This window comes from Cheilinus undulatus, linkage group 9 (genome assembly GCF_018320785.1).
Source record: "Cheilinus undulatus linkage group 9, ASM1832078v1, whole genome shotgun sequence".
Classification (NCBI taxonomy): Eukaryota; Metazoa; Chordata; class Actinopteri; order Labriformes; family Labridae; genus Cheilinus; species Cheilinus undulatus.
The window spans coordinates 28,800,517-28,872,605 of record NC_054873.1 but is presented as its reverse complement, the minus strand read 5'-3'; the positions used below and the strand labels follow the sequence as shown (position 1 = coordinate 28,872,605).

General features: G+C 38.1%; 3 protein-coding genes across 4 annotated transcripts; 1 reads left to right on the top strand and 2 right to left on the bottom strand.

The window, feature by feature from the left end:
• Positions 1–39,330: 39,330 nt before the first annotated feature.
• On the top strand, positions 39,331–52,716 carry bnip2 (BCL2 interacting protein 2). 2 transcript variants are annotated; one of them, XM_041795566.1, is made up of 11 exons: positions 39,331–40,391; positions 45,774–45,869; positions 46,051–46,118; positions 46,820–46,996; positions 48,568–48,750; positions 48,871–48,973; positions 49,052–49,183; positions 49,273–49,359; positions 49,441–49,539; positions 50,862–50,897; positions 52,114–52,716. In XM_041795566.1, exons 1-11 carry the CDS (start codon positions 40,024–40,026, stop codon positions 52,169–52,171), a joined length of 1,407 nt encoding a protein of 468 aa, XP_041651500.1. In that variant the 5' UTR covers positions 39,331–40,023; the 3' UTR covers positions 52,172–52,716. The 2 variants fall into 2 exon arrangements, with proteins under 2 accessions (XP_041651500.1, XP_041651501.1); XM_041795567.1 differs by lacking the exon at positions 50,862–50,897.
• A 348-nt stretch (positions 52,717–53,064) lies between these two features.
• Positions 53,065–54,709, bottom strand: gcnt3 (glucosaminyl (N-acetyl) transferase 3, mucin type). Its single transcript, XM_041795568.1, has one exon. It carries the CDS (start codon positions 54,636–54,638, stop codon positions 53,340–53,342), a length of 1,299 nt encoding a protein of 432 aa, XP_041651502.1. The 5' UTR covers positions 54,639–54,709; the 3' UTR covers positions 53,065–53,339.
• Positions 54,710–55,203: 494 nt separating this feature from the next.
• LOC121514717 (proprotein convertase subtilisin/kexin type 5) lies at positions 55,204–71,844 on the bottom strand. Its single transcript, XM_041794961.1, has 16 exons — positions 71,501–71,844; positions 69,617–69,820; positions 69,459–69,527; positions 69,239–69,281; positions 65,113–65,258; positions 62,405–62,599; positions 61,369–61,455; positions 61,079–61,277; positions 60,747–60,970; positions 60,402–60,644; positions 59,682–59,927; positions 58,324–58,519; positions 57,652–57,857; positions 57,372–57,472; positions 55,920–56,091; positions 55,204–55,839 (listed from the first exon to the last, which is right to left on the bottom strand). The coding sequence occupies exons 1-16, from the start codon at positions 71,667–71,669 to the stop codon at positions 55,493–55,495; spliced, it is 2,847 nt and encodes a 948-aa protein (XP_041650895.1). The 5' UTR covers positions 71,670–71,844; the 3' UTR covers positions 55,204–55,492.
• Positions 71,845–72,089: the final 245 nt, after the last annotated feature.

The following is a 72,089-nucleotide window of genomic DNA, read 5'->3' as shown; positions in this document are numbered from 1 at the left end:
GATCTGCCATAATTAGTTTTGATTAATGTGGTTTTTATTTTCTTTCCTTGGAAAATTGTTATTGACATCAAAAGATGACTTTTTACCTTGTCTTTAATAAATGTATTTTCATTTAAAAAACACCTGTCTTTAAATGTTTAATGAAACAAATCCTCAATAGGGAGATTTATGAAGTTAAAACTTATGAGTAAAGGCAGGGCTGTGAGCAGAGAGACGAACACACAGTACACACAAACATGCCAGGTACGGAAGACGTGAAGCAGCTGTCACACGGTAAACACACACCTGGTCTGAAACGGCCATAATAGAGAATTGAATCCATCAAAACTGCAGCAAACTGGGCACAAGTCTAGCTCAGCTGCTATAGCAGGAGCCCATACAGAAGCTGTAGTCCTTGATGCAGTGTTTGCAGGATTGAGTCCCCATTCCGGAGATGTTAGGTCTATGTCCTCCCCCACTCAGTTCCCATATTTCCCTTCTCATTTCAGCTTTTCTATCAAAATAAAGGCAAAAAGGACCAGAAATTATCTAAAAAAAAGTTGCAACAAACTGTTGCACTTCTTTGCTCAAGCCACACACCACTGGCAACATTTCTGTACCCAAATGTTTGCATTTCAGACAGTGTGCAGGAATGACTATTCTATTTATAACAAAGTAACCAATGTTGGCTGCAGGATTTCTATTTTTTTTAAGTGGGATTGACTTTAAGCTAAATACTCACAGTCTATTACAGCAGGAAAATAAAAAAAAATTGTATGCATTGCTGCTTCTGTAAAACTATTTCAAATTTCAAACTGCCTCTCCTCAAAATGGTCTGACTGTTTGACTAACTTGGGCTGTGTATGGCCATGCCATGATCTTCAAAAAAAAAGTCAGGATGCCAAAACAAGAAAAGGAGGGCACTGGCTCACTCATTAGACCTCAACAATAGCTCAGGAACTTTTATTTTCAGTCAGCTCCAAATTCAAATTCAGGCCAAATAGAGCAGGTTAGTCAATATTGCTGATCAGGCATTAGTCATTCATATCTCCCTGAGGAACCATGCACTGGAATTTTCAGGGGCCCTGGAGTTCTGATCTTTTATATGTCCTTTACATATAGCAGAAATGAAAAGTGATTAAAACTGTCTCACCATTATGCACCTCAATACTATGATACACTGAAAAAAGTACAACAATGCTGTTGTTGGATTGATGTAATTTTTTGTTTTATAACAGCCTAAAATTATTGATTTGTTCATTAAATCTTAATCTTCTAAACTATCTTAATGGTTGAACTTATGTTTTTTGATTTAAACTGGCAGCTGGACACCAAATTTAATTCTGTCATTGTATTTTTATTGCATTAAGCCTGCTGTGCGCATTCGTAACAACATCCCATAGGTCCCGAGTGGATTCAAAAAACACTTGATGCAACAGCAGCTGTCACTTTCTGAGTGGCTCTCCCTCTACACCCCAGCACAGGCATCCAGCGAACTGACTTCAACTGAGAAGAAAGTGCCAAGTTGGTAACGGAAAGGAAAAACATAAGCTTTGCATGCAGTTGAATTAATCCAAATATAATTTATCCTTAGCCTTCATGGCTCCCTCTAAGAGACTGCGCTTATTGCTGAGGTTTATCTCCAGAGGTTACAAATATGACAGCCCAAGTTCAGAGACTGTCAGCTTCTCGTTTTCTGAGATGTTCTTGTTCTTACATGGTTGCAGTTTCACAGCAGTATTTTAAAGGGGACTTATGCAAAAATCACTTTTTCATGTTTTTCTAACAAAAATATGTCAAGTCTGTTGATCCTCCTCTCAGCTACTAGCAGAGATGCTGGATAGCTCAATGGGTTACCCTGCTGATGTCTGACTGGGAGATTGATGTTTCAATCCCAGTCAGGTCCTAAACTTTGGATAGAAGTGCCTGAAACATCAGGAGAGCAATATCCATTTCCTGCGAGAATCCTATACTACTGTTTTTTCAGCAATAAACTTCACAGGCATGTTTTGGGGACCTCTGAGACCAATATAAACTTGTCTTAAAGGGCAAAATATGTCCCCTTTAATACATTTCTGCTCTCCCATCGGGCCAAAGTAGCAGGAGTTTTCAGGAAAAATGTGTTGAGTTGACTTTCAAGACTTGTGGGAGGCACGGCGGCCCAGGGTTAGCGTTGTTGCCTCACAGCAAAAAGGTCGCTGGTCCGCTTCCCAGTCAGGGCCCTTCTGTGCAGAGTTTGCATGTTCCCCCAGCGCACGCGTGGGTTCTCTCCTGGTGCTCCAGCCTCCTCCAACCTTTGAAAAAATGCTCATTAGGTTAACTGGTGACTCTAAACTGGCTGGGATAGGCTAAAGCCCACCACCACCTACAACCCCCAAAAGAACTATTATTTCTTAATTGAAACAACCTATAAAAAAAATGACATTTCTACAACCTTTATAAAATGGTTGTATGAATTTAAACATTTTAAGTTCAAATGAGTGGAATATTTATATCGGTTGATTAAGGGAAATTTTTAGTTTTAGTTTAGGACAATCTAAAATAACTAGGGTTGCTAAACCTTTAAACATAGTTTCTATGAACTTAAAAAAATTCACATTTACCTAATTTAAAAAAAATGTAATTGATTCAATTCAAAATGTTTTGTGTGATTGATTACTTCCTTTTTTTTAAAGTTCAACCAATGTTTTACTTTTTTCAGTGTATAATGCTTTTCAAATGTGCACAGATAAACACTTTACCTCTTAAAATAATGTAATTATGGTGATAAAGTGCACTACCTGAGAATGGCCTGTTAGCCCCAAGTTGATCTTTTTTCTCATGTTGTCTTGTCATTTGTTTTGCCTGTTTTTTATATTTTTACAATTTCATGTTCTATGTACTACTTCCATCTTACCCTGTAATTATGCTGCTGAATAAAGATTAACTTATAAAGGATAAAAAACAGTCACGTTATTGACCGTTACATATTCACAAGAATGCTGATGGTCATTTCCAAAGCTGTGATTGGCTGATACTGACTAAATGCAAAAACTTTTCTCAACCCTTGATTTGCGTTTGACAAGACAGGGCTGCAGCAAAGCAAGGCAGGGTTCAGTTCTTTGTTCATGGGTGACTAACACAATGACCAATCACCAAGTGCCAGCTCTATTGATGTATATTAATTGGTGTGTGATATATGCTGCTGTAAGAAGAAGCATTTGCATTGCTAAGCATAAACAGGCCTCCCACTAAATCACAGAGAGCTTTAAAGAGAAAACGCAAACAAGCACTGTGGCACTGCTCCTTTATGGTTGACCAGCTCGCCGTGACTCCAGCTGAAAGGTAATATGCATGACACATTTCCAGGCACTGATTCATTTGTTTAGTAATAGGGGAGCTAACCTGTGCTGAAAAGCATGAGTGCAGTGAAGAAAACATAAAGGTCCTGTTAATCCACAGCTAATCAAAAGGGCACGGGAAACAACCCAGCAGAAGGATATTTTCATATTAATTAGGACGAGGCTTGAATGTTTGTGCGTCTGTAAAAGCGTGCTCATGAGGCAGGGCACACGCAGCGACGGCTGGGCATCATTATTCCACCGGACTGCTTTGACTCTGTCTGGATGCAACCTGGAGCTGTGGCCAAGGACCCTGGAAAGCATAGCTAATATCTGGAGAAAAATATGTATTTATGTGTCTGACTCCCTGTTGATTAAGGGTTCTTGAAGCAGCATTGTAGCTGATATATGTGAAGATTTATTTTGAAGGATAGTAGTTAAAGCACTGATGAACTGAGATGTTGATTACTTCATCCTCAAGAGTCCACACTTGAAAATAATGTTGTTGACTCTGATGTGTTCAGGTGCAAGTACTCCACCTGTGACAGAGCATTTGAATTAAAGGTGGGAAATACATACAGGCTGCACGCACACAGAACAATGCAATTACATTTCTATCAAACAAATTTAATCTAGAGTTGAGGTTTATGCTATTACAATTCACTGATGGAAAAAGCACTGGAAGAATCCGATGAAATGTCAAGTACTGCTGCATGCGAGGGAGAATCTTTATCAGTCACAGCTACTGTGGGCACAGACTGAGTATTATCAGATTTATCAGCTGGGGAGATGCTCAGCTCCCCTGTCTAAACCAAAGCTATTACAATCCCAAATAATTAACTTTCAGCACAACAGCCAGCTGTCATGACTACTCACAGGAAAAGATATGCATGGAGAGCAATTCTGATCAAAATGAAGACTTTTGTCTGATGCAGATATCTGATGACTAATCTCCAAGTCTGTTCATATTCTCTACAGATATCAGATGATAATGATCTTGTTTAAATGCAAAAAGTCCCCAACAATAAATTCAGAGCTTTGGGGTAAACATGTTCACTTTATCTGTGAAAAGTTTTTTTTTACTCTGTAGCTATCTAGTGTGTAGCTCCATCATGTCTTTATCCCTGATGTCTGCATAACATTCGATTATTGGTGTGGTTATTTATCAAACGAGAATTCATATCTTTACACCCACACTTTTAAACAAAAACAAATATATATTAAATAAATTACATCACAATTTTGGGTGAAAGAGAACTAATTTGAGTTGTCATGATTTTTACCTTCAATATTAATCTGGTAAAAATCAAACACTATTAAAACCTGTTGAATACTACAACAAAAATTTGAGTTCTTGACAACGAATATTGTCTAATTTCTTTTTTTTTTATTTTAAAAATATAGGAGGCTATTACTGCACATTAACATGTATTGGTGCAATTTAAACAACGTGTAGGTATTTTCCAGCAATTTCTTGATTTAGTCTTCTCTTACACACCTGTGATATGAAAAACAAATCAAACAAAAAAAAAGTCTCTAATTTCTTGGTACTTTTGCCACAACTGATCATAACTGAAGTTGTAATTTTTAAAGAAAGTGGTAAGGAAAAGAATTCAAGCATCAAAAACTTGACAACCTTACAAGTACGGTGTCGGTTTATAAGCTGGACTCAGAATCTGTGGATTTGATTTATTGCCACATTAAGTGTGGTAATATGTTAAATGTGGACACAATAGAGGTGTAAAGGTTCATATATTTGTTCTGAATGGTTTCAGTACAGGACTTTTTGATACCAATCCAAATATGTGTGGAGAAAAAAAAAATCAAGTCTGAGTTCCCATTGGAAGGCAGAAGCACAACACTCAAATCACTGGTGCACAAACACAGATCACTTCTTACAAAGAGAAATAGGATCGTAAGCTCAGAGTACATCAGCATTGTTTATCAGATTACATATAGAAATTAAAATGCAACTTCAACAGTCGTCATGGTTGAGAAAATAAAACAAATAAGAAAAAACATCTCTGTGTCTGCAGCTGCAAGTACTATAAGAAGACACAACATCGATTTAAGCTGTGCAGGACAACTTTTCTCCTCATCCGCTTATATCAGCTGTGAAACGCACCCCTTAACTTTGTTGTAATTAATCAGATCAAATTGCAACATGTGGTGCATAATTTCATTAGCCAAAACAAGTTTTTAAAATTTTGAGTTTTAATTTTTTTCGCAGCAGAAATGTTATTCTCAATTGAATCTAGCTCTTTTGCTCCCATCTCACTTTCTGCTCTTTTGTGTTTGTCAGTCCAATTGCACCCGCCTCAGACCTGCCAGAACCCTGTGGTCTTACTAATTTAGAAAGCATTATGGACTAGTTTCCTTGTCTGCTTATGCCCTAGTAGCAGCCTATCACCTTCCCTCATAGACAGTGGATTTGATCAGTGATTTAGGAAGGGGATCCTGAACCTTAAGGCATCGTATAAAGATGACATCCTTATGTCTTTTGATCAAATTAAAAATAGATTTGGGCTTCCAAACCATCACTTCTTCCATTACCTTCAAATAAGGAACTTTATACCATGTCAGTTTTCTCATTTTCCCTCCCTGCCACCTAAAACGTCGCTTGATGTAATCTTAGAGCTTAAGCCAGAGGCTAAAGGAACAGTGTCCAGGCTCTACAATGCCACGTTTGACTTGGAGGATTCATCCCCTTCAGTTATCAAGGAAAACTGGGAGAAGGACTTGGAAGCGAACATATCTGAAGAGCAGTGGTCTAAAATACTTTAAAAAATTCACTCATCATCTACTTGTGCGAGGCACGCTCTTGTTCAATTTGAGATTGTACACAGACTTCCTATGTCAAAAGTTAAGCTCTCAAAAATTTTTCCCGGAGCTAGCCCTACCTGCGATAGATGCAAGCAAGCTCCTGCTAGCTTCTACCACACATTTTGGTCTTGTCCAAAACTCTCAACATTCTGGTCTTCAGTTTTTTTCTGCATATTCAGAGATCACTGGTCAAAATACTGAACCATGCCCTTTTATTGGTCTTTTTGGTCTATTATCAAAAGATCTGGCTCTGACAAAAGCACATTTTGGCAGTATGGCTTACTCATCCCTTCTGGCAGGACATGTCATCCTTTTAAACTGGAAGACCGACTGTCCTCCCTCTTTTAGCGGTGGATTTGTGAGGTCATGTTTTTTTTCTCAAAATAGAAAAGATACGATTTACACTACTGGGGACCACTGGAAAGTTTGGTGCTGTTTGGCAGCTTTTTATTTTCTATGTGGAGAATCTTTCTAAATCTCTTGATACTTGAAAATTGTATTGCTGTGTGCTCATATTAGTCTGTGAACAGGTATTTTAAGTTATTTTTGGTTTTTTAAAAATTTGTTTGTTTTAATTTTCCCTTTTTGTTACTGTGTTTTTTTATTTTGTGTTGTTTACTTCAGACTTTTTTTTAGTTATTATGTCTGCACTTTTCATGTTCTCTTTGTACCTTGTTTATAAAAGAAAAAGTCAATAAAAATACATTGCAAAAAAAAAAGAAGAAATGTCATTCTCTATACATTCTGCAATTATTCAACATTCATCTTTTTTGAATGGTTTACGATTTCTGTATTTTTTTCTGAATAAAAATGAGAATGACTTAAAAATGATTCCCTTAAATATAAGAGTTTATATATTTGCAATATGAGTAAAAATATTCACAATTAGATCTTTTTCAAAATTGTTTAGCCCTGTTTTAATCTAGCTTTATCCATAGCGTTAATTATGATATAAAATGCTTTATTGCTTCTGTTTCTTCAAAAATACATCAGATGAAGAATTTAAAACTGATCCTTTATCAAACAGCAATTGCAAAAAAATGCTATTTGATTGTTTTCCAAAATCGCTCAACCTTAGTTACAACATGGAATGATTTATTGCTTCTGTTTGTCAAAAATACATCTGATGAAGAACTTGAAAAATAATCAAATATTAAATCGCAATCACAATGTTGGGGAAAAAAAATGCAATTTGTTTATTACCCCAAATCATTCAGTCCTAGTCTAACTGGTTAAAAATATCAATCCATTGTTAAAATCCACGTTGATATGGAAGGATTGACCTTAATCAACTGCCTCAACAGCTCAGTAAGGGTTAGGGTTAGGGTTAGGGTCATACGCCCAGCCCTGATCAGCCAGCTGGTCCTAATTATTGCCTCCCAGCTCCCACAGCTCTTTCTCCCAAAACAGCGGTGTACGACGTATTTTCTCACTAGTCCCTGCTTGCATTAATCCTTATACACCACACTGCTGCTGCTGGCAAAGCTTAACCTCCTCCACCCCAGCCTCATCATTCATAGCATGAAGCTTGCTATACCCTCACATTCAGATTCCTGCTACTATGGATGAATTGCTTTTGAACTAATTTATTGTGTTTCAGCATACATTATCATTAATGCATCTTTTGAGCAGAACTGTATATCCACTTTGCAAGAAAATGGTCAGATGTATGATGATGGTGTTCCTGACTGAACTTAAACTAATCATATGATGTGTTCATGGTCAGCTCAATAAAATAACTGTTAGGTGAACGTTAATAAAATGTCGTCATGGGTTCAAATGTTATATCACGAAAAGGAAAACTCAATTTTTGTCGACAAACTTGAATAATACAGTTGCCCAGAGGTGATTTTTTTTTTTTTTTTTTTTTTTTTTTAACACAAGTTGTTACAGTTAAATATGCTCATATATATGTTTTAGGGCAGTGGTTCCCAACCTTTTTTTTCCACTGAGCCCTCCCTCAGAAGAGCTGAGACCCCAGGAACCATGCAAAGAAAGTGATTTACTGCTGTCAAAAATGCATTTCAGTTTGAATTGTTTTTTATCCTGAAAAGCAGAACAATTTAACCCAAAACATGCAAATTCTTAACAAAATAGCTCTGTATTAACTATTCATAAGTGTTTTGTCATGATTTTAACAGCCCCAGAGCAGACAGACTCTCATGCCCCCCCTGAAATCTCAGGCATCCCCCCAGGTTTTCCCTGATGCCAGGTTGGGGTCCAGTGTTCTAGAGCAACGGATCTGTCTTACCTTTTCATACATATTTGCCTGTAAAATGCATGTTGTGCACTCCTACAGTTTTGGAGTATTTGATCCAACTTCTGAATGCTGAAAGCAAACAGCCGTTACTGGAAAAACAAACCAGCCATTTTTAGTTAGTATTTCTTTGGCTGAATCAAAGTGCTGAAAGTCATCAGCAGTTCTGAACTGCCCTCAAATCATCTCCGTTATTCAATCATTACTCTGTTTATGTCCTCATCTAACTGACAGACTTCAACAGGCGTTAAACCAACTCAGGTAATATGGCCTCATAAATCTGGGCCAATAAAAGCATTTAATCGTGAGTGTCAACATGATTAATTGTGCACTAAAATCCATGTGAGACCTCCCAGTCACGGGGGCAGTGAAAAGGCATTTTGCATTTCAGCATATCTGGCACCAGGACAGGCAGTTATGTGAGTCTGCTCATGGAATGGTATGAATATCAAATTAATAATTAGTCATGTAATTTCTCCTCAGGAATTACTACGCCTCAAACTGGTTGGTGAATTTAATTATTAGCAGCCTTTTTGTTTCCATGTCCCTCTCATTACTGTCAGGATTGATGTAACATAAACTTCATTAAAAATTAAAGCTAGAGTCTTAATTATGAGGCTTCACTGACTGAAGTTAGAATTAGCCAACTCAGTGATGTGCAAATGAGAGCATTATTTAAGAAACATGCTGGAAGTAGTTATGCTAATTTCAAGAGTTCACAGTAGCAGACCTTTTCACTTGCAGTTGCATATTCATTAAACACACTATGCAAATTTAATGTAGCAGTCTTAGTAATGCCTTGTTAATTTATTCAGATTTATTGAGTACGACTTGTAAAAAGTACCAATTTAATTACCCCATCTCCTTGGAAGGTAAGGGATGTGGCCAAGGTTTTAAACTGTGTAAATCAGGATTAGTGTGGATTGATGGAGAAAAGGGGAATGAAAGGACGCTGCTGTTAATGGCTTGACAGACATACTGATTTACTTAGGACATGAACTGAGTAAAAAATACCTAACACACACTTAAACAGTCAAAAAAGCAAAGATGAGAAGCAGATTTTCATGTCAGAGTGGAAAGCTGCCTGTTTACTGACTCACTTTGAGTTTGTAAGAATATTTATTCAGTTACATGACAATCCTCATGACACAGGCCTGTGAGGGTTTTGTATTCATTTCTGTGGTGATGTATAGCATCACAGCTTTGCATGAGTGTGAGTACATGAAATGGCATTAGTGTGATTCAAAACTTGAAGGCACTGAGCCAATAAGGTAGTACCCATTGCTGAAGTGAATATTTTCAGTAGTTTTAAAAGCCAGATAAATTGTCATAGTTGTAACTGGATGTGTTTTTCATAGTGGCTGCTATGACAGAGCCATGCCACAGACATGACTTGCTTAGTGTTGCCCATGTACCTCACATAACAAACGCTCTATCCCCCATCCCTGTTTGCATTTTATAGAATCCTCCAAATAAAACAACTCACATTTAAAAAGTTTCATCAGCAATTCTGGTGATCCATGTGATATCAAACATTTCTCTTTTTCAGTTCTTCTGCTACAGTTTAATTAATCTGCAGTGCCAAAAACAGCACACAGTCATACTATTCAGTTTGATGCCAGATTTAGTTTAGAGCACATCCCAAATTCATAGTGTGCAATTTTATGTGAGCTAGAAGTCCACAGATGTATACTAGACTGGCAAAAATGTTATGGTATGAGAGCTCAGTTGTCATGCTAGGCCCCTCAAAAAACAATTTGGTACCCTCAGTATAACCAAAGCAGGAGCTGGTCAGCCAACAAGCAGCATTAGATAAAAATAATAGTTCTGCAAAGAGTTTTGTAAGTGGTCAAAAATGTTCTTAAAGTTAAAATCTATAAACAGCCTGATGGTGGAGCTAGCTTGATGCTAGCTTATTTTAATGTTCAAGGTACCAGGAATTCCACAGAGGACGACCGCTAGTACAATGAAAATAGCATACCAAACATCAGGTTAGCATTATACTGACAGTATGTTTTAGTATGTGGATTCAGCACAACCTGTGTTCAACTTTTCATGAAGTGGAAGTTTGTTTTTCCCCCTTTCAAAATTAAAGTGATTGAAAAAATAGAAATAAAGTGTCCTTAGTGCAAACCAAAAAACACCAAATAAAATAACCATCTGATGAGAACAGTGTCTTTGCAGAATTGTTAATATTAATTGGGTTTCCTACAAAAGCTGTCATTTGAATCTAAAATACCAAAAACTATTAAATGAAATACATTCTTAGATGAGTATGAGCACTGAACACTGATATTATGTTGCAGAGGATCAGTGGGTGTGTACAGGGGGCCACTACTGTTTCATTTTGGCCAATTGTTGGGGAGAGTGAGGGCCAACAATTACAGGTAAGATTTGTTTTGCTCTAGTCCTAGAAGAGAAGCAGGATATGTATTTTAAAATAACTATAAAAAAGTGTGCCTACAATCTATAAAAACTTTTGATTAATAATCATGACCTCAACAGTTGAACTATAAAAATATAGTCCATTAAATGGTGGTGAACTGTTGGTGAATTGCAGACAACAAAATAATTATAATGCATCCAATAGGTGCTTTTAATTAATTTTTATTTTTTAATGTAATCAACATTTCTGTACTGAGACGTAGCCAGGGATTTTAGGCCCCAGCAAGATTATTATACAGAGCCCCCCCTTGACCTGCTAGCCAAGCAACAAATGTGTAAGTTTTACAAATATCTACGCATTTTAATATACTTTTGAACCATAATTTCCCCATGTATGAGCAATGTTTTATTATGGATAAACTGAATTTACCTCCATTATTTCACAGTGCTGGACTGCACCATTTGGACATCATTAAGGGAGGAGCAGAGCCCCCCCAGTATTTTATTTTGTTCTGTTTAATACAAATTTCAGTCTGTGGACCGATTCATTCAGTCACTTATGATTCAATATTGATATTAGTTACTAGAAAAAAATAAATAAAGACATTCTTCATTGCAGCCCCCCCCCCCCCGTGCTACGCCCATGTTTCTGTATGTTTACTGTTTGCTTTCAGAGGATGCCAGACAAAATCAAGGGATTCTAAAAAGTGTCCTGATCAAAGAAACTCAAAACTTTAAATTAAATTAAATTAAATATCCTTTAAAAAAGAAAGAAAAAAAGCCCTGCTGTGTTACAGCAAATAAAATGGTGGTTCAATGAAAGGTGACTATTAAAAACAACATGGTAATAAACATTTGCATCTGAGAGTGTGTTTACTGGGTTGGACCAAATCCAATTATGAGGAATTACAACACAAAGAGAGTGGTGTTAATTAACATGCACTTTTAATTCAATATAAAAACCCCTGAAGAAGAAAATAACCATGTCTGCCACCGACATCTGGTCTCAACCCGGTTTACTACAATAACCTTTATTTTACAATGTCAGCTTTTGCAGTGTAATCTAACCTCAGAGTGACATCTTCTCAGGTAATACAGACTTTAAAACAAGGCAGACAGAAAATGAAAGCTAAAACACCACATCCAAATAATCATGTTAGTTTCAAGTGATTCGGTCAGTTGCTGGTGACTTGATGTCAGTCCTCGGGGACAGAGTTGAAAGGCTGAACTGGAGAAAAACATCCTTGGGGCTTAGAGAGGAAGAAGCCCAATCATCATGGTGGGTAAAAAACAACCTGCAGACGAGCACTGAGGGCCATACAGCCCTGACCGTGGCGGAGCAGAGCTCACTGACTGCATACAGCACTCCAGGAGATAATTACACAGGCTGGGTGTCTACGGCTCATGTCTGTTCACCGCTCCCTGTTGTCCCCCAGTATTCCCCAGGGCTGTGTGTGCAGGACTGTGTGTGCGTTTTGTGTGTATAAGTGTGTGTCTTGGAGGGGACCTACTAACCGACAGTGAAATCACCTCTCACTGTTCTGCTAAAATTAATAGCTTGTATGTTTGACGCAGTCATCCAAACAGAAAATAAAATAAAGACACAAACCCTGTCAAAACACTCTCCATGCAATTAAGCAGCTTGGGGTTATATTTATTTTGAAAATAAAGGAAAAGGCCTGACTTTTTTGGGGGGGACATTTACCATTTATCACTGACAAAAAGTCAGTCAGAGGAAGCACCTGAAAAAACAGCACCTTAATCACAGATTGTGTGTTTAATATATTGACAGTCTTTATCAGCATAATACTAGCCATTATCAATAGTGCTGTCTTCAGTGATGCATCAGTTTCATAAATAATTGTTATTTCAGGGCCAAAAAAATTATTCATGAGACTGAAAACTGATATTTGGAACCAGTATGCCTTAAATATAACATACATAATCTACTTTATTTGCCAAAAGTCACATGCATTATCAAATAAATGAGGGAAAATAAACAATTTATCCCTAGCTCTATCAGCATGAAAAATAGAGCAACATGGGAAAAAAGAAGTGATATCATACATCACTGTTTCAGTGGTACCCAGGCTGTAGTTGACAGGCTAGTACTCATGGGACATCTAGCCAATCAGATTATGTAGTACACAGGACATTTAGTGAGACTGTGGAGAGTAAAACTAAAGCCAGAGGGAAATACACACTTTGCAGTGGAACTAAAGAAGTGCCCTTTACATTAATTAATTTGATCTATTATTTGTAAAATAAAATCCCGATAAATGCCAAATATTGGCCACAATACTCGACCGGGCTGATGACAGGTTGACCCCTAACCAGGATGCACTAGGGCCTATTAATAAGTGCAAACATTTTTGTAATTGCATTAGTTGCATGCTTTATTGTCCATTTCAACATACTTTAGTTCAGCTGCTGCAGCATCTCCCTAAAGTCACACTGGCATGAGATAAGTGCACCACTGCTTGGTTTTTAATGTTAGATGCCCTTGCACCATGAGTGAAGTTATCCACTGTCATCTACTCCCCACCTGTTAACACCACCAGAGAACTCACAAACTCTGATAACTTTATGATCTCTGGGAAAGTGTTAAATTCATGACATATAGTTGTTGAATTAATACTGACAACTTTGCTGTGTAGAGGTGAAACACTTTAAGAGAAGGGTAAATTATAAACCAACTGAGTCATTTTACCCTTCCTCAGAGTTAATTGACCTGTAGAGATAAGTTTAGATAATACTATAAAGTTTAAGCATTTTTTACTTTATTTAAAGTTAATTTAAAATGTAATTTTAACACTAGAAAAAGAGTTAATTTAACACAAAAAAACTCAGATACAGTGTTAAATTGGACTCTTTAAGTGTTACTTTGTGCTGCAAAATATGCTGAAACATACACACCTTTTTTTGATCATTACAATTCAAACAGGGCTGAGTCAAGCAGGGCTGAAAAAAGAACATGGAGGTGGACAACCTGGCCTAGTTCTATGCCTTCATTTATAGAGGAGGATGGTGGACAGAGTTGAAAACAGGGATGAGAGAGTGAGGGACAGGCATGCAGGAAAGGAGCCACAGGCCAGACTTGAACATGGGCCGCTGGCACACACAGGGCACACCTTTACCTCTAGGCTATCTGCACCCCTCTCCTTGTGTCAGTTAAAAGCTCACAGACAAATCAGCAGACAGGTCAAAAGTCATCTGCATCTTATGTCATCAAACACCTACCTTTTTACTGTTCCCTTATTTCCTTTTCAGTCCATTACAAGTTCCTTTTTCGTGGGTATGTTCATGCCATATTTACTGGAAGTTGCTTATCCTCTTTCAAAATAAAAGCAGGTCTGCTTTCAAGCAAGAAGTTGTTTTCCCTTAGTTTAAGATGGAACAAAAATACAATATGAAACAAAAAATGAAAGAAGTGTTATTTAAAAATGTGGCGAAAAACGGGAGATTAATCGGGATTAGCTTTAGAAATTCAAAGACTAATCACAAATGGAAATTTTAATTGTCTGACAGCCCTAATGAGAATTTTTAGACCCTCAAAGACAACATTAAGCCAGAAATCCTCTAAAACTGGATCATAAATGTTGTCATAAATGTTTAAATTTAAAAGCAAAACTTGAAGCTTTTCAAACAGTATACATAAGCAGCAGCAGGTTTTTAGATGTTAATGATTTGATATGTGTAATACTAAAAATAGCACACAAAACCACGGATCTCTATGCATTTTGCCAAATACACAGTATATAAACTAATTAGGAATTGAGATTTCTTGACCTCTAAGCTCATAGCAATTTAAAGTATGTTCAGGTATATTGAGTATAATTTTTCATTATGTCTGTATACGTTTGCTCTAAGACACAGTATGGTACACATTTATCTTGGCAAGTCTACAGCTGTTATCTTGACTCTGACAGTGTTGATATCAAAATTACGATGCTGATCGTATTCATCTCCATTGAACCTCCAACTAGCAGATGACTTAATATACATCCTCCATCATCTTGAGGGCAATCATTTCCATTTTTCTCACTTAGAGTGACAGATGTGAACCATCCCATTGACCATAATTAATCTGTGTTTAAAGCGAACAGGCCACATACTCGTGGAGGCATCGCCCAGGGTCTGAGGGCCTGTGTCACTGTGCTGTCTGACTGGCCCTGCGCATCTCAGTGTAATTATCCCATTGCCATGAATAATGGCACAAGGGGGATCCCAGTGATGCTTTGATAGAGATGAGATTAGTTTAATCAAGTTCATTGCTTGGGCTGGGCCACCGAATCTCATCATCCTCCCTCTCAAATCACCAGACCCTCACCCCATCCGCCAGAGCACCCCTCTACACCTGCCACATTAGCCCGAAAAATTTATGACATCGTTAGCTTTAAGTGCTACCCCTGTTAGGACAATGCATACTTATGGCAGAGCCCTGAGTGACAAAAGGATTCATACTAAACGGGTAAAAGAAAGAGTCCTGGATGAATCTGTGGGCAGACTGATATCATATGTGTAAGCACTTTTCATAATAATTATGTTATATTACAGTTGTGCTGGAAGTGTGCCTATAACAATAAACTTGTCCAATAAAACCATATTTACTTTAAAATCAGACATATGGCTCATAGCAGGTACCTCATACCATCAAATATAGATGATTTAGTGCCAAATTTAGAAACATAACAAGGAAAAAGTGTTGGTTTTCAATAGTTTAGACACCACTCATTAGAAAATCAAACACAGGATTTATCATTGTAATGTGTCGCCCCCTGAGGCAGAAACTCATGGAAAACAGGAAGAACGTTGTAGGGCATTCTGGGTATTTACAGACAACAAATCATGTTTGTCAAAACTGACAAACTCAGCGTGAGACAAAGGCTGTGGACTCCTATAGTGATATTAAACACATGTTCCCTGCAGCGCACCATCACTCTCTGCAGCCGGCCTGGCCTGACGTCAGAGGACAGGCTTTAAAACGTCCACAGAGGACAACAACTTTGCAAACAAAGCCCCTAGTCCAGTCGATTGGAAGTCTCGACTTTGACTTTCCCCTAGCTCCGTGTCAACACACCACTCCTGCAGCCCCCTCCACGAAAAAAAAAAATAACACTATTACAGCACAATTTGGGAGTCATTCATCAAATAAGACATAGGATTAATTAAGCCTGAGGACTGAATTAGCCTCCCTATTCACTCATCAAGGTGTACCCTTGGCCCGGGGTTGGAAATGGGGGGTGGTGAGGGGGTGTGGGGGCAGGGATTTTTGTATCACCAGCATGTGTTTAGTACAATGAAAATTCATGCTGGGGCAGAAAAAAAGAAAATCCCTTTATCCCCAATTTACATATGATGTATGACAATAAAAAGCTCCAGAGGGGAATGCGACCACAGCGCTGTTCATCACATATTAGCTTTATGGCAATATATTTACAAGGCTGAAGGCTTTGTAGGGAAAAAGTTTCAACAACAAAACTTCTGTAGCTTTAGAGGTAAAAATAACTCTCCATCTGTTTCACATGTTTATTGGCTGTTTAACCCAAAGCATCATACTCGAATACTTTCATAAATACAAGGCTGGCGTTGCTGTAATGGTGCATGTGTTCTGTTCTGGCCTTAAACAAGTAAAGATTCTCTGCCTAATGTACAGAGATATGACACTCATGTTCCTGCAATGCGCTCAGTTCATTAGTCCATAGCATCCTGTCCCTCACCGAGGAGGGTCACACTTTTGATGAATGGACTGTGTAGTTTGTAGCTTCAGGCTAGGATTCAGCACCTCAAGAGAAAGAGAGAGGACCCTACTCTGGTTAGAGCGAAGGAAGAGAAGAAAGAAAGGAGGAAACGAGGGAGAGAGACACAGAGAAGTAAGAGAGATGAATTTGGATTACCCAGGAGTTCTGTCTCCCCTGAGTCCTGCATCCGAGAGACATTAGGAATCTAATGTGCTATTATTCTCCATCAACCCCCTAAGCCTAAAACATCTGTCCTTGGGGTGTCTCCAGTAATAGACAAGGGCTTTCGGACCCTTCGCTAAGACAAGATAGCAGCTCCTACAAGGGCCCTTGACGTCCTGCCGACTTAATCTGCAAGTACTTCCACAAAATTGACATTGCCTAGAGAGCAAAGCAATCAGCAGACAAGGTGTTGAGAGCATTTATATTTCAGCCGTGTTTCCAGAGACAGTGAAACCTGACCTTTAGGAGGCCTGCCAAAGAATTCCTTCTATTAACTTTACTTTATAACTTAAAAGACTGTTTTTGTCATTGAGTTTTTCAAGGTTAGCAGATGGGTGAATCTTGTCAGAATGAGTTTGGACTGCATCTTTTTAGCATTTACAGAATACATTTAAACAATATCCCTCTATGTTTCTCTTCATTTGTAAGTGCTAGACAACAATCGGATGGCTTAATTGTTTTATAAAAGACTTATTTATCCTCTTAGGAGGATCTTATTTGGATAAACCTCAGTGATACTGCTCTACATTTTTGTCCTTACAGTCTATTTCAAAAAAGACAGAACCTTTATCATTGATGGTCACTTGCTCGTCTGCCACATTCATGATAAGTAATTACTGTGATCAAATAAGAGAAGCTCCAAGAACTGGCTTTTTCTACCTACCAGTATTGTGTGCTTCCTGTATAAGGCTTGTGTTATATTTTATATCAACAAATCTTGCAAAAGGAGTAGGGCAACAATAAAGTAATCCCTGAAACTAAAATGGGTGATATGGACCAAATTTTATTATTTTTAGCTGAATGGGGATACAAAAAGTACATCCCATTTTTTCTGCAAAGAAATAAAAAATGGTTGTCATGACATCAGATCTATAAAATTTGATATAATTCAATAAAATCAAACATTATTGAGACTTATTTGATACAATGGCAATAAAAACAGAAGTCCTGGACATCCAATACTATGCAAGTTTCCATTTATAATCATCAAAGTTTGCAAAGGAACTCCTTAACACTATTTAAATAAAAAAAACAATGGCAACATCTTTGTATATTACATTGTCAAAATGCTCAAAATATAAATATGATGTTTGAAAATGATAAGATCTCCTTTTGATCAAGTGTATAAAAGAAGGAATAAAATGAAACAGAATATTGAGCTCCAGGAGGATTTGTTACCAACAAGAAAGAGAACATTTTCTAAATTTCAATATTACATTGGCAACATTTGGAAAAGTTGGTGGAACTGGTAATGAGTGAGCATTTGCAGGAGTCTGCCTGAATTTTTAAAAATATTAACATTACCCTAAATTATGTGTCTAGGCTGTAATTTTTGTTTCAAATCAGCATCAACATAAACTATATCAATATAAATGCTAGATCAGTATATGTCAAAACTCAGTATAATTCCCTGACCTATTTGTAAATTTGTTGTTGTAAAAGCACAGTACATTAATAGTCAAATTAATATTCAGGTACCACACCTGTGAAACCCATGGTCACAATGGAAAGATGCCCTGTATACTGTAAGCATGTGGACTAGTTTATTAGTTTTATTAGTTTAGTCAGGTAAATCCCATAAACCAGTGGTTCTCAACTGGTCAGACATCAGGACCCATCAATACCTCCTGAAGGGGAACATGATCTAAATTTTCAACAATCTCCAACCACTCAAATTCATTTCATGAAAATTGTTGCAGTTTGGACCCAATATGGAACACAACATAACTGAACAAAGAGCCAAACATGTTTTAAAAGCACATCAATACAGAAGAACTTGCAAACCTACATAAATCTTATTTTACTACTTTTTCTCAAGACAGCAGGGAAATTTGGTCATTTCATGAAATATTGTTGTTCTCTTGGGGAAAACTGCCCTCTCTGAAATTTGAAACAAATATGCTCAAATCTTGAGACAAATTTTGAACGTTATTCATCATTATAAGACGAACAAAAATGTTCAATTAGGGATGGACTTTTTGCCACATTTTTATTTTTTCCTGGCACAATCCGCGACCCACTTAAAAGAGCTTCATGACCAACTTTTGGGTCCCTACCCACCAGTTGAGAACCCCGTAAATTAGTCATTGCACAACAAAACTGCATCTAAAATTAGTACCTGAAAAAAATAACATCTCCTTCAGTCTGAGTAATGTTTGGTTAAAACTGGTTAAAGCGCCTAGCAGTTTTATGATTTTTATTTATTTTATTTTAGTCTTTCTTTAACAAAAGCATATTGTTGGTGAACTTTTTAAAAAATCAACCCATGCAAAGCAAAAACATGAGACAACATACAAATAAAGAAGATACTGAAAGATGAGAAAACACATTGGTAACTATGTCTATTCATATATGACACAATCCCTATAATTAGACTAGTCCCACCCATTTCTTAAACCACAAAACTACAAAATTCTGAGGCCATGCTGATGCAGAATATGATCTAGAAAAACATTTTCCACATAAACTTAACTGAAAAATATAGATTTTCCCATGCAAACTCTCCTAGGGATGTTATCTCAAATTTTGCAGTACTTTGAATGAGTTGTACATTTTCAGGTCTGTGATTGAATGAACGTTTGAACTTATTTCTGCCAAATCTTCACCATCAGTATTCAACACAATATCAGGCAATTACTAATATTACTTATACAGTTTTTTTGTATCTTTGCTGCATAGGAGAATAATTGTTTTCATAGAACTACAAATACAATATTCATGATACTCATTTTTAACATGAAAGATCTGTTAATGGAGGCATAGTATTTGATGTTGTATTTCTACTAATTGAATTAAATCTAGTCAAAGACCAGAAATATTTGTCTTTAAGGCTTTTAGACCCCTAAGCTGTGATTACAAATGCATCCCATTAAATGAAAAGAATAGATCTTGAATCATAAATAATTGATGAGGGGGAGAAGAGGAGCTGAAATACTATGGGTACTCATTAATTTAAGAGAAATAATGTCTCATAGTTACGTAGGATGGCATAGCAACAACTCTGCTAGAGCAACACCGAAGTCCCAGTAGATCCATAACAGGACAGAGGAACGCACGCAACCTGTTTAAAAAGAAGTTTCTTTTGCTAAAGAGATGGTGTGGGCTGAACAGATGGCCAAACCTCTGCTTTTCACTCCTGTTTCTGTTGAGCAATTAAAAGTTTCTGGCTGTTTTTCCTCCCTTCCCTCCCCCAAAGTACAGATTGCAAACATGACAAGAGGTCAAATATCTGCGAGGGAAAAAGGAGTGGAACAACTGTTCCACGGAGCTGCTCTGGCCTCAGCTGGTGTGCAAGCAGACGATATTCACCTGAACGAGGACTGGTAATCACCCCACACCAAAGTGAATAATTAGTGTAATAATTACCAGGCTTAAAATGAATCTATGAGCTGCCCTCTCGCACACTGCCATCAAGAATAACAGGTGTTGAAAGTGCCTGGAAGGGACAGAGATTAAAGATTATTTCGTTATCCTGGGTCTCCTTCAGGCACAACTGTCTTGTGTTTTATCCTGTCATCCACAGCGAGGGTCGTGTGGGGGCTCATTTTCCTCTGGCTTGGCAGTTTTGGGAGCTGTGCTTTTGACAGAGAGTGAATGTTGTTTAATCTGGGAGTGTGCGACGTCCTTGAGCTTCCTGGACACTCCATGTCCACATAACCTCCAGCTAAATGGAGTTCTGTGGTACTAATGGTTATTATTAGCAACCACACTGGCTTATCAAAGCGCTTTGAATAATCCTACAAACACTTAAATGGCATTTTCAGTGCGTATGCTCATAGAAAGAGTTGCGTAGAAAATAGGAAGATCAGAAACTGAGGGGAAAAATAGTTTAATTATGATGCTTTTATATTGAGATGTAAATGATTTCTAATAACCGTCTCATTTTCAACAAATCATGCATGGAAATTTCCCTGAGTGATTTTTCTGAGTAAGTAAAATAGTGATCACTTCTTATCTAATTTCTGCCTAGCTGCTGAACGTGCTCTCTGTTTAGATTTAAGCAATGAAGCAAGTGAGCCTTGGGGTGTTTGTTCTTGTAAGAATTACTTAAAGACTTGTCAAGATGCCACAACTCGTGCTTCGGTTCCCAGGCTCTTTCTGTGTTTGTTATTCACACTTCCTGTGTGTTTTTAAAATTGCTACAGCAGGTGCAACAGATCTTGGACATAACGAATTAAATATTTGTTTCCAATGCTTAACAAAGTGTGTTTTGTCTTTTAATTATGGTGGAACCGGAATAGTCCCTGAAGTATTCGAGGGAGAGGGCTATAAATGGCTAATATATTCTCATCACCACCATAATAATGTATCCAGGAACCAGAAGGTGATGATACTTCTGTGCTACAGAGAAGGCTCCATACATTTGTATGGAATATATGAATGTCTGTGCAAAATCAAGATGAATGTGCAGTTGAAAAGATATCAGATGAGACTAGCATAGGCATGACATCCTGTGCTTTATCTTTTACTCTGCCCTGTTTTCTTATAATGTTGAATCATTAGTTTCCCTGACAATGATTTAGCATTCACCCATCTACCCCATTGACCTGTGCTGTGTTTAAAGGCAACCTTCTCTTAGCCCTCGCCATCATTTGTCTCCTCTGAGCTGTCAAATGCACACAAATTGGACACAACCTGCCGCGGCCACTGACAGGGAGACACAGAGGGGCTGGCGAACAGAAGCAGGGCAATCAGCTGCATCTATTACATTTACATGGTCTGGGAAGGTTAGCAAGTTGTTCCTGAAACATTACCACCTCTAATTTCTTTGGGGAGGATGGGACCTTGGTTCTGCTGCCAAGCCTGCTTTTCAGGTCAGGGCCCCCTGAATGTTAACTAAGACCCAGGAGCAGGTCAGCAGGCTGGCCAAGGGACCAGAGGAGAGTCCTGCTTGTACACAGGCAGGCCAGCAAGTCGTGCAGAAAGTTGCCATCCATCTTTGGCACAATGCTAATGATCCATTCTGGGAGCGGCCCTGTGGTTAGGGTGGTTTAGGAATGATTTTCAGGTGGTGCTTCCTTGCTGCTAAGTGCAACATCGACTCCAAAATCTCTGCCAGTAAAAAGCCAGGTTCAGCTACCAAAAAGTCTCCAACACTTCATCCACTGGACAAAGAACTGTTAGATGAACTTTACAAGCTATCAGTCCCCTGGTTTTGTTTACATTACAAAATTAGTCTTATAATAATTGCACACATTCATACATGCAACTAAAAGAGTAGCTTACACCACAAAATCAGTCTTAAATGAACAACACAATAAGAGCTGTCACTGTTTTGTGACATTAAGGTAGTACAGGATGAACAGTGTTGCCCTAGGTGAGATTGTGATCCCCCCCCCCCACACACACACATCTCATCATCACCTCAGAGCAAAATTATAAAATTATACTCACTAATGTTAGGATGGGCTTTTATCTAAACAAAATATAAATTTACTGAACAAATTAATTCAGTTGGGTGCTGACCATATGGTTTATTAGTTTCCTGAAGAGTAAAGGTAAGATGCATCATTGGGCCTATCAGGGTTTAGCACTGACCTCATAGAGGGTCTAAGGATTTCTCCCCTGGGGTTGTTTTCTGGAGCTCTATGTTGATACTAAAAAGATGAGAGGGCATCACTGGGCCTATTAGGGATCAGCATAGACCTTAAAGGGGGATCTAAGGATTTCTCTCCTGGGTGTTTTTCTGTAGCGCTATGTTGATGCTAGTTTTTGAACCATCGGTTCTAAATTTGAAATAAAAACTAAAACGTTAACCTTAAAGGGGACATATCATGCGAAAATCACTTTTTCAGGCTTTTCTAACACAAATTTGTGCCCCTGGCCTGTCCACAATCCCCTCAAGTACCAGAAAAATCCATCCCCTCTCCCCTTATCTTTCTCCACCTTTCAGAAAATGTGTGCTAAAACAAGCTGTTCTCAGATTTTACACCTAGTGACCTCACCAGGGGCCTAAGCACCCGCCCCCAGGTTTGGTTGGCCCTCCCCCACTTGGTGGAACATTCCGCCCTCCTCTACTGATCCTCTTAGCTACCATCTGAAATGCTGGATTGCTCATTTGGTTACCCTGCTGACTACAGTCTGGGAGATTGATGGTTCAAACCCCAGTCTTAACTTTGGGGGAAAAAGTGTCTGTAATATTACAAGTGCTGCATCCATTTCCCGAGAGGGGTGTGGTCAGGAGCTAAGTCAGACAGCTAATTACCATTTAAAGCCATAGACAACGAAATGGCTTGTTCTAAAAACAGCTGAAACAGAGGTGTTTTTAGACATGCAAAAATCCAATACTGGAGCACTTTTTAAGCAATAAACTTCACAGGCATGTTTTGGGGACCTCTGAGAACAATATGAACTTGTCTTAAAAGGGTAAAATATGTCACCTTTAAATTCAGTTTACATCTCCTATCACCATCATTTGTGTAAATCTGCAATATCTATGCATTTCTGTTACCAAAACTTTATTGTAATGATTTTGTGTTATAATTACAATTGTCAGAATAAGTCAATCCAAATATAGCCCTTAGAAATGGCCAAAAACAACCAATTTTTTGCTAATTTGCACCTGCATCCTGAGATGGAAAAGAAAACATGGGGCACTTACAGGATGTTTCCTGCCAAATTAATGGCAAGTTTGGAGAACTTTGAAAAAAAAAAAAAACTCGTTTCCGTGACATTTTGACATATCAAAGTTTGATGAGTTGCCATGGCCACACCTTTTGAGTTTTGTGCAAGAGCTGAGCAACTTTTTTTTCACTAAGGTTTCTTTTAGCACAGAATCTTCACATCTTTAGTCATTTTTTTTTTTTTGTCTCTCAAAAATACATGATAAGACTTTAAGATATGGCTGTGCATCATTTATTCTATTTTTACTTACCTAATTTCATTTTATTTTGTTAGAATTTTTTTTTTATTTTATCTTTTTAATTTATTCATAGAATGTAACCTAAATTACATGTCACCTCATATTCAAACTGTTTAAACACTCCTGTACAGTAGGTGGTGGTATGCATCTTAACATGTTGGCAGACCCCAAACAAGCTTGCTTGGGGCCCTAAGCAAAGCTTGTTTGGGGGCCTGTAACTGCCAATCACTGTTACTGATGCAATCAATGTTAGAATATCTGAACACATTCAACTAATCCAATCTAAACCTCAGCTGGGAAAAAATGAGGTAACAGAATATGAGTTTTTTTCATTTCATTTTATTTCAACCAGCTATATAAAACATGATACTGAGAGAAATTCAACATATACAGTCTAGTAAAAGTCATGTATATTATTTTAGTTGAGCCTGAAGTGGTTTGTCTCAGGTGGTTCTTTAAATGAGACTTGAGGACAGTGGAACAAAGAAACTTTGGATCTGAGTGATTTGTGGGTTTGGGTAATTGAATAAGACACATTCTGATTTTGGGTCATTTATTGTAAAAACGTTGGGCCATCCAACATTTAATATCTTTGAGACAGTTAAAAACAGCATGTAGTCTAGCAAAATCACCAGGTCTCAGTAGGAGGTATAGCTGTGTGTCATCGTCATAGACATGGAAAGACAGATAATGACTCTGAATGATTAAACCTTAAGGAAGCATATAACTAGAAAATTAAAAAGGACCTAAAATAGAGCCTTGCGGTACACCACAGGTAAAAGAAGAAGTGGAAAATGTGTGGTTACCTATGTCAACACTTGTAGTTTAGAGAACAGCTTTATTTTAGGTTCTTCTGAGCACTTTTGCTGGTAAGAAATAGCTGGCCTTATAATCCTGCATAAGTAGTGATGGTACACAGTAAAAATTGAAGAGTTGAAAATTCAGAGTTAAACCACACGGGAGTTGATTTTAATTCCCAAAGTGTCATTTTAACTCATTCTGATTTAAAAGACATCCAGAGTTGGATTTATTTCATCGAGTTCATCCATGAGTGCTATTTTAACTCAGCTCAGAATTAATTACTGATGGTGAAATGAGGTTGACAGTTTATGTTTAAATGTTGACCTTGTCAGGCTCTTAGGTAAGACCTAAATTCAGAATCTGTAATTGACTTTTACACTCCTGGCCTAAATAGTCTGGCCCTCAGGACTTCTCATTAGAGCAAATCTGGCCCCGGACTCAATATGAATTTGACACCCCTGGTGTAGAGAATCAATTGATCCAAGCTCTGACCATTGCCATTTCAAATCTGGGGGCAGAATTTTCCCAGCATGCCTTTGTGCACAGTGTTTAGATGGTTTTTATTTTAAAGATCTTTCAGATGTATTTAGATGTTTAGCTGCTTTAAGATGCTCCCTGTTGTAAAGCTTTACTCAGGTTTTGGGTTGATTATTGTTTTTGATGTTAAACATTTCTGCACCATGAGTGTCTACTAAGTTGGTCACTTCCTGACTGTGGGAAAGAGTTATTTTGCCATAAATCAAGTACTGCTCTATGATTGTTATAATTAGTGATGGGATTTTAGGCCCTTTTCAGTGATCCAGATCCTTTGGTTCAGTTCATCAAGAAGAGCCGGCTCTTTCGGCTCCCAAAGCGCTCCCTTGTGCGGTTTTATTAGTCCAACTTTTCTCAATTTTTTGAATTGATGAACACATAAAGCTATTATTTTCGTAAAATATATTCTCCCCCCCAAAACACCTTGCGGGTCAAATGACATCTGCTCTCTGGCTGGACTTTATGAAACACCTGATATAGAACATTACTGTTGTACCATCAAGAATGTCCCTAATAGGAGATGTGCCTGAGAAACGGTATGTAGAAATATAATTCCTACTAATCAATCACATAACACACAAACAACATACATAAGAATAATGAAAAAAATAGTTATAGTGATATAACAAGGCTCTAGAAATGGGATCTAGCTCTTCTCATTCACATAAAAGAGCCTGCTCTTTGAACCAGCTCATTCATTAATGACCCATCACTAGCCATAATACACCTTAGATTGCTGTAGTAGTTTAATGCGAGGTGGCAATGCATAGAAATTTTGATTTTAAATTGCTTGGAACTGTGTAAATAATTGAATTAAAGGTAGGTCAAATGTACACCCGATGTGAAAGGAAATAACACAATATTGTGTAAAAAAGTACACTTTAATATGTAGAAACACAACAACACTGTGAGTGTTAAAAATGAGCACTTTGAGAGATTAAAAAACACTTTCTAAAGAGTTAATTGTTATTTTAACTCCATGTTGCAAGCAGTAGTAACTCTCACACAGTGTTAAATATTCAACCATCAAAAGAGTTGATTTAACTCTAGAAAGGGTGGAGCTATATAAACCCTGCAAAACAGTTTAAATTAACTCTGTCTGAGTTAATTCAGCTCTGGACTTCTTGCTGTGTACCATTAATATTTATTTAACAGAAAACCTAAAGAATTAGTTATTTAATAACTACATTTAAGCAATGATGATGCTCACAGAAGAAATAAAAACTATGCATGTCACTTAAGTGTAATAAAACTGTTACAATGTTGCAGACTAAAATCACATAATTTCAACTATTTATACAATTTATTTTACCTCATAACTCCATCACAAAACCTGAATGTAATCATGAATATTCAGTGTCTAAATTAATTTAAGCAGCAATAAGGTTCACTGTGAAAACAAAAACTATGTAATATAAACAACACAACTATAGCAAACTTGTTAAAAGGTTATAAAACTGACCAAATGTGCATATATTTTACTGTTTATACATTGAAAATCTCTATAAAATGGTAAAATGTCCACTTGATCACTATGTAATTTTTTACAGACCTGGGGCAATATCTAACCTCATAATACAGAACTATTCTCCAACATAATAATCAGATATTTGTCAGGAAAATATCCTTAGTATGGCTGACTGTATAAAACTGCCATATTATGGCCTTATAAAGGCATTTTTTTACACCCCTAAACAAGTATATATCCAAATATGGCTCCTTCATTTTTTTTGCTCTAAGATTGTGGTAATTTCCAGAAATCCCATGCAAACAAAACCTATAATGACATTTAGTACTATTCACTTTTATACTGTGTGAGCTTCCTCAAAGAGTTACATGAAAGAAATATGAGGAGCATTCACATTAACTTACAATGAAAAACACTGTATGCTGCATCATATAGCCAATAAAAGGTGTAAAATCAGAAGACTATGGGAAGTTATCCATTTCTTCAGAACTGTGCCCATGCCATTTTCTCTAATTTGCTCTACAATGAAATGGCCAATTAGGAATAATTGCATTACTTTGTTAATAAAGCAGAGGACTGACTCGGGGGAACATTTCATTGGTAGTTAATTATGCAGTCTGCTATTCTCAGATGTAATAGCAAATGTACACTGAGATCGTAAAGCTATTGTTGTGCTCATCTGGCTCCATTTCATACTTGCATTACACAAAAAGGCTCCTTGTTTTTGTCACTGCAATCACACAGAGGCTCAGCATGCTTAGAAAAATGCTGCTGAGTTCTTCACACCTCTCTGGAGTCAGTTTGTGTGACATAAGACTGTAATTCCTAATAATGATGCAAAACATTAGTACAGTCATAAAGTTGAGGACATGTACACAACAGACTAACAAATACATTTTCACTGGATTATGTTTAAGACTTACCTAACATGAAAAATAATAAGATTTAACTCAACTGAAGTATTTTTCTTGTGTCTTCTCCATCGAGTTATGCAGTGATGCTCTCCTTTCTTGTCTTTTTCTCTGCGGTAAATGATGCTTGAACAGCAGGGAGATCACTCTCTGTTAACCATATGGTTTCATGCAAAAGGTCACCAGTGTTTCTGAGGGTTAATACCAAACACCCAAGCAGAGACAAGAGGGACCAAAGCATATTAATGACAGCCTTTATTCCCTTGTGCAAAGAAGGCCACGCAGGTGACAAACCATCTTTTGTCCTCAAAGACAACACAATGTACAGTTATCTCCATACACTAGTGGCCAAGAAATGAATGAATACTATACAAAAGTGTAATTATTCTGAATATTGTTGCTCAAACTGCATGTGATGTATTTTATTTTGCCTGTTTTACAGTCAGTAAGAAAGAGACAACTATCTTTTCACATGCTAGTCTGAAACAAACTGAACTCATAAAGTTTAAATATATAAACTTCACAAAGGGTTACATTAATAAGTGATTTTTCTCCTAGGTATGATTTTTTTCTCCGCACTTTCCTTTGTCGACATTTTTCTTTAAATCGACAGTGAGCTGGATCGGTCTCCCCGCAGCGATAATATGAAATATTGGCTTTTAACAGCCACGTTAAAGCATCTGGTCGCTCAAGGCCATCCCAACATTGTGTGAAAGCCTAAAGGGAGCGTCATTTCCCCCACATATCCTCACATATCTACAATACGCACCAAAACAACTATCACTTTATGTGAGAATTAGCAAATAGTTATCATTTCTGTGACATAAAAGGGTCCGTACCAACAAGCAGTGAAATAATAAAATATTGAAAGGTCTATGAAACATAAATGTGAATTCTTGCTACATCTGTCTCTTGCTAATTGAGTTGCTACCAAGAATGTTAGCACTCTGGAGAATAATTTGTCAGTGAAAAACATCGAATGGACCAATTTATTGGTTGCTGCAGGCTGTAGAGTTCCAACAGTCTTTGATCAACCTTTTTAGGTCAGTATCTCTCGAAATACAGAGAAGAGAATTACATAGCAGAGAAAATATTTCATCCCTTTTAAAAGACAAGGAAAGTAGTTTTGTAGTCACACTGTTTGGCTGTAATGGTGTTTAATTCTTCAGAGAGCTTGAAGTCAGAGTGGGGAAATAGCTGCTTTTTTAACATGTGTTTATTGTTTAGTGTTGATGGTAACTTAAACATTTATCATCAAAAAGTGACAGAAAGAGTAATTATAAGTTTTCCTTCTTCTCATCATTCTCTGGATGTAAGATGCATGAACTGACAGATACCGGTAGGCTTTTTCTGACATGGTAAATTAAAAAGACGGCTTCAAAGAGTTTGGTGTTGGCTGAGGGGTTGATCAATCTTTGATTCTGAAACATTCTTGGCATCTTGACAATAAAGGTAGAAAAGGTTGTTTGATAGCTCAGTGAAGTGTCAGAATCCTATTTTGCATAGATAATATAACTTTTTTTTCCTCCCTCTTTTTTTGAGCTATCATAAGTTTTCTTGTCTTTAAATAGGTGTCCTCAGTGAACCTCCTCCTCATACTCAGGCAAATCCACTGTAAGAATCCAAAAAAGTTCAGTACATATCAAAACAGCAACAAATCAAATACTGTGATCAATTGCATTATTTCCTTAAATTACTTAAAACCAGGGGTGTACTGACTATGGTCTGAGGGGCAAACTGGAGCCTAGGATGTAGATCCCTGGGCTACAGGGATCATTTTAATTGGCATACAGCTAATTCTAAAAGTGAAGGGAAATATAAGCTGTATTAGTACTTGAAGCTTGGGCTTAACTGTATTGTACTTGGCAGTTTTGGCACACACTGGTGCTACTGTGTTAGTTTTGTAAACAAACATTTTTACAAGAGGAGGTCATTAACATAATTTTTCATATTTATAGTCATCTTTAAACGCCAACAGTCGAGTGAAGTTTGTGAGCTTGTACAGTTTTCTTTAGTTTTGTGTCTGAATGTGGAGATGAACTGTTAGCGTCTCTCCTCATGCTGAATGTAGAGTCATCTTCATCCTGACTATGGCGGATCCAGGAGTTGCCAAGGCCAGTCAGGGTCCCCCCTAAAATCTGATTGGCCATCCCAAAAGCCTCAACAATGATTTGCCTTTTGCCTTATCGGCCATTATGTCCACTTTGTCATACTCTGTTGCCCCAACTCTCTGTGATACAGTAGAACCAGCCAAGCCAAGAGCATTTCTGACTTCCTGTTTTCTCCAAAATGCAGTGAAAATGCAGTTTTAAATCTCTTTTGGTCCCAAACAAATGGCCCTAAAATCAGAACTAACCATGATAAGTTCATGAAACCCATGCATTATAAAGCTGAATAGTGTACTAAATGCCATGATAGATTTTATTTGCGCAGAATTTCTTGCAATTACTGAAATTTTAGTGAGAGAAATGGAGGAACCATATCTGGACAAATGCCTATTTAGGGGCGAAAAATGTCTTTATCAGGACATATGGCCATCTCATCTATCAATCCTACCAAGGGTTTTCTTCTTAATGAATAACTTACAATAATATATGATAATAGTCCTGGATAGTATTAAGAGTAGTTTGTGTGTGTGAGACTGATTCATATGCACTCTGAGAGGCAGGAGTAACAGTTATGACCAGTCCCAGCCAACCTCAAAATCAGTGTGCAAATCCCACCCTGCTCAACATTGATCCATTTTGTGATAAAATCCCATTGCTCCGCCACCATTGTTCATCAGAGAATTCCAAATATTGTATCAAAATGTTGCTGATTCATCTGTTTATTATCTGGAAGTAAAACATATCCAATTTATGTATGTATTTATATCATTAACTGAACAATTAATCGGTGGATCTCGATATTGACTCCTACTGATAATATGGCTCTTTTTTGTAAAATAAAAATTGAATGAGAAGATGATTAAAAGTACCTAATACTTCAACACAGTGGGTCATCTGTGTTAATTTTTTTTTTAAAGAGGCGGTGGTGGCTAGGTATCATCCACCAACAGAATACGCTTGAGCAGACTTATTTACAATTGCATTCACATACAAAATTAAAAATTTAGGTCTTAGGACTGACACCTGAGGCACATCACATTTTATCATGTATGCTGATCTGATCTAGTTGTTTTCTGAACAAACTGTTTTCTCATTTCTAATTTCTATCGTACTCCGTTTTAGTATCATCCAAAAACCACTAATTTAACCTTTCGAAGCTCTAGATCTTAAAGTTACCATCCTCAAAAAGTTTGTGACTTTCAGATTTTTTTTAACATAGCTGGTGAGTGCAGGTCAACAAAAAAAAACACTTTTAAGATTTATTTTGGGGCTTTTATGCCCCATTGGATAAAGTCAGAATAACATGCAGTGAAAGAGCCACAAGCTGGACTTGTACCCTGACCACCTGCATACATGGGGCGCAACCTAACTGCTAGGCCATCTGTGCCCCAACAACAAAGAAACATTTTGACCTTGCATGTTATCGCTGTGAGTCAACCAGCCCCAGCCTCCCCTATTTAGAAAATGGATAGGGCCTACAGTTTAATTAGTGGTATGATATTTTAAATATCACACAATTCAGTTTAAAAAGAGTAAATATGCCGACAAATTCTGAGTGAAATTGTAAAGCTGGTAGCATCTTTTGAAATCCTGTTAATAAACCTATCGGCTGTAATTTTAACACTTCATTTAAGCACGAATCTTGCTCTTGAAACAATCATGGTAATCTTAAACTCACTGAAATACTCTTTTATTTGCTTTATTGGTTTGCCCATTAAATCCTGAGTCTGACCACCCAAGAAACAACAGCCTTTGCTCTGAGAGTGTATACAGTCTGTTTACTGTTTGTAAAGGATTTGCTTTACCATGGAAACAGACAGCAAATCCTATTGTAACTTTTTTGAAGTTTTCACCCAGTTTAACAATTGCAGCATTTACATCTCAGGGCAGCAGCTGGATGAATAAAAAAAGGTTTTGAGTATTTAATGATGTGGCATATTTTGCAAAATCCAAACACATTAAAGACATTTGTATCACATCGTTTGAGACAGTACAGCCGGTCTTTCTCTCATTAGGCTAAATTGGTTTTGAAAATGTTGGTGCTGATCATGACCATATCTCATTCATTACACCTTTGAATGGTCCCTCAGTCACATGGCTGGGAACTGCAATTATGCTGGAAGTAAAAGGAGAAACTCAGTACTATAAAAATGCTGAATTGCTGTAATTAATTTGGATATATAGTAGACTTAGATATAGTGGAGGCCTATCCTCCTGTGTGCTTTATAAATGCTGTCTCAACACTGTGCAGGTCCATGCATGTAGCATTAAATGCAGCTTTGTTTTAGTGCATTTACGCTTGTGTTAAATGAAGGTAAAACGTTGCAGTTACAACAAAACAGAGAATGAAGTCTGCTTCTACAAATCATCAAACACTGTCTACTGTCATACAACACAACATCGAACACACAATACTGCTAAATATTTCCTTTCCCACTCTATACCACCACAAACACAATAAACTAAACATGTATGCTTGAAATTTATCCACACTCCACCAAAGTGAGGTCATATGATTCATTTCTACACAAAACATTTCAACAAGGCCCTCAAGAGAAGATAGGAGGCTGTACAGCACGCTACATCATTAGCTCACACATGTACAGCGTCTCAGAGGACCTTTAATTTGAGTAGGAAAAGTCTGTTCCTGCGCTATGAGGTTAAAGAGTGGGTGACAAGTGAGGAAAATCACAGCGGAATGCATTAATTAGATAGACCTAAAAGCATATTTATCAAAGGCTAAGCCATATGGGAATTCTCTCAGGAAGGATCTAATAAAGACAGGACAGGTTAATAGAATAAAAGGCCTTGGATAGAATGTGTGCTTATACATAAAATATCAACCTGATCTCACATGTAAACGAATCATTAGGATGTAACGATAGTGGAAATGTTACGGCAAGCGGATCCTTAACAAGTGAAATGACCTTCATGTGGTTTGACAGTGACAACTGACTTCTTCTGTTCTCTCTGATTAAAATGTCAAAGCCTCTGACTCAACTCATCCTAGCATTTGGAAGATTCCACATGAAATGGACCAATATTTGCTCAGAGTGGGAAGACTGATTGTTGAATATGCTGATAGGAAAAATAAATATTTCATGAAGTCCCTTAATAAGAAAGCATTACTCTGGTTAAGGAAAGAAATAAACAGCCCAGTGATTCTGACTGAATCATCTAAACGATGTCAATCACATGTGAATATAGAATACACCCTCTTCTATCCGGGCTGTAGTGATGACTGATGGCCCTTCAGTGGCGACGGAGACAGACGGAGCTGATTGAGGGAGCTCATCTTTATGTCGGAGCCATGGCATTGTTAACAGGATGTGATGGCTTGCGTCCACCCAGTTGAGCTGGGAAATAAAGCTGTTGGGCTCAGGCTGCCTCGCCATCATTCACAGAGGTAATGATCTCTGTCTGGCTGGGGAGTAAGTAATAGTCTGCCTGTGGGTTTGTAAGGGTGTGACACAGCATGGGTGACAACTTGGACAGACTTTACAACATTTTTTCATACGTTTGATGTACAGTTTAATAAAGATTGGAAGATAATGTATAAATAAAGGTTCATGAAGTAAGAGATGAGAAGATTTTGATTGCAGGTATTACAATTTTTTCTTATGATCTAAGGAGAACGTCAGGAAGCAAAAGATGAATGCAAAATTCTGACACTATGGAAGCCCAGAGCGGACACACAAGAACCAAACATTAATTTTACTCTGCATCCCAGAAGTAAAAAGTAATTTCAGGCTGTTTTCTCTCTCTCTTTGTGACTTGTTCACCCACTTCAGGAATTAAAACACTGCTTTTCCAAATTATGGCTTTATTTCATTTTCTCCACAAGATCTGGATGATTTTTACCTGTCAAAGCAAGACTTAGTTTCCCATTATTATGTATCTATTTATCTCGTTAGCTCAAGATAGTGAAGATTGCTAACAAGATAATCTAGTAATCTGGAATCTTTTCAATGCTAAGGACCCCCATGTAGCTTATGGGACTGGCAGTGTGGTGTTTCATTATTGCTGTTTTTTTGGGAGGGCGGTTAAATGTTTACATTTTTCAGCATGATTAATCTCAGAATTTCTGTATTAATCATTTAATCATGATTGATCTAATTTTGAAATTCCCCTATTTTGCATCTAAAACTGTTTTTGTTTCATTTTGGACTTTGTTCTGTCTTAAACTAAAGCTAACTGTCATTTCAGAACACGACCTGCTTTTACCTTGAAAGAAAATAAGAGTGTCTCTGGATGAATTTCAATAGTGACCATACTTAACCATTTTATTATCTCTATGAATACATCCATGTATACATTTATATATGAATCTTTTGTGCAATATTACATGCATAAATACACCTATGTATGTATGTATGCTATCCCTGTGCAATAATGTGCAATAATAAACAGGTCTGTATGCAAATTCTGTGCAATAGGGCTGTATGCCATGATACCAGCGCTTTGAATAAACGGCCTAAGGACAAATGTGTAATTTTCACACGCACATTTATAATCATGTGCACTTCAGCACTTTACCTCATGCACTTTAAGTGCAATAGTCACTTTATTCCTGGTCAAGCTTAAGCATAATCATATAACCACATTCTGTGTTATTATTATATGTGGGCCTTTTCATATTAATGTTTTCAGTCTCTTTGTATTGTCTGGTTTTATATATATTTTTCTATATTTCATTTTGTAAATGCTTGATGTACACCATTGTGTGTACATCATCAACCTGACGGGGACTACGGATGAAATTAGCCAATGGCTGCAATGTAGCATGTCCATGTTCATTAATGTGCACTATGTCCTATAATAAATAAGGAAATAGATAAAGCCTGTACTGATTAATGATTATGAAACATGGAAAATGAACTTTTTATGGATCAAAAAGGAAATAAGAGACTTGTATAAAAGGTAAATATTTGATAATACAAGGTGCAAATTACTTTTGACTTTTCTGCTGAGCTGTCTGGATTTTTTTTAATGAAATAAAACAGTAAGTAGCTGTGTTGTACTTATTTCAAACCAGCGTGGCTGTAGTGTGTTGAAAGGCACTGTTAAGCATGTGATTTATCACAATCCAAAAAAATTAATGCACCAATCATGGATCCTAATTTATCATGATTCATGCATTAATGCTGACAAACCACATTTTTATAAGAAGCTTGGCATAGAAATTAAACACATGAATATCTATGGTTTTATTTCTCTAGTTCTATGCTTTTTATTTATCTAGTTTTATGTTTTTTATCTTGTGTGTTAGTGATTCAGCTCAGCATCTGGGACTAATCTATTTGGCTGAAATACATCTGTGAAAGTTTTTAGACATTTCTTTTTACTTTAATAGAATTTGTACTGAGTAGGAACTAGTTATTTTTCTCTACAATGAGCAAACGTGTCCTATGTACTTTGTCTTGTCAGCTGTGGTTTTGTCAGGTTTTTGTCATTCCTATGTGGGATTTTCATGTTTCATGTTTTGAATCAGTTTTATGTTGGATTACAGATGTTAATTAGGGGATCGCTTATTCTGGTGGAACGATGTTTTCATTTACTATGTATGAATGGTCAATATCATTGCATACTGTCACTTGATAATGAAACTAAACTTAAAACCATGGTTGATATAATCTAAAAAGTATACACACATACCATACTTGTTATAGTTACAAATAATGTCATTAGTTTATTTTCTATATTTGTTCCCTCCTCACCCACCTCTTCCCTCCAAATTTCTACAACCTCCCCGCCTAGAGCCTCCTGGGGGTCGAGATCCCCACTCTGAAAAGCACTGATCCAGAAAACATTACTGGTCATAGTGATAGGCCAGACCATGAAACGCCACGCTGCCTTGCCCACACTAATGAGCTAAGTTCTACCTATTTCTGTGTTTATTGTGTTTATTTGCAACTCTGGGGATACCAGATAAGTAAGTCCTGATCAGACAAAACAACTGTAAATTACTCGTTTAAGCAAGGAAAAAAAATGTAAGGATTCACTTAGGGCTTCCATATAACACAGGTATCTAAAAGTCCAGCAAGCAATGACAGCAGGATGAGTGCTCTGGTCATGATGGTGGACATGATTCTTCTCTTGAGATCAGAATGAAGCGTGGAGCATGTTGAGGGGAAGCAGTCAAACATCTAACTCAATTATCTTTAGCGGGCTAATTAATCAATTCAGCATGCACATCCAAGTCTCAGAGGCGTCTTTGGCATAATTGTTCTCATTGACTTGAATAATTATTTGTTTGCTGATTTAATTATTTCCGCATTTGGAAAACAAATGAACTGTGCCGGAACATACTCCAGATTGTTTTTTTTCTTTTGTTGTTGGTGGGAGGAAAATGTACAACAGTTTATCAGACTGATGTCATATGAGAGACCTTAATGCAAAGTGTCTCTTGAGAAATTAACTGCTGCTGTATTAATGTCATTATGTGTTTTTTTTCCAGAACCCTAACCTCAACTTGAGGCAGGTCAATAAAACATGAATTGTTTCTGTGCTGTGGCATCAGTTCAAACTACAGTGAATCAAAGGCTAATATTTCTCAGCTGTGAGGTCAGCCCTGGGTTACAGACACAGTTCCCTCATATAATGACTGGCATGTTGAAAACAATTGTCTGAGACTCTTTCACATCATTACAAGAATCAATGAGACCTTATGGCTGCTGCAGCAAATAGCACAAATTAGGAGGGTCATTTAAATGCCACTCACTACTATTTATCATGCCGTTTTAAATGTTTTGCTCATTTGTTTCCATTAAATATTTCATCTTCCCTTAAATATTCATTTAACTTCCTCTTTAAATTTTTTACCAGTCTCTTTGCAGTTGCTATCTTTTTTGCCTCCCTTTTAGGCTTTGCAATCATAAATAATTATTCATCTACACCCAGAAAGAGATTGCATAAAACATGCACATGAATCCTTTTTGTCTTTTCTCATTAGTGATATACTTCGAGTAGCCTAAATACTTCCCGCTACCCCACTTATGGAAATTGGTTGGAGAACCTTCCTTAATGATTCTGCTTCACAAATAGGTTACAGCTTCGGTCTGTGATCCCAACGTTCATCCCTCCTTTCATCATTAAAGGAGGGGTCTGCAGTAGCATCTGTGTTCAGAGACGGGAGTTTCAGAATTACTTTAAAAAGAAGGGATCATCTACATCTGACATCACACACTGCTACTTTTTATTATAGAAACCAAGCACTGGGAAACAATGGAGCTGTGAACCATGACAGTTTCTTAAACACTTAATTGTGGTGCATTAGGAAGAGAGATGTTAAATGCAACATAAAAATTATAATAAGGTTGAATAAAGCCTCTTTGAACTGACTTTTTCCATTTTTTAAACAATATCCTATTATAATAGGCAAAAGGCCCTTCTATCAATTACCATGAATTTATTTTCATACACTCTTTTTGAAGTATTTTAGAAAAATAGAGTAAACTTAAATAAAGTAAAGATATGGAAAAGCTGAGGATGCTATCAAGTCACATTTTAACAAAATTTTGCTACTCCTTTTAGTGTTTTCAGGGGAATTTTGGTTATTATTATGGAATAAATATGTAAAATAAACACTGAATAAAAAGTTCTCCCTCAGTGTTATACCGTGTACATTGATGTCATAGCTCAATACATTTATCTTAGCTAATTTGGACACATTTGTCTTCATTTGCTGATAATTGCATGACTCATTAGCAAACAACACCATGGTGGACCATACAAGGGAAGCATAAACTCTCAATTTGACTGGATTATCCTTTTGTGATTAGGCCTAATGATCCAACAAAGTAAATAGCAACGTGTTAATTAGAAACAGTGAATGATCCGGTGCACACAGAGGAGGAATTAACCAGGCAGCATCATTATGTTAGATCTATAGACTGCTTTTTTAACCATGATGTCTTCCAGTGTTATAATAATTATTACGATCCCTCAGAAAAAAAGCATGCATTTGCTGCTCCCTTCTGTTTGATAGTAAAAATTTGGAAAGCACACAAGATAAAGCAACTTGCATATTCTCTGTGATTTGATTTTTTTTTAAATCCTTTTCATAAGTGGGGACAGCAAAACTATTAATTTTGGGATATCACATTTAAAAGACCATGTAATTTCACCAATGTATGACATGTTGAATACAGATAAATCATTTACCTTCAGGCTTTGTGAATTAGAATGATCAAGAAAATTTAAAAATCAATTTCAAAAAATCGCAATTGTCTTCAAAGTTGGTAAATTCTCGTCACTTTATCTATCGGATTCAGGCTTCTCCTTACAAGAGTTTCCATAATGCCGCTTTTTATTACTCACCCATACTGTAGTGTTTAAGTAGATATCTGCCTCCACCTAGTGGCAGAGTTTAGCCAGTGAAGATAAAATATTCTGAAGTGACCTGGGCTATTGTTCTACAATAGGATTAAATGAGTATGTGAAATATAAATCATAATACTTTAATATATTTCTTATTTAATCTGTCTCCTTCATAATTGCATACAAAACATTTTATATACAGCCGCTCACCAACACTTATATAAGCATCAATCTGAAATAAGAGGAAAATGACAGACTGCATTTAGAATAGTAGCAGATGAAAAAAACACATTCTACTCCATATCCTATTGAACCGTCCTTTCATGTGGAACACTAATTTTACTGTGGAGTAAAAAGTGTGGTAATTCATTGAGGCAAAATCTTTTGAAATTTTGGACTTTGGAAACACATGAGCACTAATAGGCTTACTATTATAATAGGCAAAAGCAAGATCTTTTACTAAGCTACCTTTAGCAACACTGCTATAGAAATCACTGTACTCTCTTGCAAGTCCTGCCATTAGAATCTAATTTCAGAAGAAGTATATGTGTCAAGTGCTTGTATAAGCAACAAAATATGCTTTCAGTACAAACAGCAAAAGTGAATAGGCCTGGAAATTCTACACCTCTCAACTCAAAAACGTTGTGAAACTTGTGAAACAATTGTGAAACATTTCTGTAAAATAATCCATTTTAAGGGGTAATGACCATTTACTCTTTCATGGTTTCAGGCCTACTACTACCATGTCTTTTAGGCCCACTGACATTAGGATGAATATGTAGAATCAGAATGTGCACTGATTGTCAAAATGAAGATTGATCAGGTCAAACGACTGGTCCCCTTAAAAACTCTGTTGTTTGAACTGAAGTCAAGAGATTGATAAAGTCTCAACCTTTGATTTTTTTTCATCACTGGCAAAGTGAAATGAGAACAGCTGGAAGGCCATTAATCTTTTGAAGTATGTTTTGTGTATATTTCAGATTATGAAACAAAAAATTACCGGTATTTTATACATTCCATAATAACATTTGACAAATAGTACGATTTAAAGTTTACAGTTCAAAGTGTGTTTTTTCTTTTATTTCATAGGCTTGACAAATGAAATAGGAAGTTCACAAACGGATCTGCAGGAAACACAACTGGCACCTCCACAGAATGCTGGCGATTGCTGACTTTAACTTTAGAATGCATTCACGTGTTCCTTGGATGCTCGGAGATTTAAATACGAGAAGACATCAGTCAGTTTATACTGTGAAAATAACACGCTCGACTATGGGCTCTCTTTCTTTTAATGTTCAAGACTAATCTGGGTAGCTCAAAGTGGAAAGCAACAAACGGATACATTCTTTTTTAAAATTGTATAACTGACCCTGGATTTAACATGCAATACTTTTACGAATAAAAATTTTGAAACAGCCCAACGATGTTTGCATTGGTTCGCTTTGTTTTCACGTTTTATTAGGCCAGTTCTGTAAACGGGCTTCCAAATTTGTTGCCAAATTTTCCAGTTTGTATGATAACCGTAAAGAACAATCACAGTTTATATAGTAGGAAACCCAAGTTTCTGATTGTTGTGGTAGCACGTGAATGCATGGCGACGGTAGAATACGCCAGTTAGTTAGCTCTTAGTTAGCGTTCTTAGCAAACAACCGTTTGTAGTGTCTATATTGCTGAGTTGGGACGCTGGACTTGCATGTTATACCACCGGATTTAGACTCTTTCCTTTATATTGACTGAAGGAACTGTTGAGTATGTGTTGCCTCTTAGTTGAAGAATTTGATTTCATGGATTAACACCGGAGTTAAGTGCACAACATCAGCTTGTCAGAAGACCGACTAAGTTAGCTAACTTTAGCCCATAAGCTAACGTAGCGACGTTTGTGACGCTCCGAGAACATTTTGACTTGGAAGGAAGGAAGCGAGGAAATTGATTTGCAGGATCACTGGGCATCGCTATTTTAAGAAAAGCTAGCATACTTTGGGTTCCCCGAGCTCTGTGACTGTGACGCATTTAGAAAAGTTGACTAATTGTGCTTCTTGCGTGATATTTAGCACAATTAAGTTAAGAGATGCTGTAGCTAGTTGTCAACAGCAGTCTTTTAGGCTAACGTTAGCTGTATAGCGGACTACTGCTTCATTGCTCGGCCTCAAACTTCTAACGTTACAGGAGTTGTGTAAGTCAACCCCATCTTTCTCTATAACTTATGTTAAACAACAGACCGGTGTTGTAAAAACTTTTTGTTAAGACTGTTTGACTCCAAGCCGCTCTGACAGAAGGGCAATTGAAGAAACTTATGGCATCTGATGTGATTGAGAACGAAGCGGTGTTGAAGGGAGTCAATGATATGAATTTAAACAATAGCAGCCCAGATTTTGTCACAACCAGGAGGACTCATGAGGAGTTTGGGAACAGAAAGACATCTAGTCCTTCGTCTTCTGGGGTTTCTGGAGAGGGTGACATGGAGGAATTAGGAGAACTCCAACAAAGTACAACCTCTACAGTTGAAAATGGCGAGGAGGCACTTCAAGAGAGTCCTATAAAAACAAGACGTACGCCACAGGACAGGAAAACTCCAGACAATGAGCAGAGACAGCCGGGAGCTAGAAGCTCTACACCAGGGAGCCTCTCCCAACCACGCACACCAACTACACCCATTGCAAGGTCTGTACAGTTGAATTTAAATGTCTGACCCACTTGTTGCCACAAATACGGTCTGGTTTCTTCTTCGAGAATGTGTTTTTTCACTGTCTGTTAAAGTGTCTAAGTGTTTTGTATTAGATTTAAAAGTTGTTTGTCAGGCCACTGATTCACCAGAGTCATCCCCTATGGCTGTGCTGTGTGCTACTGTTTGCTGTGTTCAGCTCTTCAAAGGAAGACTTTGCCTCAAAGGCAAAACTGAGCTTTGTGACTTCAAACGTAAGGAGAACACCACTGTTAAACCAGCTGTCACCTCAGTTGTCACTTTAGTTGTTTTCAGATATATAGAGAGTAATCAGTTTTCAGCACTTTAACCTACATTTTCTAAATCAGTTCTTAACCTACAAAAGAGCATTTATATTAGAAGAAAAGGAAAATCCTGTCCAAACCTTTTGGCATGTCTACTGATTTAGCTTGGCCAGAAAAACGGGTTAAACAGACGCAAGGCTGAGCTGCTATGACATGTATTTTACTGAAAATTACAATGAAGGGGGTCACATTCTCATCATACATCATACTTATCTAACATGTCTAGCCAGGCAAAGCACAAGGATGATCCATATAAACAATCCATCACACAACAGATGACGCACTAGAAAGTCACTCCTTATTGTTATTTCTTTAAAAAATTTGATAATATAGTTCTCTTACATGTATTATATTACATGTCAAGAAACTGTACTGAAGAGGCAGAGCTGTCACTGGCTCAAACCTCAGTAGGCTCTGGCAATGTCTGTGCACAGCTGGGCAACCTCATTTATACAGAGAATCATTTGGCTGACTTTTGATGCTCTTCTTAAGAAGGTAAAGATTTCTGTATGTATGATTCTTGGCAAACAAGTGGGGCTATTCATTAAGGTTTGTGCAGATTACTGTCTAGGGTGTTTTTAATTTAATTTATGAAAGGGTAACTGGAAAACAACACAAGTTGAGACATTATTTTTTTCATAATCTCCTCATGGTAAAAGATCTAAGGTTGTTTCAGGGATGTACTGGAAAATGCCCACCAAGTTCTTGTGTTTTAGAGTGTAAGGTGCTGCCATTTAGGAAATAAATAACTAGGGAGTAAATAAGTAGAGCTGCTCCTAATATGAAAAGATACTGTTACCTACAGTTGAAACCAGAAGTTTACATACACTATATAAAAAGGCATATAAACTTTTTTTTCCTCACCGTCTAACATTAAATCAGATTAAACTTTTCCTGTTTTTGGTCAACTAGGGTTACCAAAATTATTTTTATTTGCTAAATGCCAGAATAATGAGAGAGATAATTTTTTAGACATTTTTTTATTATTTTCTTGAGAGTCAGAAGTTTACATACACTAAGATTACTATGCCTTTAAACAATTTGGGAAAGCGCTGATGATGATGTCATGTCTTTGGAAGCCTCTGATAGGTTTATTGACAACATTTGAGTCAATTAGAGGCACACCTGTGGATGTATTTTAAGGCACATCTGAAACACACTGCTTCTTTGTGTAACATCATGGGAAAATCAAAAGAAATCAGCCAAGATATCAGGAAGAGAATTGTGGACTTGCACAAGTCTGGTTCATCCTTGGGTGCAATTTCCAGATGCCTGAAGGTGCCAGGTTCATCTGTTCAAACAATTATACGCAAGTATAAACACCATGGGAATGTCCAGCCATCATACCGCTCAGGAAGGAGACGGGTTCTGTGTCCCAGAGATAAACGTGCTTTGGTCCGAAAAGTGCATCTCAACCCAAGAACAAAAGCAAAAGACCTTGTGAAGATGCTGGCTGAAGCTGGTAAGAGTGTGTCATTATCAACAGTCAAACGAGTCCTGTACCGACATGAGCTGAAAGGCCACTCTCCCAGGAAGAAGCCATTACTCCAAAAGAAACATAAAAAAGCCAGATTACAGTTTGCAAATGCACACGGGGACAAAGACCTTAATTTTTGGAGACATGTTCTGTGGTCTGACGAAACTAAAATTGAACTTTTTGGCCATAATGATCATCGTTACATTTGGAGAAAAAAGGGGGAAGCTTGCAAGCCTGAGAACACCATCCCAACTGTGAAACATGGGGGTGGCAGCATCATGTTGTGGGGTTGTTTTGCTGCAGGAGGGACTGGTGCACTTCACAAAATAGATGGCATCATGAGGAAAGAACATTATGTGGAAATACTGAAGCAACATCTCAAGACATCAGCCGGGAAGTTCAAGCTTGGGCGCAAATGGGTTTTCCAAATGGACAGTGACCCTTAGCATACTGCCAAACTGGTTACAAAATGGCTTAAGGATAACAAAGTCAATGTTTTGGAGTGGCCATCACAAAGCCCTGATCTCAATCCCAATCCCATTGAAAATTTATGGGCAGAGGTGAAAAGGCATGTGCGAGCAAGGCAAACTACAAACTTGGCTCAGTTACACCAGTTCTGCCAGGAGGAAGGGGCCAAAATTCCTGCAAACTATTGTGAGAAGCTTGTGGAAGCATATCCAAAACATTTGCCCCAAGTCATACAGTTTAAAGGCAATGCTACCAAATACTAATGAAATGTATGTAAACTTCTGACTCTCAAGAAAATAATAAAAAAATGTCTAAAAAATTATCTCTCTCATTATTCCGGCATTTAGCAAATAGAAATAATTTTGGTAATCCTAGTTGACCTAAAATAGGAAAAGTTTAATCTGATTTAATGTTAGACGGTGAGAAAAAAAACGTTTATGTGCCTTTTTATATAGTGTATGTAAACTTCTGGTTTCAACTGTATGTTTAAAATATCCATTTAGATTATGGCTGAAACGGATGCCAATCTTTTTTCTTTTTTTAATAGCTTCTGCTGGTGTAACTCTCCCAGAATGCCATCATTTTCGCTCATAGTTAACTTTTGAAAACAGGAGTTTGTTCAACAGGCTGCATCATCTGCCCAATAATACATCTCCAAATGATCAATTAAAATGGATTACAAAATGGAAACATTTAATTGATCAGCCACAATAGATTAACATCTGATACTGACGTCGCTTCATGCCCATACTGTTTGCCAATAGACGGTATTGGCTGATGTTAAATTGATGTGTCTGTGCATCCCTTTAAATAAGAATAACCATGAGCTTTACTGACAGGGGAATCAGAAATCTAAACAAGATGGATGCCAAATTCCTTGCTTGATTCTTGTTTTTGATATTATTACACCAAGAAAGTTCAAGGATTCCTAAATGGAGGCATGCTCACTAGCACAAAATTAATCAAATGCATGTTATAGTAACAGTTCCATTACCCTTTAAACCTGAAATTGGGGCTTGAAGAATTTAGAATGGTAAAAACCACAAAGAAATCAATGGAGGAAATCTAGACTCAGAGAAGAATGTCTTTTTTAAATGTTTTGTTACACTTTTTGATCATCTGTATATAAATTTATATTTTTAATTTTTTTTTATAAACAAGCAGAAAATATGTAGGATATGCTTGCTGTCTTGATCATGAAACACAAGCATAGTCCACGTAGTAAACCATCACCAATAATTAACAGCTTTATTCATCTCCCTGAAACAGGGGAATTTAACATTATTTTCATTATCATTAGAGAGTTATTAGCACTGATTGCAAAAATGATTGCCTATGCTGATATAGATTTAAAAACAGCAACAGTTTAGCAGATTACCATTACCAATGTTTCTTTTAATTACTTCTTGTGGTGTAATACTCCAACAATGCAAATATTTTCTGATATTTGACCATGAAAACTGACCAGTTTTTCCAACAGGTCACCTCTTCTGTTTCAATGATGAATCTCTTCAGCTGTTAGGGGTCCCGGTTGCCCACATATTACTGATATGCCACAACAGATAAACATTTGCCACTGACACTAGTTCATGCTCATATTGTTTGCTGATGCCAATATTTGTCATAAGAGCCGATACTGGCTGATACCAATGTTAAACTGATGCATTTGTCTATCCCTACATTTTATGGTTAATTTTGCTTCAAGGATCAGCCATTTTTAATATCTGACTCCTTGTTGTGGCCACTTGCATTGCACCTTACACTAGGCATGCACAATGTTATTGACTGGCTTGTATAGTTTGAAGCAGAATCAGTGGACCTAAAGTGTGTTCTAAGGACTTTGGACAGCTAGTTCAAGCTTTTACTCTTAAGAGAAGATAGTTTTTATTTCTTCTTTTATTTTGAGGACTTTATCACAATCATCTCAGGGCACCTGCTATTTAATTAGGAGAGCTAATTTGAATAACTGATTTATTCGTGTAAAGAATAAGCCTGGTGTTCTTTACTATTAAGAAGGTTATATATGCATCAGTATTGCTAAACTGATTTTAAAGTGACTGAAGGGTAACTTTCTTAGAACCCGTATTCCTTTGGCACTTCTACCTCCCTCAGTTGGATTTCAGATGTAATGTTGGGCTTAGCTGTCCACATGAGCTAAACTGCTACATTATGAAATGCGCGGTACCAAATGCCCTGAATGTTTTTGTGTCTGGGAGCACAAATACAGTCATGTATGTGCTTACTGCATCAAAGGGAGCTCTGTACAGTCAAGATACAGACACCATGATCTGCATTAGTGAGTAAGTCCTTAACACAAGCTTGTAAGCTGTTCGAGAAGCCAGTGATCTGATTATGTAGCTATTGCCGAGCTATAACTCTGAGTGATGAATTGATAAGCACAGCGGCAACATAAGCATCTGTCCTGAAGCTAATGCAACAGAGGTGTTATGTTTATTCTCTGAGCTAAAGGAACCCTTAAGTCAGACCTTTCTGTCAGTATTTAAAATCTAAAACTCACTGAAATATTTTTCAAGATATAAAGCTGAATTCCCTGTTTCTGCTTTCATGTAGCTTAAGGGTAAAGCTGACATGGATCATGTTTTCATGTTACTTATGCGTAACGTATGCAGACTGAAGTGTAAGCTGCTAATTTTAGTAAAGCTGCTAATACACATAAATGCAACCATACATAAAGATTAAAGTATTTCGTCAGTACATTTATCAATTCCTTGATGAATCTGGCACTTTTGCAACTTATGCTATCCCTTACAAAACATCAAGACTCCCATATTTACAAACTTTAAATACCACTAACAGTACTGCTTTTAACTGCTTATCTATTCACTCATGGACTAAAAGTTGCCTTTGACTCTTGGCCCAGGTTTCCCCCATAATCCTTTGAGGATTGTAGGAGTCACAAGCAACTGTTGACAGATAACCGATCAACTGTTTTGTTTTGTTTTGTTTTTTCCTGTCACAGATAATCTGTGCCAACCTCTTAATACATTCATTGTGCAAGAGGGCCTCTTACGATGTCAGATCCTTAAACAGAAAAGATCAAAAAAAACTTTTTGTGTTTTTTTTTTCCCCAGCCTGGAACGCAGAGAATCAGTTGCCACAAGAGAAGCCCGTCTTCGTATGGAAGGAGTTGTGCTCAAGGAGGAGTGGCAGGATGAAGATTTTCCACGGTATTCTCAATCACCTATAATACTAATAGTTGTTGCTAATAGTGTTTGGACCATGGTTTACAGCTTTGTGTCTCATTTTTGTATATAAACACAGCTCAGTTCATCTTCATATACAGTCTCTGGTTTAAAATGTCACACTGTAACCTCCTTAAGCCATGATCACCTCCTGTTTGATTATTAGGCCCCTCCCAGAAGAAGAGGAGCTTGATGAAGAGCTTTTTGCCGGAACCTCTGAAGAGGGAGACCCTGGTAATAAAAACACAACAGTTTCCAGGACATGTCTGCCATATCCCAACAGAAAAAAAGGACATGTTTTGTATTATCTAACTTGATTCAGCTCTACACATCATTTGATAACCTATATAGCTCAAATAAATGCTGAAAATGGACTGGGAGCTGTAATCAATTTCTTTAATACTTTGTGTGGAAATGCATTCAAGTTCAGCTGAAACTAATAAAAGGGTATATTGTACCTGGGACTTCAGGTACAATATCCTGTCAGTATGTCTTTGCTGAGCTGCTATAATGCACCAGTAACTAAAAAGTAAATCCTCATACCAGAATATGTTTTTTTTACTTGAAATGTATTTAATCAGGAAAACTGAAATTAAGGATCTTGTATACAAGAGTGCCCTGGCCAAGACAAGCAGAAGCACATTTAAACAGGTTACTGACATTATGGCGGAGCAATAATTAACACAGATCAACCAGTCCTGGGCCGCAGACCATGTTGAAGAGGATTGCTCTAGATATGTTTAAAACATCCAGAGGAATTCTAACTTTAACTTTAACTTTACCTTAACTTTAGAGGGCATTTTGGCATAAACCCGCTCTTTGGCTCTCTTCACTGCATGCAAGTTTCATTGAATAATGGACCTGAAAATCTCTCAACCAATCAGTTTTAACATTGGTACACACATTATAATCATTGATTTGGCATGTAATCATAGGCTATGCCATAAACCATGGCAAGAGGACAAAGAAGAAGCTTGCAGCTCCAGACATCAGTCTCACACTCGACTGCAGCGAGAGTTCTCTTCTCTCTGATGACCTGGACGAAAGCACAGAGCTGGACCTTGACGACATAGACACACCTTCAGACAACAGCAACGAGTTTGAATGGGAAGGTAGGCACATAAACACACGGTTGAACTGATTTTCAGTGTTTTAACATCTTAACACTTATTGTTTCTGTTTTTTGATAATACAGAAAGTTTGAATCCACGTAAAAAGAGGTGGGAGAGGTACTGGGGGGAATGGTTGGGATGGTAGCTCATTCCCTTAAGTGTAGTTAAAATGTGCTTTGTTGTTTTTGTGTTTCCGCACTGCTGCCTTCCTCTTTATCGCATGGAAGAATTGTTTCCATTCTCTGCCTGGAAACAGGCTGCAGGCCAGCTACAGGTTTCTCTGTTCCTAGTGGTAAGGTCTCTTGGACAGCGCCCTTCGCTTTTTTTCCCTCCACCATAAGTCAATCAACCCGTATTGTTCAGATTCTGTTCTGTCTTCAGCTCACAAACAAATCATGGGGAGGTTTTGTGTATCACGTCCTGCATTTTTAGTTACTGGTTTTGTGCATGTCACTTTTGCTTTCCTTGTTTTATTTCTGTTGGCTACATTAAGTCACATTTTGTCAGTCAGGAAGTGGTTTTATCTGCACAGTAATGATACAGTTATCAGATGTTGAACATTTGCTAATTTATACTGTTTGGTTATGTCTCTTATTTTACAAAATGTTGCACATCACTAAAATACTTCTTATAAACGTACACCTTTTGATTTCAGAATATAGTTTGAAACACATTACATATGGCATTTGGCTTCTTAATTTTTCTTTGTATGATGAGGCATATACCTGCAATGACTGTATAAAATACAGTTAAAGATGTTGCAGAACAACAAGGACAAAAATAAGTCCAAATACACAATGAAACATCAAATGATGAACAATTAGACAATTTTACAACATTAAAGAATTTAACCAGATATTACCTTAAGTTGCAACTTCACAGTAGTGGGTTTAAAAACAGCAATTTAGGATGGATAATATCATTTTTACTGTATATTTGGGAAGCTTGTTTATAAATAATGTATTGATTCTTTTCGAGTTAAATCTATACATATGGTTGATACTGTGCTCACAAGAATAAACTTATTTCTTTAGGTTAATTAGAAAAAAAGATCCCTGATAGATCCTCATTGCAGTGTTGGTGTGATTTTGTTTTATTTGTTTTGGATTCTGTTTGTTGCATGCTTGATCATTTATCACTTCTCTTGATGTCACATTCATCCCACAAAAGATGCACAGCAATCCTCTGGCTTTTTGGCAGTGGTGTGTTGCTGTGTATGAGTGCACTTGACACATTATTTTCATTTTATCATACAAAGACATGACAAGCACATTCAGAGTATCTCACCCTGCAAAACAAGACCTCAGATAAAAAAAGGAGACATGAAAGATGAGGTGTGATTGTTGGTGTTGATTCTGTGACAGAGCATGCCATGAGATACAGCAGATAAAGGCAAAGCAATAAAATGCTATTTTAATTTTGGTTGATTCGTATGCATGCATTGAACTTTTTTTTCATTGATCTGAAAATGACAATTTGATCCAAGTAAATCTGATTTGATTACATCACATTACATCCAGAGGATTTATTAGCCAAGAATTGTAATTAAAAAGTAATTTTTTCTCCCTCAGATGATCTCCCTAAGCCAAAATCCACAGAACTGTTACAGAAGGGTATGGAGTCAGTGCAGGAGTACTCTGCAGCAGATGAAAGGGAGGAGGGGAGACGCTGGAGGGTGTTTCGTATCGGAGACCAGGAACATAGAGTGGACATGAAGGCAATTGAACCTTACAAGAGGGTCATCAGCCACGGAGGTTAGTTATCTTGCAATATGAAATTAATTAACCAAAATATTACGTATAATAATGCGTCAACAATGAAAGTCGTCTTGAGACCAGAACATCAATTTCTAACGTTGGATTTTTTTCTTACAGGTTACTATGGAGATGGTTTGAATGCCATAATTGTGTTTGCTGTGTGCTTTATGCCTGAGAGCAATCAACCAAATTACAGATACATCATGGACAATTTATTCAAGTGAGTGTTTATGTGAATTCCTCTGGCCTCATGAGCAAACATTTCAGTAATGGCAATAATGAAGCTTTCCTGTTGCAGGTACGTCATTGGCACACTGGAGCTTTTGGTGGCTGAGAACTATATGATAGTGTATTTGAATGGGGCCACATCTCGGAAAAAAATGCCAACAGTGAGCTGGCTCAGAAAGTGTTATCAGCAGATTGATAGGAGGCAAGTGGACCTATTTACAGAGCCCAACCCAGCACCAGCATCGTCATATACAATGTATGACTAAATTGATTTTTTTGTTTTTTGTGCAGGCTAAGGAAGAACTTGAAGTCTTTGATAATTGTTCATCCATCTTGGTTTATTCGCACCCTGCTGGCACTTACGAAACCTTTCATAAGGTAACTTAATATTTTGAATCATTTAAAAAAAATCTGTACAGGCAACTGATAGATTCTGTTATGTCCTTATTCTTTTCACAGCTCCAAATTTAGTCAGAAAATTAAGTTTGTGTACAGCTTGAAAGACCTCGCTGAACTGGTTCCAATGGAGTATGTGTCCATACCAGATTGTATTAAACAGTAAGTATGCACCACTCTAATAAAGCAGTGTTGTTGATGCTATTTAAAAAATATATTTTAAAAGTTAGAAGACAATGCTGGCACTCTTTTGACATCATTTGGAGAAAAAAACAGGGTTTTTGTGTTAGTTCAACAAAACTGGGCTTTAAAAATGTAAACATACACACATAAACATAAAAATCACAGTAAACTTATTAGTCCAGAGGAAATTGTTAAATTTTTAAGGCAGCCTAACACAACCGGGGAATGTATACACCTAGATTGTCCCAAACGAGCCTAGGGTTAGGGTTAGTTTTAGACATACTGTCATCAAGAAACTGTGTGCCCCAGTGCTTGTGCACTGGTATTAGGATAGCAATAATCCAAATAAATGGCCTAATCGAGCTATAACCGTAGCTAAACTTGTGTTTATGTAAATGTACCAAGTGAGGAGTCTTAAAAATAATGAAAACAATATAAATTAAAGGTCAGAAATAATTAGGTTATTTTGTAATCGTATTTTATAATAAGGGGGAAAATGTATAACCATTCATTTATATGAACTAAGTCAATATTAGCATGTTTACATATCAGAGTATTTGTTTTATTGGTACAATCATAGTAGAATTGGTTTTATTTCCATAAAAAGTTGGCACATTGTAGAGCATGTCACTACTAAAGTGGGTCACTTCACATTTGTGCCTTCTACCAGTCCTCACCACTCTTGGTACAAAGCATAATCAAATAATTCCCTCTATAGTTATTCCTTTGATGTGCCTTGTTGCATTGGTTTCTAAAGTCTGTTTGTTAATTCTAGTTCTCCTACTGTGCCAGCTCTTAATAATCTCAAAGTCGGGTCATACTCCATCTGTAGGTGGTGCTAAAACAGGCTTTCATTATTTTCCAGAATCATGGCCTCTATCTGCCCATGAGATGATGATCTTACTAACGCCCTATGTTTAATGATGGAGAAGATTTCAAACTTAACTCACACAGCCTGTGTAACATGTACTTCAAGTATAGTAATAGCCTAGACAGGTGCATGCACTGTTTAAAAAGTCAACATTACTAAAAATAAGTGATTATAGATGATTTAAAGAAAATAAAGGCTATAAAATCTTTATTTAATAATGTTTCCACTGCTGATATTAACAACAGGGGATCATGCTAATGAACCGCTCTTTTTTTCGTGGCTTAACCTGAGGGAGATCGTCTATCCTCGTGGCACCTCAGTGACTTCAACACAATTACCTTTTTATCAAATGTTGCTGTTTGGATGTTTGGTTGCTTTTGGCTGTGTATTTGTCCTTTCCTTAACCCCATTATCCTGCCCCCTCCTAAAGGTATGACGAAGAAAAAAATAGGAAAACCTCTAAAAGGTATATGCACTTTTCACCCAGGATCAGTCTTAGCTGTTTTTTTTTTTCTTTTGCATTCACAAAACTAACAAGGAAATGATTTGTTGGCTTTCAGAAATGCACCAATACACCTCTATCTTTTACTGTATATTTTGTAGTCAGATAATTCGCTTTTTCCTTCTTAGTAGAGTTAGCATGTTACTAAATAGGCGGCTTAGAAGCTGTTTCTTTTCTTAAGTAGGTGGCTTGGTGATTGTTTAACCAACCTAATATATTTCTGAGCCAATTCTGCCAAGTTGATCTAAAAGCCAATTCTCTTCTGTATTTTTTTATGTACTGCCCTAAGATAATACCAGCTTTTGGTATGGGGATTTAACCACCAAGGAATAAGTTAGAATAGTTCTGCAGTAGATGATCAAATAGATGGTTACTGAAATTAAAGTTGGGGTATAAGTAGAACTTACTTGCATGTTTCTTTATGAAACCAAAAAATAGTTGATTTTGGGCAAGTTTGTTCATGTTTGTTTATCTGAATTGGGTGGAAATACAAGGAAGTAGCTTGTCTTAGTCACTGTGGTCTGTGGTTGCACTATAACCATGTCCTCACATGGTTTTCTTCAGTAACTCACTGAACACTTGCCTTGTCCACACTCACAGCTCTCTGCATGACTCACTGCATTCCCACTCGCTGCTGATGTCTAAACTGTTGTCAGCCTCACATACACAAATATTCTGCTCATTGCTGAGAAGATGGGGATTGCATATTTTAAAGTTGATTTTTAAATTATTTAACATTAAAAAAGGACTATGCATAAAGTCTGAAATTTGGTGTTTGTTGTGTAAAAAGTGCCACAATTTGCTGCCTGTGCTCTAACATCTATTAGAACATATTGCTTGTAACTCTGCATTTGTCCTTAAACTCATAAAACTGATATGCAAGGTTGGTACTGCTTAGATGTTTCATGTGCTACATGTATGAGACTATGGTTAAAACATTTGTGAAGCCATTATGGTGTTAAATATAAACAGCCAATTGGGTAATGATTTAAATCAGGCAACTGGCCCATTAAGTCAAAGCACAAACATCCACAAAGAATCCCTTTTTTAATGATATGACCAAATTTAAGATGTGTGAAAAATGTTCTTCAGTCAGCTATGGATGAGCTCATAATCACTTTATTAGGTAAACTTATATCCCTGTAATACTGGTGTGTGATGATTTTGAATTTTTCTGCAGAATCGATAAGGACATGCACAGCAAAGTGGAGGTTGCAGCACCTGCTGTTCCAGAATGACCATGCTCGCACTGAAAGATGAGGAGGAGGAGAGCCATGAAGAATGTTTAGAACCGCAGCCACTGTTAATGTTTCTCTTCTGGGCAATGTGACTGGAGATTTAGCTCTATGCATCAAGAAAGTGCCTTTATGAAATGATGCTGCCTGTTTCATTGTGGAACTTCTACTGCATGATTTTCAGCGTTTTCCTACAATCTGTCTGAAATGTTTTAAATCCTTTTTTTATCTACTGCTGGTATATCATAATGAACTTAGCTTATGGGTGTTCTCCAGTCACTGGTGTATGTAAGCGTTATTTAAGGCACTCTGTTACAACGGTTGATGCATGTTCTGCTTTATTACATTTAAATATATATTTATATTCAAAGGTGACAAAGGAGAGAAATTAATATATTTTTATGGTTGCTCTGATTTTAAACTGCATTTTAGGTCTGTGGCCCTTTGAGCGGCATTTCATAGAACACAATTTTTGACGGCACATTTTTTTCACTGTTCACTGTTAAAATCCTGCCCGTGGAAAATAAAGTTTTATTTTTTGCCCCTCACTTGAATGTGCCCCCTGAAATACGGAGGGAAAACAACAATCAGAAGTAAACATGTCGGTCTTATCATAACAGTTCCTCTCAGTAAAACAATTGATAACCTTTTTATTCTTTATTTTAAAGTGCCAGTTATGAGATAATAATATGGCAGTTCAATTATACAGTGAGCAATTCTCTGTACACTGACAATACTGAGATAAACCAAATAACTGTATACTAGATTTATAGATCCACAAAATGTTTTTGTGGGATAATGTCCACCAAGACTCCACTAGATGGCACTATACATTCAGATTTTTATTGAAATCAGATAAAGCTTCAAAAGCACTTGAGAAAACATAATCTGCCAGTATCAAAACAAAAACATGCATGTACAAATCACAACAAATTGTTAATGATGGTATAAAGCCGTGGTTTTTAACATTTTTTGCCAAAGGCATACCTGAGATCAAGCCAAAATCTCAATGCACACTAAATCCATACAAAATAGCATCTTTAAATCATGTTATGATAATTTAAGCGTTTATATAAACTAGTGACAACACACAAGCATTGAGAAATTTTCAGTCTAGCTTCTATTTTATTGAAATAAGTTACTACTTTATTGTTTAAGCTGATTATATGCTTTACAGAGTGGTTGAATATTTTTCTGTCAAGCTTGAGTTATGTCCTAATGCTTTAAAATGTAGAACTGACTCCAAACATCGAATAGCGACATCATCAACTTCTGGATCAAACTTATTAGCAAAGAGCTGCTGTTGTTTCAGGAGCCACCCAAGGTCTCCAGCTCCATAAACACAAACTGATCTTCTGTACACTCCAGTGCAGTGATAGTATGGAGCTCCACTTCTTACATCTCCTGCCAGAAAGCTCCACTTCACCACACGAGCGAGGGCAAGCATGTCTGATGTATCATACTTATTGTTAGCGGGCACTGATCCCGGGACAGACGGCATCCTCTGCAGGGTGGCCCAGAGGTGCTCATCTGGGCTGAAAGTGTCTTTTTCCCACTCCATCAGTTTTTGAACGCCTCTGTCCTGCATCACGTGTTCCACAAAGGCTCTTGTGACAACAAAATAAGCGTTCCCTGAGAACATGGGGCTGCTAACAGGAGGAGGGCTTTTCCTCACAGTCGTTCGTGTTACAATGTTAGTCACGTTGTGATGATACTTCCATCGTCCTGCTTTAAAGTCACTGGGGACCTCAGACTCCATGCTGTTCCTCCCATTCAGGGCCTTCAGCGCTTGGATCATCTCTCTGTTGGTTTTGATAGGAAAGTCTGTCCCACAGGTGTTCAGCAGGTACTTCCACTGGACGTGTGAGTGAAGTAGATCTGTCATACAGTTCAAATCAGCCTGCACTCTGGACCAGGAGGCATACACCACTTTTTCCAGTTTACTGGCTACAAACACATTAGGAAAGCAGGAGGCTATTGCCTCTGCAGCCTTTTGAAATTCTTGAGAGGATTTCTGGTCCACATGCACACAGTAGATGTTCTGAGGAGTGTAAACAGCTCGTAGAAGTCGCTCAAACATCTCAATCTTCTCATGGACCACCATTGAGTAGGCAATAGGAAAGTCCCTCTCCTCTTCACTGAGGGGCACAGTGATAAAGCCTCTTTTTTTAATATAACCGTCACAGTCCTGTGTTACATTGAGGTAAAAGTCCTCAGATAAAAGCATCTGTTTTTTCCTGGATGCAAGAAGTTCTTCCAGTGATTTCTCCTTCCCCTCTACGTTTCCGCTGATGATGGCTGTGCAGCCAGCCAGGTCAATAGAGAACTGCTGTGGTATCCTGAGATCAGACAGTGGCTTTCTGTGAGAGCCCCTTTCCCACAGAGCCAGAGAAAAGAGCATTCCCATGAAGATGAGAGAGAGGCTTCTCAAAAGCAATACTTGGCCCCGTAAAAATCTAGGAAAAGCCATGTCCCAGCTTGAGGTGAGTACAGCGCAGGTGAGTGCAGATTACAGTTTAACCAAATGGGACGAGGAGTTGATGTTTTATTCAATGAAGGGTTGCTAAATCAATCATCCATTCATGTAGGCGTGCCCAGCTGAGGTGTGTCAAGAATTTAATCCTTTCAGTAACGTCCCAGTAGGATCTTGGCTCACAAATTTCCTGGTAGACATCAATTCCGTTTTGCTAAGGCTTAAGGTAGCCATTTAACCTGACATACATTATGGATTTGTACACACATTTTCTTGTAAGAAACACAGTAATGGGTGAATCCATCTGCTTTGCAAGGTTAGGAGCCATTAGTTCGGCTTTTAGACCTTCACTATGAAAGCCAAGGACATGACTGAAAGCACAAATAATGATGGCAAAGCCACTAACACCGTCTCCAGTGACAAAATCTTATCCAGTGGCAAAGAGCCCTTGTTTAAGGTGCAATGAGTAGGCTAAATCAGATGAAAAAGATTTATTTCATTCATTTATATTAACAACAAATAATGCAGATCTAAAAGATCTTACACAGTCATAGAACAAATGTCTCCTAAATACCTAGTAAAAAAAAAATTAAGGCTACCTATTTATATACACACAGCTATGTTTTATTTCACTTTTTCCCTCACATACACCTCATCTAAAAATGTGCAGATACAGGCACTTAATTGAATAAAATAAACACCAGAATTCAAAAAGCACCTTACCAATGCAAAATATAATTGCAGTCTCTCCTAAACATCAAACTATTTCAAATTCAACTGTCAGATTTGAAAGCGTCCGCGAAACAAAGATAATTATGATGCATCTAAGATGAAGCTCTCTGATCCACATCCTAGTCTGCGTCTGCATCCTGCTCATGGATAAAGCTGTAGCGCCGATACACTGATCCATTTCTACTGGTGTACACAACGTCCACCTCGTCTCCACTGTCTGGCTCGGGCACACCATGAGGCATGTTGATGCTGGCGCTGCCGCTCAGCCTCTCATAGCTCTGGCTCCAGCAGAACCTTTTCTTTGCCTGGGCCTTGACCAAAGCAAACACAGCCAGAGCTAACCCCAGTGCTAGCAGCAGGGCGACAGGCAGGGCAGCTGTTGTGTGCTTCAGAGCTTTAGATGACATATTCAGGTCTGATCCTTCATCATCACCTGACTTGGGCTTGGGAGCCTCCACGCACAGAGCTGGAAAGAAAAAAAAAAGCTTTAATTAGATGTGTAAATTAAAACTGTCTTACATGTCCTTTGATAGGCAGGATCTCTACCTGAGCGGCTGTCGCAAACACAACAGTCAGTTTGGTTTCCTCCAGCCTTACAGCAGCGGGCACAGCGGTTCTCCACAGCATGAAGAGCAGAATCACGGTGACAAGTCAAACACTGGTCAGGTCTAGGGCCGTTGCAATGCCTACATGAGCTGTGGCATGGCTCACAGGTTTCCTACAATATAAGACAATTTGTACTGGATGGACAAAGCAGTTGTTTAAGAAGAATCAAGGATATATCAAGGGGATTGCAATGGCCATGGCAACCCAAGAAATCTGATTGGCCATCCAAGAATTATAAATAAAGATAAGCTAAGTGCTTTGTCAGAGGTGAGACTTACACTTGAATCAGTTTTTCAGGTTGTGTTGTAGGCTGCCTGGAGCTTTTGTTGAATGCCGCATTTGCTTTGTCAGTACTTGAAATTGTGAGTTCTGACATCTTTTTGAGTAATTAAAAATAAAGCTAACAGTGTGTCCTAACTGCCTATGAAGCAAGCATGCATTAGGTAGTGACAAAAAAAGCGTGATTACATTGATTCCTACTACAGAGTCCTGGCAAATCACTTAGGATGCAGCGTAATGTTTTCCCACTGTTGCTCTGTTGCTTGCATTAACATGGACAAGGAACAAGGACAGAGGGAGATGACAAGGTACTGGGAGAATCAAACAGGAAGATTTTCTGGAATTTTTTTTTTCACTTCTCTCACTGGACATAACTTGTTCAGCCCCTGCTCTTTATTTTTTATAAAAGGAATACTGAAATTGGCCGGGGTTAAATTAAATATTTTTTTTTTAGATGCAGTTCTGACAGCGAGAATGCTATGCTGCACAATGTAGTGCATGCTGTGAGAACTGTGGTAAGAGAACCTACAGTGTGTTGTCACTGGTGTCAACCTGCTATGTTTCTTTTGAAAGGCTATATACACAGGAATAAAACCTCTGTAGGATATTTTAGTGTTAGTTTTATGTTTAGATATATTGTGTAATCAGACAGGGTAAATAAATGTTACACATTCTTGTATATGATGTGCATACATGAGGCCACCCCTGCATGAGTCACTGCCACAGTGGGGCCACCCCAGTCAAAAAAAAAAGGTTAGTTACCCCATTGAGGGGAAATTCAAGGAACTGTGGTTAGTGTCTTTTAAGTCCAGTGGAAAGATGCTGTGATATTCAGCTAATCGAATCTATTGTGAGAAGGTGACAAAGGTGTGAAAGCTTATGGCTTTTAATTATTAACTTAAACATGATTTTGTAATCTTAATAAAAATCCACTGCATGCCATGTACGACTCTTGCAGCAACGCTTATGGTGTATCATGAAGTGATTTGTGGGAAAAGACAAACTTTCATATCATGGTAAAGAAAAGCTAGAGCGATAAGTTTCTCTTTTGCCTTGATCTAGTTTGACTCAAAAAGATGGGAAATGAAACATGAACCACTGAAAGGAACACACCTCTTGTGAAAAATATCGCCCCTCCTCACACTGAGGATAGCAGACTCCATCTTTTAGGGTGCTGCCCCAGTCGCACGTCACACAGCCCTGAGGCGAGGCATCTGCAAACACAAATTCAACATGAATACATCATATAATAAATGACTACTGAACGCAATAATGAAGAATGAAAGGCAAATACTGACACATTGGAAAGACACTGTTAAGTTTGTACGTTGTCAAGTTGTCCAACTTTAGCCAAACAGTTGTGAAATGAGAAATCAAAGAGCCCCCTAATCACCTGTGCATGTCTGACAACTGGTGTGGCACTGTTTGCACAAATCATTCAGCACATAAAAGCGATTCGGGCAGCGCTCAACACACAGTTTGGTCCCTTGTAACTCCAGAAGAGGAGGAGGGCAGGTCCTGCAGGACTCAGGCCCTGGTCCTGTACACATCTCACAAGAGTGGTCACACCTCTCACAGCGGGAGCCTTCTTTGTAATACCTGAAGACAAATATAGCATGAACAATGTGAACAAGTGAGGTGTGTGGACATTTCTGATTCTTTTAGATTTTAATTCAGGTTTTAAGTCTGTTGTTCAATCTGTGATAGTTTTAAAGCTGGGCTATCATTAGACACTTTGAATCACCACAACCTTAAAAATAGCAGCATATCTGTAATATTTCTTTAAAAAAGGATAAAGTTATTATCAAAGCATTTAAAATGCAAATTTTATTAAACAAAATAAACAAAATAACTTTAAAAATGAAGTTACTGAGATGCCAAAGCAATTACACAATTGTGTACACTAATATCTCCATTAGAGGATTGTTTGCTTTCTCCACATGCCTCTGTTTTGGTATCAGTAGATTAAGGGTGTGCACAAAAGCCAACACTCAGTCAAAAAGACGTTGTGGTCCTGTGCAAAATAAATATGTAAAAGATTATGCGAGGGCTTTCGCCCTTGTACCCAGTAGGACAGTGTGTGACGCAGAGTTGAAGGAGTCGCAGATATCCTGGAGAACAGGTGAGGCAATCTCTGGATGATACTCCGCTGCAGGTGGAGCAGGCGCGGTCACAAGGTAAACAGAATCCCAGCTCTGTCCCATCCGCTTCCTGTTTCGTGTTGTACGTACCGACTGGACAGTCATTCACACAGGTGCTGTCTGTAAAGTAGTACACCAAAGACAGAAAGTTACATTTTCTATTTATCAGAATGTATCACCACTAGTGCCCTTCTTTTCAACCTTATTTTCTTTATTCAGGACTCTTTGACTCTCAAGTAACAGTGGAGTTTTAGAAAAAAAAATTACGTTAGAATTGCACTTTTATCATTTAAACTATCTGAGCCCTCTGCTATTTTTTTTAAACCATTTTGTCTTGCCATTTTAAAAAGCTTATAAAACGTCAACCGTGTGGTGCACAGTCAAGCTCCAAACAAACTTTTTCAGGACAAACTGGGCTTTAAGAATATTTGTGCAGCAGTAATGACACCTGATTTTTCAAAAAGTTATGGGACTATACAGACAAAAGAAAAAACTTCATGGAAATTAAAATGCGAAGATTTTATGTGTGACAGTAAACATTAATGACTAACACTGTATTTGCACAAACTTGTTCTCCTATCTCTGGGATCAAAAAGTGAAAAAAAATCTTCTACTTCTATGCACACACAGTGCTTTTCTCATCCCAGTATGGACAATTATTCCAGGTGACAGCATACTAGAAGCATTCATTTAGATATGCTTATGTTCAGAAAAATCAGCCAGTAATGATCACTGGCGATCAATCACAGCATCACTAATTAAAAACCTTCCCAGCTTTGTTTTTATTTTACTGCTACCGCTGCTTCAAAGTGAGAGGATTCCTGATTGAAACTGCTTTGGTCCAACTTTCCAGTAGGTTTTTGGGGTTTTAGCTATTAATAATACTAATACCACTAAACAGTGAATCATGAACTAATTTTCCTGCTTAAACATTAATATGTAGTTATATACCTGCTGTAGGCTGGTATGCTTGGAGGATTAAAATAACTGAAAACATTAAAGGCTACTGTTTTCAGTCATACATGCATCATCAGTCTATCCTGATGTATTTTCTGCCTTTTAATCAGTTACATGCAGCTAATTGATGAAAACTGTAATCAAACATTAATCATGCTGCAAGTTTGTAAGCTGTACTACCAGGACCAGCTGCATTGAATAGCTTGCCAAATTTCTGACTATGTCAGGCTCAAATCCATGAGTCCTCAAAAGGTTAAGAACAACACTCCTCATAGAGTGTGTCATTTCTTGGCATGCAGTTGAATATAAATTGTTAAATGCTCACTGTAAAGGTATTTGGGGACCACACAGGTCTGGCATTCATCACTGCCCGGCCCCTCGCAGGAGTAACAGTGTCGATGACAGCCCATGCAGGTGAACTGGTCTTCATGTAGGTATGTTCTCATTGGGCAATCTGTGTCACCCGTCACTCCACACAACAGTGTGTTTGGATCCAGCACAAGCCCCTTCTCACACTGGGTGCACTGGTTTGCTTCTGGGCCAGTGCAGCTCTTACATGTCTGGTGGCACTCTGCACAGAGTCAAAGAAATCAGACCATGAAATAGTCAGAAACTGTTTATCAGGAAGAGTGGGATCCCCACAGTGTTCAGAGATGTTCAAAATAATAGTCCATTTCATTTGACTAAACTTTTAAGATTAACATGGTGCTGGTGCTGTTATATAATGTGGATTTAGGAGTATTACAACCATTGTTTGTCCTTTATTTTAGCTTAACATTCTCCAGGGTCTCCTGGCTTTGTTTCTTCACGATTCTTCATTTTATCTTTGTTTATAATAAGATAGGAAATCACTTATACCATAAAAAACATGGTAAAGACTATTTTTTTTAAGTTTCCAAAGGTGAGATTTCTCAGTGCATAAACATCCAGGACTGTTAAAAATTCTGAAGGTGGGTCCCAGGTAGTGCATGACCAGAAAACTTAGTACCCCTGCATATTAAACACTGCTTTGAAAAAGGCCAAAAGCGTGTATCAAGTCGCTCACCTTGACACTCCATTGCTTCAGTTTCATAGTAAGTACCGAAGGGGCAGTCTTTGGAGCAAGAACCCTTGTAAAGTTTCGGGCTAAATGTTGAGCAGGTTTCGCAGTCATCTGTCAGGGGCCCTGAGCAGCTGCTACAGGTTGGGTGGCACTGACCACAGCGGCCCTCCTCCATGTCCTCGTAGTAGCCCATGGGACAACTAGCTTTGCACACACCATTAAGCATCATGTAGAGGAAAGTACACTCTGAAATGATATACAAGAGAGGCTTGTTTAGTTGTTATCAGAGATTTCAAATAAAAGTCTTTCAAAAGTCAACCACTTTTATTTATTTAATCTGAAACTAACTGAAACAGGTCCTGTCATCGGAGCAAACATCACAGTGTGGAGGACAGCGTCTGCAGGTCCCGTCGTCTGCAGCGTATGTTCGCAGGGAACAGTTAAGTCTGCATGTGCCACTCTCTAAGTAGTGGCCATCAGGGCAGGACAGACACTGGGAGTTGATGCCATCGCATGTCAGACAGGAGGCATCACAGGCTTCACAGGAGCCCTCTGCTGTCTCGAAAAAACCTCTGAAAGTGAAATCAGGAGACAATAGAGAAATAAAATACTCCTACACATATTTTTAAAGTCATAATGCCTTTTCATCAGTCTGAACTGACATAAACCCAGCTACTTACTCTGGACAGTTAGACCAACAGCGCCCCTGGTGGAGAAACAGTTTATAGATTCCTTTGGAGCAGCTGATGCAGTTATCACTGGTGTCCACGCAGGTCTCACAGTTTGGAGAGCAGTCCTCACACAGCTGAGTGGCAGAATTTGCGTAGGAACCAGATGGACACTGCACTACACAGGAACTGTCCTGGTCCAGGAAATACCCTGTGACAAAAATGCACAAACAGATTTCACTGTAATTGTTTGAGTACATTTTCCATGTATGGTCAGAACCAAAGAAAGAGAATATTTGTACCTTTGAAACAAGAGGAACAATCCAGGGCTTGTGGGCCAAAGCAGGTCTTACAGGAGGCATCACATGCATGACATTCACTATATTGTCCTGAAATTATTATAATACATTAGTATGAAGAACAGGGTAACTCATACTGTAACAAAATGTCAAAGAGGAATCCAGTGGAAGGTGCCAAATCTGAGATGTTTGTTTCTGTTTCTTCACCACTAGAGGGAACCATAGTAAGCTGTAACTATTGCTGATGGGAAATTGAGCATTTTGAGTGCAACACAGGACACCAAGCATTTTAGAATCAAACCTACAAAATAGAAATGTAGCATCTGGATCTATATAGCTTACCTGCAAAAGTACTTCTTAAAATATATTGCAGATTTAAAATGGATTAATTTCTGACAAGTAAAGCAATGTTTTAAGGCTATGAAATCATTTAAAATGTAAATGTTTTGTGACAATAGACCACAGAAAGACTTGGCTAAATGAAAAGCAATCCAGACAACAAACATCGAATATACCAAGCCAAACAAGAATGCAAATAATCCAACCACTGAGGCAGAAATGTAAACAATCTGCCCTGTTGCTCTGTATGGTTCATAACAACAGGGGATGCTGTTGTCTGAGACACCAAAGGGGAAGCAGGTGAAGAGCCCGATGCTTGAGGCAGAGGAGCTTTTTCATACTGCTCCAGTGAAATGGCTCTTGAGTGAAAGGTGATGCAGTACATGTGCAGCTGGGTGTCTGTCTACATGTGCGTCCTTCAACTTAGAGGGCCTTTAGCAGGGATCAAGCCTCTGTCTCAGCAGCAGCAATCCACCATGCTGAAGTGTCCTTGAGCAAGACGCTGAATTCTTCAAAATAGCAGGACAATGTACTGATCTCTACTCTGACCTCCTCTGAGAGGTGAGAAGCAATTACTTTGATTGACGAATCAAACAATTAAGGTACAATGTTTCACAGCATTGTACTGGAACAAATAACACAGGACAAACAACCTTTAAAGTTACCATTTAAGAAAAATAAAAAATACAATTGTTCTTACCATCATAATACTGTCCCAATGGGCAGTTAACCAGAGGGCACTGTCCATGCAGGGGAGAGTTCCCACCACGGCAAAGGTTGCAGTCTGTTGATCGAGGGCCGTGGCATGTCTGGCATGAGCTGTGACATGGCTGGCAGCGCCATCCACTGGAGTCACTGTAGGTTTGCTGTGGACATTGTTTGATACACTCAACACCTGACAAGGCAGAGAAGCAGAGAGGAAGTGCATTTAATTTAGAGAACAATAATCAGTCTGTATAAGAAAATGATTGCAATAAATAACTTAGCAGAGATGATGGAGCACATATGTAATTACTCAGTTCTTTAACATGCATTCAAAATCAAGCTATGGTTATTACACAATTAGGCAGTTTAACTGAACTACGGTTCTCATCCTAGTATACATACACAGCAGGAGAATTTGATTTATTGATGTCCACCTCTGCTATGGTGGACGGTGATACGTCCTCTTTCACTTACCAAGGACCTTCTTCCAGTTGACCTTGCTAACAAACCAGAAAACAGTTGACTTGTCCGTCGAACAGTGGAAACATGGATAAACTTTACAGCTCTGTCCATTTTGTACATACTTTGAAACAAATGCAGTGAACACCAAACCTCTAGCCAACCATGATATATAAAAGCAGACAAAGTGACTCCTGCTATGCTTAACATTTATGCTAGTACACTTCTGGGTCAAAGCCCAATACAAAGGCCAGGGGGTCTAGTCTCTCTCTCTCTCTCTCTCTCTCTCTCTCTCTCTCTCTATATATATATATATATATATATATATATGCGTGTGTGTGTGCACAGCGCTTAACAAATTTATTAGACCACCCTAACCCTCACCAAAGTAAGGTTTATGCCACAGCTACCCTAAATTAACAGCATTGGTAAGTACCTAAATTATTTTTCATGTTTCTGCAATGGTTTATGCACCAATATGTAGAAGCTCTTTAACCCAAATGATATTTTTAATGCGAAAATATAATCATTATTGTTATCCATGAATTTTCAAATTTTCTGATTTACAAAAAAACAGAAAAAATAGTAAAGCACATTAATATTTCTCGATTAATATGTCAAAATATAGTTGTTTACTTGCATTCCTGAACAGAAAAAATAGTTGTAGTGGTTGAATGTTATGCTTGATTAATTACTGACTTCTCAGAGAAGCCCAGTGGGTGAATTCAGTTTGAAATCCCTCATTCCTGTTCAAAATGGTAAAACGTGGAGAGCTCACTGAAAATGAAAGAGTCTGCATTAAAGCACTCCATGATGCAGCTGTGGCACAAACCTTACTTTGGGTGGTGGTCTAATAAATTTGTTAAGCACTGTATGATTTATTAGACCACCTGTCATATTTGTCACAGAGACCATCCAGCATCATGAAGTGCTTTAATGCGGACTCTTTCATTTTCAGTGAGCTCTGCTTCTCTGCGACTTGGGATGCAGTGGAGCGGGGGTTTACAAAGCCATTAAAGAACTGGCAGAGGAGAAAGAAAATGGCAGTTTCTGGCTGTGGCTAAGGAGGGAGCATACAGTAGGAGTTAGAGGCCAAATAACACCTAGGGCAACAGCAGGGGGTGGCAGGGAGAGATCCCTGCCATTGCTCTGCCACTGTGAGATGTTCTAGGGTTAAAGGACAAGTGGTCCCCAGCTGATGACCAACTTTGGTCCATAGGTGTTACATCTGCACAGATGAACCGGAGGAGGTGTGTCAGGCAGCAGTGCTGAGTAGGCAGAACATCAGCCTGTTATCACAATAAACACGGGCTTATGAGATTAGCAACTCATTGCATTCTGTTATTTATATTACAGCGCCCCAACTTTTTTGGAATTGGGGTTGTACAAACTATATAATTGTTGGTGAAGTGAATCAAAGCATGACATTTATAAAAAGTTAAGTCATACTTTATTAATCCCTGAAGGGAAATTTACAGTTTACCAACAAGATCCCCATGGACATGCACTAAGGGAGCGATGTCAGAGTGACAGCCTTGCTGCTCTTGTTGAAGCGCTGCCATGAGCTGTGCGGGGTTCAGGGCCTTGCTCAAGGGTACTTCAACAGTGCTCAGGAAGTGACCTGGCACCTACCAGCTACCAGGCCAAAGTCCAGATATGTTCTGACTGGAACTTGAACCGACAACCTTCTGATTATACTGCCGCTAATGCAGCTTGCAGATATTTCAAATAACAATGCCAAACTATCTATAAGCTGTCAACTTCTACTTAACTGTTATAAAAATAATAAGATTAACTGAAAAGACTTATGTGCAACAAAATGCTTTGTGACAGATATTGACTAAAGTAAGGAATAGGGATTCAAAGTAAGTGTTTAGGTAAATGGGTATCACTTGAAATGTATTGGTATTGATATGATTTTTTTTTTCTCAACACTTGAACTAAGATGCTTCTAAAGAACCAAACAACAAGTCCTTATTTCTGATTTGCATAGATCTACATTTGCATAGCTCATATTACAGATTTGCTGACATGGACATGATTTGCAATCCAAATGAAGACTCAGAGTGCCATCGTTAGTCTTTGGCAAGAATGATTGATCACACACAGTGATTTATGAGTGAATTTAACATAATTTCTACCAGTATTATGTGGGGAAAAGGCTTATCTGAACTCCGAATTGATTGTTTCTTTAAAATACCAACAGTAGATAAAATAAAAACGGAAAAAAATCTGTCTTCATACCATTGAGGAAGTAGCCAGGCTGGCAGGCAAGGCATCGTGTGTTACTCCTGCAGTCTGTGCATGGCGTCGGACAGGAGAGACACACACCCCGGCCCCGGTCTTCATAAGTGCTTTGGGGACAATGCCTGCGACACTGGTGTCTGAAACTGTAAAGGAAATGATGATTACAAAATGAAAACAAATATTCTTAAAGTTATGAGCATTTAATACAGAGTCATTGAAACTCTAACCATCATCAAGCATTTTTCTTGAACTAGGCTTTGTCTTTGTGTGTGAAATTCAAAGTCTAATACCTTTGGCAGCTCATACACAAACTGAGGCTTTTTTCTAATGCAAACACACAGAATAAAGCATTTCAAATATCAAAGACCCGATGACAACTTTTGTGATTTAAAGGCATTTTCAAAGCTTTATTAGGAGAAAAGTCTGATGCTGCTGCAGGCAGCTTTTGCCTGCATGTGTGAGTCTGATGTCTGACAAACTTAAACCATAGAAACCACAAAACACACCACATGCAAGAGACCATCCCAAGATACACTATGTCAGCCCACAGCACACCTGCAGCTGTATTGTTGACTTCAATACCATCCCAAGTCATAAAGGTATGCTCACTCAAACATCGAGAAGGACGGCAACCAGAGAGCAAAATATAATGTGGGCTGCTTTTCTTCAAGCTTATCGTGATTCTTTTCTCTTCAGGCAAGAAGTTAATTGGTGTTTTATTTGTAGCCTAGAGGCATGGGAAGATTTCAGTCATTAACCTACCCTATCAGTCCTTCGGGGCCTAACTGAGCTATTTAACATGAGATGAATGTCCTAAAAAAGTAGCCAAAAGGAGCAGAGATATAGAGTTGCAAAGATGTCACACGTAAAATTAAAGCAAGAATAATCCTTCTTCACTGGATTGCTATTTTGTCTTAAAGAATCAGCTACTAGTTTCTATAGTCAAACATCCTTTCCTAGGTCCAAACATGAGAGAATCTGACCAGTGACATCCCAAGCTGCACTTCCTGCAGCGTTGCCGTGGATGTGGTGCTAAGATTTGGAAGTTGTTTGAGAAGGAACAGCTGGAGGCGCCACACTGCATCCATCAGCTCACTCACAATAGCAGCTGATGCAGACCAGACTGTCTCTGGGTTTGAAACAGCGCAGTTCTTAAGAATCTGCAGGATGTTTAAGAATCCCTCTGTGCAAATATTAAACCCTCCATTCCAAGAGATCACATCAGCATTTCCAAAGCAACTTTTGTTTTGTACTTTTCCTCCTCATATTAGTTAAGAAAAAGTGAAACTATACTGTTGATGGCCCATAGAGTTAATAAAGTCTAATGTTGTACAACCCATATTGAGAAGGAATCACCGTGAATTATTAGTTAAGCTGGCCTTAGTTCCTCAGAGAAGAAAGAAAATGTCAAAAAATACCAACCATCCATCATGCAGTAGCTCTTTTCAAGACCATGTATTTTATGCGAGGAAAAAGACCTTACAGTTTCACAGTTTCTCCCAAATGGACAAACTTTAACATTTTCATCACGACAAAATATCAGTACGGCTTCTTAAAGCTCTGAAGCTTGTCAGAATCTATCACAGAGGGCCTGTTCACTTCATGACCGCCCATGCTCTATTGAGTTTCTTTTATTTGTTTTTGCCTTCTGCAGCCACAGAAATAACCAAGACGACCTGTCATTCTTAATCACTTAAGCCATTACTATAAAAGCCAAAGTCACACAAGTAGTTTCACAAAAGAAGACTGACTATCTCCCTGCACCAATGTAACAGCAATAAAAGGAGCTGAGTGCATTGAAGCAATGGATTTTCCTCCAACCATCCTCTGCTTTGATTCACAAGAGCTGTCAGTGAAGTCAAGACGGTGCACCCAATATAATCACACATGCTACTGGCTATTCTTCCCACTTATACCTGCTCTCTCTATTTCTCTTCTCCTTTCCTCTTCATGCAAAACATAAAAACAGACTCTGTGAAGGCTCTCTGTAGAGCAGACCACTCTCTTGTGCTCAAACCCAGGCTCAGGTAACAGTGGATGGCTCAGATTGGTAGGTAACTCGACTCACACGATAGCTGGAGGCCTAAACTCGGGGAAAGTACACAATTGGAGGTCTGTTCTTGCTCTCTATCCTACTTTGCAGTCTGCATCCAAGTGATTCTCTGGTGTAAACAAAAATATGGGTGAAATTAAGTTTCTTGTGAAGTTAGGAATAATTAAGAAAATTCTGGGACTCTACTCCACATGGTGCATACTGATGAAGCCAACTCTTTATTTAGCAAGGCATGTAAAACAATTACAAGGTCATTTGGAGGTTAATTATCTCTGGGAAGCATAATTAACGTTCATAATTTAAAACTTTGGAAAATACATGCACAAACCACAGCACCATGCATGGTTATGTCTACTTTCTCTTACTATAAATCAGCTGTGGGACAATGCCAGATAATCTCTGATTAAGAATTCTCATCTAAATATACTCTGGTTTTCCTGCATGATAGAGTGCCTATTAGAAGTAGTAACCCCCTTAATTATTTGATAGATCAATCAGGGGCAATATAATTTGGCTTTTTGACAAAAAAACCTTACGAAGTGCTTTCAATTAAACATGTAATGTAAAATAAGTGATTGCATAAATATTCACCCCCTTTAAAATGACTGACCAAATTCAACAGGCGTTCGGCCAATTGGTGCTAGTAGTCTCTCAATTAGTAAAATGATCACCTGAGTGCAGTTAATGTCTCTCTGGTGATTGCAGTATAAAAACATCTGTGTTTTGAAGGTCAAGTCACTGGCCAATCAGTATTCCTGGGTACCATTACACTATTAGGACGAAAGAACACTCCAAGCAACTCAGAGAAAAGGTTATTGAAACGTATAAGTCAGGGGATGGATACAAAAAAAATTCAAAGGCACTCAACATCCCCTGGCATTTGGCATTGTTTGATTAAATCCATCATCAAGAAATGGAAGAAAGATGGCACATGTGTAAATCTGCCAAAATCAGGCCTCCCTCACAAACTGAGTGCAAGATGGAGACTAGTGAGAGACCATTAAATGTAGTTAATGTATTAACTTAGGTTCGGGAGCAGGGCCACAACAAAAACCACACCCTCAATCACCTGACAAGCCTACTGAAACATAGCTCACCCACATCATGCTGTCTGCCTGAGAGTCTTCAACCCACCCTCCCTTCCTTCTCTAACTCATAAATCTCCTCCTTCAACTACTTGCCTCACCCAAGTCTCATCTAATTCTAGTTACAGTCTGGGTCGAGATCAGCTCGAGCAGAATGATGCCTGAGACAGAACCCCCTTCCTGAGTCTCCCTCTGCCGGGCCTTCATGCATCTCCCAGACAAGACTAAAACTACTTACCACATCCCTCATCTTTCATCACAACGGTCTCACAGCACATACTTATAAATCTTTATCAAACCTTTAAATGCATTCTGTTGTGTTGTGGTCCTTGCTAGTGAAGTCACCTATGACTACTCTGAAGGAGTTACAAGCAGCTGAGATGGGAAAGGCTCTGCATACAACGAGTGTTTCTTTGGTTCTTTACAAGTCAAAGCTTTGTGGGAGAGAGGCAAAGAGAAGAAAACTCATATCAAATCTAGACTAGAGTTCACCAAAAGGCATGTGGAAGACTCCATGATCAAGTGAAAGAAAGCTATTTGTTCTGATGAGACCAAAATGGTGCTTTTTGGCCATCAGACAACCCATACCCACTCTGGAGTATGGTGGTGGCAGCATCATGCTGTGGGGATGCTTCTTAGAAATCTGTTTTCACTTTAACATTAAAGAGGTTTTTCTGTCTTTTTTTTTTTTTTTACCAAAAATAAAAGTCAAATAATACTGACAATGACAGATTTATAAAATCTACAAATAAAACATCCAAGAGGGCAAATAATTTTTATTGGCACTGTAGGAAACTGTATATCATTTGTATTTGGAAATTTTACAAAGCACATTCATTCTTGACCAGTTGAGATAATAGTGATTAGTTGGAGTATGCTATTCGAGGTTTGGTGTTTACGGCAACACCTGGTAATGTGTATGTATGGGAAGCCTGAAAAATGCCCTCAGGATAATAAAATAATAATGATAAAAGAATACACTCACAGGAAGTAACCTTCAACACAGCTGTTGCAGATCTCTGGGTCTTCTGTGTATGAATAAGAGAAGGAGATTAATTAGGATTCATGAAGAGATGCGAGTTCATGCAGTAATAGCTAAATTTATACAGTGTTATGCTGCATTGTGCCCTATTATGCTTGGTGTTTTACAGCAGACCCACCTACATTAGAGAGGTAAAAGTACTCCGTAATCATGTGTTTCTTACCTACAGAGCATGTTTTGCAGCCCATTTCACAGTCAATGCACTCTCCTGTATCAGGGTCTTGCACCTGCCCTGAATCAAAGCAAACATAACAATTCAAGCCTGGCTGTCTTCCTCTTTAGACTGCAGGATAGTATCAAAAATATCTACTACACATTTACCGATGCCACAGGAAGCCGTTTGGCAGACCCCATTCTGGAGCTTGTAGTTTTCCCGACATTTAGCACATATGTTCCCGTCCGTGCAGAGTTCACAATTGGCTATGCAGGGCAGGCAGACATAGTGACCCCTGTCAGGATAGAGTCCCCGGGGGCAGTGTGTCCGACAGCGACCTTGGTGGAGGAATCTTTCCTGTCCATCTTCATCTGAGGAGGTGGAGGAGGAGAAAACAGAGGACTTGTTAACATAAAGTCTACTCTGTTCCCCTCTGTTGAAGATGCCATTAGCCATATGGAACTCCTGCCAGGAAATGTCTTTTCTAAAGATCTGCACTCTTTTAAAAGTGAAAATCAATGAACTTCTCATATTAAATACAGCATTAGAGCCAAATTGGCCTGATGACTCCTTATGAAGGCACTCTGAAAGGACAAGCTGCCAACTGAGTGAAAGTTCAGCGCCTACAGAAAAAATTACAGCATTAACACACGGTGCAGAAATCCACACTGTTTGAGTACAAAGAGCCAAATGTCAGAATGCTAAACAAATAAATCAGTGGTAATTATTAGGGGACTTAGGATTCAAAATGATAATTATACAAGGAAAAAGAGGCATAAGATGTGGATGTTAAAGGTGTAAAAATCCTCAGCCCAGCATGCTGACTGTATGCCTGCTATTTACAGATCACAGTGCAAGATCTCTTTCTGACTGATGATGCTCCGACTTATGTAAACAAGGGCAATCAGAGGCAGACGAGAGATCAGAGCTGTGGGCAGGGACACAGTCTTGTGTAAGCCCTAATGATTAATACTCCGCCACCTGCCACTGGCCTAGCTGTGGCACCTGAGGCATCTCTGGAAGCAGCAGAGTCACAGCATTGTCTCATCTGCTCAGCAATGCACAGGAGATGTGTGAAACCTAGAGAAAAGCTACTGCTGCCTTTCTAACCCTTCAACCTGCTTCAACCTGAGCACACAGAAAGGCAGCTTCCTATGGGACCAAAGCACAAGGAATGGGACTGAGACTTTCTGTTTTTGATGTTATTCCAAAAAAAAGGCATTAGCCTATACATATATCAAATGAGCACTAATATTAAAGTCTAGATAACAAAAACCAAAGTAAGAGTATAAAGAAACAATGCCTAGATTCAACAAAGAGGTGTGTTAGGAAAGAAAGATAGTAATGCAGGTTTTGCAAGGTTAAGCCTCGAGAACTGCAACAGTAATACTCGCAGCCTGAGGGGATGTTTTTTTTCCTTTCCCTCTGATTAACAAAGGCCCCATTCTGACGTGATCAGATTACATTGTGAAAACTCACAGGAAAAATGATCACACCTTCATTTCTTACAGAATTCAAAGGTGCCCTTGGGACAGAAAAAAAAGTTATATGTCCAGTCTCTGGCAGTTAAGCAAAAGTGAATGGTCAACCAGAGCTGAGAGCCCCTCCTTTAATTCTAAAGCCTTTAAAAACTTTGCTTTGGTAACCATTAATAGTGCTGATGTGAAAAGAAAAGAAAAAAGTCCAACCCCCTTCAGCTGGATTAATGGGTCTGGGACAAAGCTCTCCTTCAATCAGGCATTTTAGCGACCAAAACAAAACAAAACAAAACAAAAGGGGGTTTCATTTTTGCTGATCTCACAGACAAATTGTGATAATAACAGGCAACTAAAATTAGTCTTAACCTATTGTTGCAAGGATATTATTCCTTCCTTGAAAGTCCTTGTTTTGGAGGTGGAAACAAAAAATACTTTGTAACACCTTTTGATGAATCATTTGCATCCCATTAATGACAAAAGCAACAGACCTACAATAATACAATTCTCGTTTTAACACTGTTAATATTCATGCTGTGTTAACAATACGTGTCGAGAAAATGTTAGCCTACTCACCAACTCCACAGGTAGTACATTCAAACAGCTCGTGCCCGTCGCACTCAGAGCAGGTGGGATGACACAGAACACACTGGTTCTTCAGCAGAAACTGTCCACTCGGACAGGGAGCCGAGGGTTTACATGTGATACCCTGGACAAAGATGAGAAACGCGGCGAAGCCCCTCATGGCTGTGGCCGAAGACTTTCACTGATAGTGACGAAGAAGCAGCAAACAGCCAGGAGGACTGTCTCCTCGGACGCAGTGTCCGCCCGTGCAGCAGGTAGCCTGGGCTGGCAGATCGATATGGAGCTCTGTGACACCACCTCACAAATAACTTGCTGGACCAGTTCGTTCAAGTGAAACACACTGGACAATGAGTCCGGTCTGTGGTTAGCTTTTAGTAAAAGATCCTAAGAATGAAAGAGAGAAAGGAGAGATCATCGTTTATGAAGCCTACCATATTTAGGTAGAAAGAGGCAGAATAGATAGATAGATAGATATATAGATAGATAGATAGATAGATAGATAGATAGATAGACTGGTTGATTGATTGATTGATTGATTGATTGATTGATTTAAAGGTGTGTCCACTGATATGTTTTCAAA

Excerpts from the sequence above, each read along its gene's own strand:
- bnip2 (XM_041795566.1), top strand. The coding sequence starts at position 40,024 with ATGGCATCTGATGTGATTGAGAACGAAGCGGTGTTGAAGGGAGTCAAT. Across the intron at positions 40,392-45,773 it reads CCAACTACACCCATTGCAAG|CCTGGAACGCAGAGAATCAG; the intron begins GTCTGTACAGTT and ends TTTTTTCCCCAG. Across the intron at positions 49,184-49,272 it reads TATCAGCAGATTGATAGGAG|GCTAAGGAAGAACTTGAAGT; the intron begins GCAAGTGGACCT and ends TTTTTTGTGCAG.
- gcnt3 (XM_041795568.1), bottom strand. The coding sequence starts at position 54,638 with ATGGCTTTTCCTAGATTTTTACGGGGCCAAGTATTGCTTTTGAGAAGC.
- LOC121514717 (XM_041794961.1), bottom strand. The coding sequence starts at position 71,669 with ATGAGGGGCTTCGCCGCGTTTCTCATCTTTGTCCAGGGTATCACATGT. Across the intron at positions 65,259-69,238 it reads TGTGTTGAAGGTTACTTCCT|TTTCAGACACCAGTGTCGCA; the intron begins GTGAGTGTATTC and ends TTTCCTTTACAG. Across the intron at positions 59,928-60,401 it reads TGAAGCAATGGAGTGTCAAG|AGTGCCACCAGACATGTAAG; the intron begins GTGAGCGACTTG and ends GACTCTGTGCAG.